The sequence below is a fragment of the Zonotrichia leucophrys genome, chromosome 27 (assembly GCF_028769735.1).
Source record: "Zonotrichia leucophrys gambelii isolate GWCS_2022_RI chromosome 27, RI_Zleu_2.0, whole genome shotgun sequence".
Classification (NCBI taxonomy): domain Eukaryota; kingdom Metazoa; phylum Chordata; class Aves; order Passeriformes; family Passerellidae; genus Zonotrichia; species Zonotrichia leucophrys.
In genome coordinates, this window is record NC_088196.1 from 90,793 (window position 1) to 151,740 (window position 60,948).

At 49.8% G+C, this 60,948-nt stretch overlaps 1 protein-coding gene and 2 long non-coding RNA genes across 3 annotated transcripts; all 3 read right to left on the bottom strand.

Moving 5' to 3' along the window:
• Positions 1 to 9,316: 9,316 nt before the first annotated feature.
• On the bottom strand, positions 9,317 to 13,516 carry LOC135458494 (uncharacterized). The gene is made up of 4 exons (XR_010442902.1): positions 13,148 to 13,516; positions 11,289 to 11,458; positions 10,302 to 10,667; positions 9,317 to 10,197 (listed from the first exon to the last, which is right to left on the bottom strand). It is a non-coding gene; the product is annotated as an uncharacterized LOC135458494 (long non-coding RNA).
• Positions 13,517 to 23,964: 10,448 nt separating this feature from the next.
• On the bottom strand, positions 23,965 to 29,677 carry LOC135458367 (uncharacterized). The gene is made up of 3 exons (XR_010442890.1): positions 29,597 to 29,677; positions 28,688 to 28,871; positions 23,965 to 24,178 (listed from the first exon to the last, which is right to left on the bottom strand). It is a non-coding gene; the product is annotated as an uncharacterized LOC135458367 (long non-coding RNA).
• A 2,163-nt stretch (positions 29,678 to 31,840) lies between these two features.
• MRC2 (mannose receptor C-type 2) lies at positions 31,841 to 60,682 on the bottom strand. The gene is made up of 30 exons (XM_064733460.1): positions 60,474 to 60,682; positions 49,284 to 49,682; positions 48,843 to 49,016; positions 48,492 to 48,656; positions 48,206 to 48,319; positions 47,375 to 47,518; positions 46,679 to 46,867; positions 45,767 to 45,921; positions 45,387 to 45,494; positions 42,931 to 43,046; positions 42,653 to 42,801; positions 42,318 to 42,535; positions 41,956 to 42,098; positions 41,428 to 41,530; positions 41,201 to 41,339; positions 40,927 to 40,962; positions 40,274 to 40,434; positions 39,890 to 39,957; positions 39,532 to 39,632; positions 39,290 to 39,435; positions 38,785 to 38,899; positions 38,540 to 38,703; positions 38,218 to 38,326; positions 37,529 to 37,767; positions 37,272 to 37,440; positions 36,961 to 37,110; positions 36,565 to 36,684; positions 35,892 to 36,071; positions 35,455 to 35,481; positions 31,841 to 34,609 (listed from the first exon to the last, which is right to left on the bottom strand). The coding sequence occupies exons 1-30, from the start codon at positions 60,586 to 60,588 to the stop codon at positions 34,389 to 34,391; spliced, it is 4,437 nt and encodes a 1,478-aa protein (XP_064589530.1). The 5' UTR covers positions 60,589 to 60,682; the 3' UTR covers positions 31,841 to 34,388.
• Between the last annotated feature and the right edge of the window lie 266 nt (positions 60,683 to 60,948).

Genomic DNA, 60,948 nt, shown 5'->3' on the forward strand with positions numbered 1-60,948 from the left:
AGGAGAAATGCTTCCCTGGGAGGGAGGGCAGGCCCTGGCACAGGGTGCCCAGAGCAGCTGGGGCTGCCCCTGGATCCCTGGCAGTGTCCAAGGCTGGGTTGGACGGGGCTTGGAGCAGCCTGGGATAGTGGAAGGTGTCCCTGCCATGGCAGGGGTGAAACTGGGTGGGCTTTAAGGCCCCTTCCAAGCCCATCCATTCCATCCTGCCGCAGATGGATGGGTCTGAGACAGAGTCATTTGGGGACAGCATGGCCTGAACTGCGGTTTGCAGTGAGCTCTGATGCCAAGCACCATCCCAGTAACAAGGGCATTGCTAGAGTGTCATAAGAAGGACCACTGTGACATTGGCAGCAGCAGCACTGTGACACAGGAGTATTACAGCGACCTGAGGAGGTCTCCATGGTGAGAGAAGGATGAGAATCTTGTTTCTTGATCAGAAGGCTGGATTTATTGATATATGATATATAATACATTATAACTATACTAAAAAGAATAAGGATAGAAGTTGCAGAGGCTTGCTAAGCTAAGAATAGAATAGAAAAGAATGAATCTATCACAAAGTTCTGTGTCCAGGGAATCAGTCCCCGAGCTTGCTTCTGTGATTGGCCCCCAGTTGTACACATGAAAGATGAGCCAATCACAGGTGCATCCTAGTGATTCCACAGCAGCTGATAATCATTGTTTACATTCTTCTTCTGGGGCCCTTGCTTCCCAGAAGATGCACAATCCCAAAGAAAGGATTTCTATGAAAAAATGTCTTCGACACAGGAGCTGCCACAGCTGCAGCTCAGGTCTGTGTCCCAGGTGACTGCAGCCAGTCCTGCCTCGCCATGGACCTGGGAATGCGTCTGGTGCGCGCTCTGCTCCTGCTGGCCCTGCTGCTGGCAGTGGCCCCCTCACCAGCAGTGGGCAAGGAGCTCTGCCCAGAGTCCTGCCACTGCCCAGGCCGTGGGCGGCTGAACTGTGGCCACGCCGGCCTGGCCACCGTGCTCCCGGGCAGCCGCCGCCGAGCCCTGACCTTCCTGTGAGTGCCGTGGCCCCTCAGAGCCCTGCAGCTGCCCCTCCTCGGCTCCCTGGCTCTGCAAACCACACCTGGGACACCCAGGGCACTCCCTGGCCTGAGACAGGGATGTTTGGGGGCCTGAGCTCAGCATGAGCCAGGTGAAGCCAGGCTGGGCACGCTGTGCCTTCTCCAGGCAAAGCCCAATTCCAGCTCAGCAGCCGAAAGGCAGGGAAATGGGCTTTCCTGAGGGGGGGCCGGGTCTTTTGTTTCTTTGCAGAGATTTCACTGGCAATTCCATTGCAGATGTTGGAAAATGAAACTGGAAGCACTACCCATGGACTGATACCTTGTAAGAGCCCTGCAGCATTTCAAATGTCAGGAGTGTGGGGAGTTTCCATCCTTTGGTCTGGGGTTGGGGCAGCATTCCCCACAGCTCCCACTTCCATTGGAATTCCAAGCTTGGTTGCTGTGCCAGGAGGGGTGTGAATCACCACAGCTTCCCAGCATGGCAAGAATTGCCATGAGTCCCTCGCAGCCAGGGCACCATCCCCATGTCTGTCTGCCCAGGGATCAAGCTGTGGTCAGCTTCAGCTGGCCAGGATCAAGGGCCTGCTCTGGCCAGGAGTGGGGATGATCCCTGCAGCGGTGCCCCAAAGAGATGCTTCAGTCAAGCTGCTGCAGGAGATTTTCCCATGAGAATCCCAATTGCTGCTGGGCTGTGGGTGCTGTCACAATGTCCCTGTGTCCCCTTGCAGAGTGCTCAGGGACAATGAGCTGCAGGCAGTGAAGAGGCATTCCCTGGAGGAGCTGTTCCTTCTGAAGCACCTGAAAGCACCGTGCCCTGCCCACAGCGGGGGGGCTCCTGCCTGCCCCTGCCTGGGGCCCTGCGTCTCAGCCCAGGCATGGGCACGTGGCCTTTGTCCCTCCTGGGATCCAGGCTGCAGAGGCAGGTAAAAGCAACAGGGCAAATGGAAGTGACATTTGTTGTACCTGGAACAGGGATTTGTCCTGAAATGAGATCCTGTCCATTGAGGAACGGACATTTGAGACACTGCCTTTCCTGAAGTTTCTGTTAGTGATCAAGTTTCTCTTTGGTGGTTTAGCTCAGTCTGTGCATGGGCACCGTGCCTGTGTAGGCAAATGCTGCTGCTGTTTTCCCCACAGTCCCTATATCTACCCTGCCCAGAGCCCAACTGAGCTGCAGAGGTCAATGCCGATGGCTGGGCAGCCACACCAGGGGACAGAGCCCAGCGGGGTTGTCCACACACAGCCATCAGAGCAGCCAGTTCTTGCAGCCTTGGCTGCATCCTGGAAGAGAAATAGAGTCAGCACGTGTGCCCTTCACTTGCTTTCCTGGGCAGGCTACAAACGCTGAGAAAGCCGCAGTTTTCTCCATCTTCCACTGTGGATAGGCACCTTTCCTGCAAAGGGCTCCTTCTTTGCCCCCTCTCTCTGTAGGGCAGGCCTGATTGCTTTGTGTGACCTCCTCTTTGCCCAGAAATCTCTCCTGGAATGGCCTCACACAGATCCACAGTGACACTTTCCAGGCCTGGCATGGGATGCAGTTCCTCCAGGAGCTGTAAGTGGCACAGGGGCTAAAGGCACGGCAGGGCGAGTCTCTGCAGGGTCTCTGCAGGGTCAGTGGGCAAGAGCAGAATTGCCCTTGGCAAAGTCCTGATTCCAACTGTAGATGTCAGCCAGGGAGCACCAGGAGTGTGCAGCTGCAAAGGCCCTTTCCCCTGCCCTGCTCCTCTCCTACATGGCTTCCTTGAGTGTGGCCAGACCTTGCCCACGTGCCTGGCACAGCCAGCTCACATCCTTGCCATCAGCCCTGACAGAGCTCTGTTGTTTCTCAGGATCCTCAGCCACAACCCGCTGGCTGTCATTGATGATGCTGCCTTCTTCAAGCTACCCTCAGTGAGCTCTCTGTAAGTATTGGCTCATTTGGAGCAGATGCACAGAGAGCTGTGTCTCTCTGGAGTGCCCTGTTCCCAGGAAAGCAGCACAAATGGTGCAGGAGCAAATCTCCCTCTTGGCCAGCCTGGGTCTGCTGGAGACACAACTTGCCTGGCTTCTATGGAGCAGGCAGAAGTGGATACCTCTGCCAACAGCACCACCATGATCAGGGCCCTGGGCTTGCTCTGAGAGCAGTATTGTGGCAATGTCAACAGAGAATTTCATGAGCTCTTTCCAATGTTTGCAGAGACCTGAGTGCCACCCAAGTGAACTCGCAGATGCTGCTGCAGCTGCTGCAGACCACAGTGAGCTTGGAAACTCTGTGAGTGTGTGGGACTGGGCCCCAGCCACCTGCAGGCCCAGAGTGCTGGAACAGGGGCTCTGCTTGGGAAACAAATCCGTGTGCCACAAAACCAGAACAAGCCCAGTCTGTTCAAGAGCTGCTATTTCCTTCTGGCAAAGTGCCAAAGCTCACCAGCTCAGAGGCAGACTCTCACCTTTGGGGTGACTTGCTGCAGGCTTCTCATAGCAGAGTTTGAAATCCAGGCAGCTGTATTTCTGTGTTACATGGTATTTCGGGAGCAGTTCTACTATCCAGGTTAAAATCCCCTTTTTAATATTTTGCCTTGGGAGTCAGGGCCCTTTCCAGAGCTGTGGCACACAGTGAGGCACGAGCCCCATGTGTGGTATGGGTGTGTTTCCTGAGTTGGGCTCTGAGCCATGCACTGCGTGGCCAGGTGTTCCTCCAAGAATCCCCTCTTGTCTGCAGTCAAGTGCCCAAGGAGGCGGCCTGCTGCCTGTGCCAGGAGCGTCCCTGGCCCAAGAGCCCCTGCAGGACCATCCAGTTCCTGTGCCAGAAGCTGTGCAGCACCAGCGCCCCGCAGTGCAGTGGGTGTCCGGAGGGGCTGGAGGAGCTCAAATCTGCCCCTTCTCCTGAGCCTGGGCAGATGCTGCAGCACTGCCCCGTGCTGGGGGGTGCTGATCTGCCCTTGCAGTATAGGCCTTGGACACAACATTTTGGGATGGAAAGTTGCTGGTGATTGTACATATCTTGTGTGTCACATACTGTCTGGAGAAGGAACAGCTCACTGGGCCCCCCAAACCTACCCATTTCCTGCCCACACTGTGGCCCTAGGCAAGGAAAGCAAGAATGCCCCGTGCCCTTCCCTGGTGCTGGAAGGCAAGGTCTGCCCATAAAGGCCCCAAATTGCCCTAACAGCCTGGTTTCTGTGCCACCCCAGTGCCCACTGCAGGGCAAAGGGCAGGGCCCCTGATGTGCTCTGCAGGGTGAACACCAAGCACCATCATGCCCTGGTTGGCCTGTGCAGGGACAGCAAAGCCCTGTCCTGCTCTAGCTGGGCACAGGGCACAGCACATGCTGTGCACAGCAGGGCCAGGCTACCCTTCTTCAAAGAGAGACAGCCAGGTTTGCAAGGGCCCCAGGGAGCTCGCTTCTCTCACTGATTCAGCCCCAGGTTTCCCACAGCCCAGTCCCAGAGCTCTGGTGCCCTTAAGGAAGCTTTTCATGCTCTGACTGCTTCAGCTGCTGCCCTTGGCAATGGCCCCGGAGCAAAGGAGTTCCTGGACCTTCTTCCCCTGCCAGTCTGTGCCCCCTTGCAGTGCTGATCTTTCCTCTGGGGTCTCTGCCTCTTCACTGGCTCCTGCAGAGCAAGCCAAGCCTGCTCATCTGGAGCTGTGGGAACCTCTCTGACAGCAATCCCATTCCCTTGCAATGTTTCTGTCCCATCCAAAGAGAGCCGCAGGAGACACCAGGAAAAAGCCAGCTCTCTGCTCTGACCCAAGGGACTGAAGGGTTCTTCTCCTCACCACAACACATCCTCCACTCTGCTCTTGTGCTCCCTGGCCTTGAGATGAGCTCCTGCTGCTTGGGGTAACCTCTGAGCCTGTGTTTGTGCCCAGCTGCTGATCTGCTCTCTTGCTGTTCTCCAGCTCACACAACTCTTCTACAGACTCGAGGAGAAATAATGGATATGGACATGGAACAAGGCAGAGAGCTGAACACCATCCCAGTGTTGAGCCTCAAGCCCAAGGAGCCTTCAGTGGGAGATGGTGAAAGTGTAACGCTTGTGGTTGCCCTAACCCTGAGTACTGAGGGTGATATCAGCAGCCCGGACAGTTCCAGAACAAATTCACATCCCCCTCAGCATCTCTTGTGGCATAAAGGCAAAACAAGCGCTCATGACCTGAGGGCCAAGATCAATAAGAAGCTGCACAAGGCTGAAAGCATCAAGACTGCCAAAAGCAATGTGGTAAAAAAGGCACCCTCAAGCTGGCATCAAGAGAAGATGGAGTCACGTTTATACCAGCGAGGATCAAAGCATTCAGCGGTAGCTGGTGGATTAAAACGTGGTGACGATACCTTCGTGTCTGCACAACACAGAAATGAGGAGGAAGATCCAGCTGCCAGCAAGTACTACATCAAGAGACACAAATGGCACAAGAAGAAGGACAGCCGGTACGGGGTTGGATATAATTATCTTTTCTACCAGGTTTCGCAACCTGTCAAAGTGCAGCGAAGGTCCAGATCTGACCAGGATCCAAACAAGAATCTGGATTTTATCTCTGAGCTGTTGATTGGGAGCCGCAACCGCTGCGAACAGGAGAGGAAGAGCCACAGCTGAAGAGAAACATTCCTCTATAGGCAGGCACCTCCTGATGATGCCTGACACCACAGAGGAGGAAGACTCCATGTTCCTCTACAAACCTGTGAGCCCCCGAAGTCCAGACCTTGCTCCAGTTCCAAAAGGACGGGAAACCAACGTTGATCATCACCGGCCGCTGCAGGAGGCACACAAAGGCCTAAGAGCATTCACGGCCCATGTGGAGCGAGCCCTGAAGAGGGACTGCAGCCTGCCCCAGCTCAAGCACACCTGTGCCAAGATGGTCATGAAGACCAGGCTGCTTCTAAAGCTGCTCACTGAGAGGCAAGAGAACCAGGGAGCCTATGATCCCATGGCCCAGTGTCGTCTGCAAGAGAGGATGATCATTCATATGGCCTTGGGGAATGGCAAGGGACTCACACGGAAGGTAGGAGAGCTGCAGGCACTGCTGCACGTGTCCTTCTGGGCAAAGGAGAATGGAAGGATCAATCCTCTTACCCCTGTGATCTTCCTTTCCTCACAGCGCAAACTAGAAGTTGTGGTGTACGCGATCATGTTTGTGGTTTTGCTGCTTTTCTTCGTCTTCGTCTTCCTGATGCTGAAGTGCATCTTCCACGTAAGCCAATTTCTTGTTTGACACAGAGCTGTCTGTCTTGTAGCTGGAGTGCTCAGGTGACAAGCCCCATGTGCCACTGCAGATGGCCCTGCATGTGCTGGCTACCACAGGAGATGTTGTTCCAAGCCTGCAGCTTGTGGCAGCATCCACAGCAGCCAGCTCAGCAGGGTCCAGCCTGCCTGAGGGAAGCTTGTCCTGCCTTCTGTCCCAGCTCTCCCCAGCTTTGCTTTGCTCTCCCGCCTTCAGCCAAACAGCAATGAGAGCTTTTGCCCTTTCCTGTTTGGCAGAATATTAAAGGAAAACGCATGTTGCAAATCTCCCATTTTCCTTCCCCAGAAGCGCTCTCAACGTTGTGAACTTGACTCCCAACCCCGCATCACCAGGAATTTGTGTCTGAGAAGGTAACTGCTCCCTGCCCCTGCCACTGCTGTGCCACCAAGAGTCTTTCCCGTGCAGAGCAGCTCCTCCTGGAGCCCCGCAGCCGCGCAGGTGCCACTGCCCAGGACTCTCCCGGCTGTGTTTCCAACACATCTCGTTTGGGGCAGCCCTGGGCGAGCGGCTCCTGAGCGGCAGCGCTGGGCACGGCCGGGCGCTCCCAGCCCAACCAGCCCTTGCCACGCCGGTGCTGGGATGGATGTCTTGGGCCCCGGTGTGCTCCCGAGTTTCTGTGAGCACCAGCAATACCTCTGTGTTCCCTGAACAGTCTCCTCTGCTGATGGCTCTGCCCTATTTCTCCCCGCTCCCTCCACAGAGTGGCTGCTGAAGAACTCACTCCCATCCTCTCCACTTGCCTTTTGCATGCAGGGCTCATTCTCTGCATTGCCAGCCATTGCCATCCCTGCTGGGGCTCCCCATCTTCCTTGGGCTCTACTGGCACAGCCCCGAGCAGGGAGAGGTGCTGGCACCTGCTGCAGCCCTCCCTGGTCAGACCTCCCTGTACACGGAGTGGGAGCAAGGAGCTCTGGGCATGGGATGGCCTGAAGCCTTTTTGTCCCCATTCACCTCACTCACTCCATTGCTTTGCAGTGTTGGAAATGCCCCTTCCCAACTCCTCCAGCGGCTGCTGCGCACACAGGGCAGAGCACAGGCAGCCCTGTTGCCCACAGCCTCCATCACCAGCTGCCTTCTCTCTTTAACCCTGTTTTCCCTTCCTGATTTTTTCAGGTTCTGTGTAAAACTGCGACCGTGTGGGAGGAAGCATAACAAGGAGGCACAGCATGTAGAAGAGAAAAGGGCAGATAGCTCCCTTGTGACTTGCCCCTGTTCCCAGTACGGTCAAGATGCTTCCCCAAGCTGTTCTCCGTGCTATTCTCTGTTCAGGAAGTCAGAATTGCCATGGATTCAGAGCCTCAGGGATGCCTATCAATCCCATAGATAAGCATCCCAGGAAGAGACATAGTGTGAAGAACTAAGGTGGAAGACTCCCAAAAAGTTAATGGGATGCCAGCAATTCTTCACTTCCCATTTTAGCTGAGGCTCTCCTTGGATGCCGTTACCTTGGTTGCTGTTATTTCCATGGATGCTTTTGCCTTAGTTGTTGTTATTTCCATGGATGCTGTTTCATTGGTTGTTGTTGTTTCCTTGGATGCTTTTTCCTTGGCTGTTATTTTCTTGCTGCCCCTGCTGAGGGAAGGCTGGAGGGTGCTGCAGGCAAGCACAAGCTCTGGACACCCAGAGGAGGCATCTCAGGGTTTTCCTCATCCCTTCTGGCAATGTTTCCCCCTGCATTCAGTAAAAATAAAGTTTGTCCTTATTCCTCCTGCAAAAGCAGTTTCCGTTCTCCTTTATGGAATTGGCCAAATTCAATTTGAGATTGTTGTGGGTTCACCCCAGCCAGATGCTAGTCACTCCCAAAGCTGCTCACTCACTCCTCTCTGCAGCTGGACAGAGGGGAAAATATTTAAGGAAGGTTTATGAGTTAAGGACCAGGAGAAAACACTCATCAAATACCATTGAGTGAAAAACAGGCTTGACTTAATAATATTAAATGAATTTATTACTAACACAATCAGAGCAGGATAATGAGAAATAAAAAAAAGCCCTTAAACATACCTTCCCCTCACCCCACCCTCCATCCCAGCTCTATTGCCTGCACCAGCAGCACAAGGAGATAGGGAATGGGGGTTATTCCCCTGCTCTCAGAGAGCAGATCTATCACCCTGCTGCACCACGGGGTTCCTCCCATGGGAGACAGTTCTCCAGGAACTTCTCCAGTGTGGCTCCATCCCACCAACAGCAGCTCACTGCAAACTTCTGCAGCATGAGTCTGTCCCACAGGCAACGTTCCTCCCAGAACTGCTGCGGCATGGGTCACTCTCCCACAGGTGCAGTCCTGCAAGGACAGGCTGCTGCAGCCTGGGAGCAGGGCCCCTCTCTCCACAGGTCTCCCACAGGATCACAGCCTCCTGCAGGCATCCAGCTGCTCTGGTGCAGGGCCCCTCCACAGCATGCAGGTGAATCTCTGCTTCCCCGTGCATCCCTGCAGGCTACAGGAGCACTGCTGCCCCACCATGGTCTCCCCACTGCCTGCAGAGGAATCTCGGCTCTGGAGCCTGGAGCATCTCCTCAGCCTCAGTCTGCACTGCCCGTGGAGCCTGCAGGTGGTTCTCTTCACATGTGCTCACTCCTGCTTTTCTCTAATCCAAATTAAAACTGTGTCACAACTTGATTATGCGTTCTTCTGAAATCTGTTACCACAGAGTTGTAACGACCATTTCTAATTGGGCCAGCCTTGATAAGGTGCCAGAACAATCTGTCATGTCCGGCAGAGCCAATGCCAGTGGGCTCCAGGGTGGACATCCACCTTTAGAGCCATCAGGGATTGGTTCTGTGAAAAATGCTAATCACTTGTTTTTAAAATTTTAGAAGTTTAATAGTAATAAAATGGTAATAAAAAAATAGTAACACAGTTAGAGTAATAATAATTTGGACAATTTGAATTAGGAGAATATGAGACAATAAATACAAAGAGTTACGGACGTCTGGGTACCTTTTTCTGGACAGCACGAGCCTGAAAAAGGACACCCATTAACAGAGGATTAACCCTTAAAAGCAATAGCTTGTTGCATAGTCATACAGTTCATACATGATGCATAAATTCCATTCAAATACAGGATTCTGTCTGGCCATCGTCAACTTCTTCCTCCGAATCCTAACAGCGCCTTCGAGGCAGGAAGAAGTTTATTTCTTCTGATAAGAGGGCAATAAATTCTTTTTCTCTGCAAGATTCAGGTGTCCTGTGGCTGCTATCTCGGTGCGAGTCCTTTCTTTAAAAAAAGTATCCTACATAGCATCGTTTCTATTTTAATATTTTTTATAACCTAAAACTATATTTAACACTGTACTAAAGAGAATTAATACAGCATTGCTTTCTGACACAACACATATAATATTCATTTTAATATTTGTGAAAAGCCATTCATAAAAGACATGCATTTTTCACACTTTATTCTGGTCAGAATGTTGTTCTGGCCAGGATGTGCAACAGAAATCATTTCAGCCACACATTGCCCAGGTGTGTAGAGAAAATAATTCCATGACATATGAATTTTACTAGATTGTTTTCCTAGACTTTATACAGTCAAAACGCATAGAAATTAATTCATTCAATGTTCATTGTTCCCAAGTTATGCAGGTCTTAGTATTTGGTTTCTTACTGGTTACAGATGTCTTCCCACCGATGCTAATTTGTTGCTCATTCCTTGGTGTTCTTATGAGTCTTTTCCAGACCAGGTGTCTCCAACTCCATCACCAGGGGTGATGTTTGGAGTTGATGATCATTAATGGTCATTACTGGTCGTTATCTTTTGTATATCTTCTGTGCTACTCCCAGTCTGTTGACATGTTTTGTTTTTGTTGACTTTTTTTTGCTGTTTTGTAACCTGCGCTTGGCAGGGGCCTAGGGCATCCTAGTCCAGGCTCTTGGCTTCAACTGCCTTCTTCCACTGCAATTATCCTTGCACGGAAAGTGTTACGCCACAGACTGTACAATGAGACAATTCCTGAAACAGAAATGAATTCCAGCTATGGAAAATGTCACTGACATATTTAGAAATACTTCAGCAAAGACCTTGGAAAAAGCTTGGGAAAGGTGATGTGTGATTACCTGAGACCCAGGAAACAGAGCTGAAGGTGGAGAACAAGCAGATAGCAAACAGCTTCCACTTCTTCTTGCTCCAGCCACTACTGCAAGTGCAGCTTCCCAGGAATTTCATGTCCAGTGTGTCTTCCAAGCTCAAAACATGAACAAACAGGTACCCCAGCACCACAGAGTACAGGTGTACTTTGACACCACAGACCCACCATGAGAACTGGAACCCAAGGTCAAATCTAAAAATTGTCCTTCCAGCTTCCTCCCACTTGGTGCTCTTATCTTTTGATTATTCCTGACTTTTCCAGTGCTATGCCTAAGATGATCCTTCAGGCACCAGAAGTACACATCCAATTCAGGGAACACCAAGTTATCCCTGGGCTGCGAAACAAAAGACAAGAAGTATTGAAAAATCATCCCTTGCCTTGAGGGTGTCCAGTCCTGGGAGTATGTCCTTCCCACCACCCTTTTGGCTTTTTCCCAGTCTGAGTAATTCTGGAAATGTACATCCAAAGTATCCAAATGTACAACCCAAGTTAGACACATTGGAGTGTGTTCTGCACACCAGAAACCACAGCCCCAAGTACTAAGAGTCTGAATATGCTCTGGATTGCAATTCACAACCTCAGCAGAGCCTACGTGGTAAAGCCTCCTCCAAGAGAGGAAAACACATGACATGTCAGCCCTTGTGGCAGCTGCATCACTGAGTAAGGTAACGCATTGGGTCTTACTCTGATACTGTAAAATACTACAAACCCTGTGGATCTGAGGTTTAAAAATTACTTTTAAGTCAACAAAAAGGTCTCTGAGACAATTCACTGAATTCACGGCTAGACCCCAAAATATGTTTCCGAGTGCATAAAAACCTGTATGAAAAGAAGAACACAAAGCTTCCCACATGCATTTTATTGTATTTCCAGCAAACATTTTAAGACAGTTCACATCAGAATGAGGTCACTTGGTGCCAGCACAGTGTTAGAACAGGCACATCAGGAGACTCACCTGAAAATATTCACTACAGACCCTACATCCTATCACTCCATCTGCAGCATCCTCATTTCTCACAGACACTCAGTTGACTCCCATTAGTAAATGGATCGCTGTTCCCAGAAGCAAATCCCCAGAGTGATTTTTTACTCTCTGCAAACAGCAGGAATGATTGAAGACAGCTGCTGTCATAGGGGAAAAAAAAAAGGAAGATTTTTGTGATCCGACATCTTTAGCTATGAGGGCTTTATTTTCTACCTGGAACCACTAAGCTGCTCTGCCTTGGTACTATCCACCTACTTCCAAATGCCTCCATGGTGTTCATCTCTTTGGATCTGCCATCTCCCCCACTCTGACAGGAAGCACAGCTCTGACACCACAGCAAGTGTCGAACACGTGAACAGGTACAGGCAGGGACTCACGAAGTCCATCAGGTTTTGCAGCACAGCTTATTGTGCTTCATGGCTTCAGGTTTTTTGTTACAAATTCACTGCAGTTTAACCTAATCAAAAACATTTGGCAAGACTTAATAATAACCCAGAGAATCCAGTGAACCACCAATGTGGTATCGCAGCCAGTTCAGCTGAGTTTTGTGCAAGAAAAACTGTGTGTTTGAACCTTTATTGAATCCTGTTCCAGTGATTTTTTGCTTTTCTTTTTCTCCATGACAATGTGAGGGCTTTTGGTTTCTGGCTGCATAAATCTCAGGCAGTATCTGAAAGAAACTTCACAGTTTGGGTTTTCTGGGAAAGCCAAATCTACCTGGATTTATGTAGCCAGAAACCAAAACCTTTCCCCAAAACATTTTATATATTCCTATAATTATTTTATATACATATAAACATATAAATAAATGTAATATAAATAAGATACAAAAATATTAGAATATACTGAAATAAACAGGGCCAGGAGACTTCTTCTCCTTTTTAATGCCTTTATTAAAAGTGATCAGCTCAGGATTGGGCGGCTCGGCAGGGCTGCAGTCCCCGTCGCGTCTCCCAGGGCGACTCAGAGGAGGAGGATATGCGCAGCTCCGTCCACTAGGGGCAGAGCCGGGGGATCCGGTCCTCGTGGGAGCCTTTAGGGCGTGATGTCCCCGTCAGATCTTACTCCTCTCAGCCTCGTTGGCCCAGTCTCACCGCCAGGGATGACTCCCATGGTCAGGGCGAGAGGGACTCCGCATCTCTGCAGGCTCAGCAATCGGCTCCTCATGTCCAGACATCACTTGAGTCTCTCAACTCTTATTTGGCTCATTGTTTTTGGGGTTTTCTCGTTGCATTTTGGAGTCGAGGTCCCAAAGCATGCCGGTCTTGGAGTCACTTTGCATAACCCCCCCCACCCTCTCAGGTGTCTTCCCTATGCTGGAAGAGAGCACAGCCTTGGGGAAGGGCCATCACCCCACCCAGCCAGGGCTTTTGCTAATACAAAAGAGGAGATAAGCTACAAGGACTCGTGATTACAATAACAAAGCACTAAGAATCCTGACAGAGACAGAGATCTGGCTGCGTCCCTGTAACTCTTTCTCACAAAAAAATATTAACCGAATTTTTGTTCATAACATATACTATATATAAAATATAGAAAAAATTTAAATACATATGTAATTTATATATACTCATCTATTCCGACTATGTGCACTTACTCTATAGAATACCTATTTATACTTAGAGATCTATTGGCATGTATCTGCTTAACTTATTGTCCTGGTTTAGGGCAAATTTGTTAAAGAATCTGCAAAGGAGGGCCCCCTCCAGAAAGCAAACCCACACGGCCCCTCCCCCCAACCGGTTCGGGAAGAATTCCTCAGAGATAAGGGGAAAGAACCTGTTTCTTTACCAGACACAGCACCCCCCAGCACACAAAATGAACTATACCAGATGACACCGCTCTGGGAAAGATGGCAAAATCAGAAAGTCTCTTTCAGGGATGGTTGCTCTCTTCTCAGTCCCTCCGGCGCTGGGCAGCTGCTGCAGCCAAATGGTGCAAACCCTCGGTGTTCCCAGGTCCCAGTCCGGAGCAGGTTCGAGATGGTCACAGCAACAGGAGAGGAGAAACAGTCCAGGAAGGAATTTGGACTGTTTAGCTAAACTAGCTAATAAGCAGAAGCAAAAGCGAGAGCAGACAGACAGCAAGCAAGCAAGCAAAAGCAGAAAAGCCAAAAGCAAAAAGTAAAAAGCGAAAGCAGCCCTATGTACTGCCCATCTCTGCGTCCCTGATACGAGAAACCCAAACAAAACTTTCAGTCCTCAGAGACAGTCTTAAAGGCACAGAACAGATGAATGGGGATACAAGCATCATAACGTCACCCCAGGACATTCCACCCCTAATGGGTGGACACTTATATATAAACCAGGACACTTATATATAAGTTATTTATAAAAAATATATATTTAGACTGTTTCGACTTGTGTATTTTGACTCTTCAGTATCAGACTTGTCTATTTCTACTTAGATATCTACTTACATCGCCCTGCTGACACTAGGAAATGGATGATCTCCTCAAAGAGCTACCACAGCAGCTGGGACCTGTGCCTGGAGCTCCCAAGTTGCTCCTGAGAATTGCACACGCACCAGGGCCGGTTGCGAGGCAGAAGCAGCCGCTGAAAGCGCCACCGAAGCGCTCTGACTCACAGGACTGGATGTTCCCTATTGGACAGCAGCGTAAGTGTAAAAAGCCACGGCAAACGCACAGCCAACGTCGCGTCTCTGCGCATCCGCACATTTTAGTTGCGGTGCCGTTTTTAGTCTGCAGGTGTCACTATGGAGCCATTAAAAATAGTGGATGTGCATAATTCCTCGTGCTTATCAACAGGTGACAGCAGCCAAGATCTCAGATGGCGTTTCAGTCACACAAAAAAGCTTTGAATACATAGATCGATTTCTATTGCCTTCATAGGGATCATATTTTCTCCTGTTTTCAAGCCCTTTATTATTTAATTTATACATACAAATGTTCTATTTTCATTTTCGAACCCTATATATCTGTATTTGGAATTTCTTATTCTCTAAGATCCTTCATATAAAGCAGTACATATGGAGTTGTATTTGGAAATCAATTTTTATATAAAGAAGAAAAGTTGCCATTTTTAACTGCCCTAACCACTACTGCTAACCATTACCCCAGACTACTCTAACCACTGACCTTAGAACTACCCTAACCACTGCTCTTAACCACTACCCCTGACCACTAACCTAGCCACCATCCTAACCATTACCTCCCACAACTAAATGCAACTGGGCAACCCAGCCTCCTGTAGGCAGATCAGGTGGCCCCCAGGAGTCCAAGGTCAGACAGAGCTATAGCTCCTGGCAGCTTTCTTCTGGGAGAAATTCTCATTCTTTCACAGTTCTAGGAGGCAGAATCCCACTTTCAGCCACAGGCCCCTGGCCTTTCAGTGCAGCTCTTTTCTCCAGCAAGGAAAGCCCAATGCCCGAATGTCTTTGGGACAGCTGAGGCACGGCACCTTAGATACCAAGGCCAGTGATACCCATCAGTCCTGTCAACTTCCATGGCACCCATGACTGAAAGTGGGAGTCCATCTCCTAAAGCTGCAAACTGTCACCCTGTTTTTCTAAGTTTTTCTTAGCCTTCTGATGTTTACATTCTTGTAACAAACTTTCTCACACACTTTATGTAAATAACTTATTGGTTGGCATTCTTTTATGGAGGAGGAGAAATTTGATGGACTGCTGGTTTGTCCAATGTCATTGGAGAGGTGGCACTTTCACCCTCCAATCCACCGTCACTTTTGTAAATCTATAAATGTTGGAGTCAGAAATTAAAAGCTGTCTTTTTTACTTTGGGAGATATGTATCTCCACGTCATGTTATTTCATGTGCTATACGACAGCAAACATCTGAAGATTGCTTCCTGACAGAAGCTCCACAACTGGAAAAGGGCTTCTTGGTAAGATTGCAAAATGCTATTCTTGGATTCTAATGCACAAATTCTGTTTTTTCACGGTTACTCTCAAGTTTCCCTGACTCAAGGGAATTCAAGCCACGGATAGGACTTCACTCTGCAAGCTAAACTAAGTAAGATATTAAAATTAGGCATTTTAGCAAACTGCAAATAGGAATTGCCTTCTTCAGAGTCTTTCCAATGTCTTGGCTTTCCTCTGAATGCCTGGTAGGAATCTGAATTCCCACTTCTACACATTACAGCTTTCTGATACTGGCAGCCAAGTAACAAAGTTTGCATGTGAATCCCATGCACAGAGTTTGGTTTTGAAGCTTTGAATTCGAACTGATACCTGTATTCAACTCTCATTTTGTAACTCACAACTTCCTGCCTACACATTTCACACAAGGAGAAGTTGCAAGGCTCATTCCTTCCTCCACATTTTAAAACTAGGATGAATTCCAAGTGTGCATAATTGCTAGATTATTTAGAGTAACACTTTTATTTCTTTCTTGAGGTGTTTTATATCATATTATACTGCTTTAATTTTAAGGTATTATTTGTGATGTATTCCTAGTGATGCCAAAAGGACCTAAAACATATGATTAGGTGCCCTTTTCAGCATTTCTACTCATATAAATAAATAATTCAATGTGCCAGAGTCCATCCTATTAACTAGAGAAGATACACAATCTGCTAGAATTGTCTTTCTCAAATTATTTGCTGTAGACAGTGTATATTCTGATTCTGCATGCCTTCTAGCATTATACATAAAAGAAAATTATTTCCCAGAATACTGTGTCAGAAGCATTCACCAGCAAATTATTTTCTAGATGGTTGATTTTCCACTATGTTGTAAAATACACTATGTTGAAAATGTGTAAAATACACATTTTCCACTATGTTGTAAAATACAAAAGCCTTTTACTTAGGCTGAGATTGGCTGACACTCAATGAAAGCCTGAAGAACATCATCATGGCTTGAGAAGAAAAGAATGCAGAGAGCTAGAGGGAAAGAGACAACAGTTAAAAGAACAATCTGAGGAACCCTCATAAGCACACTAAAGCATAGAACAACATAGCAAAAAGAATACAAAACCCCAGTTATAGCCTCTCCCATGAGACCCATGAGAGGGACATACCACCACCCCCAAACCACCTAGAGAAAAATCTGAGGTGTTTTGCTCAGAGTCCTGTGTCAGATAAATTCACAGTTAAGGGTGATGCTGCTTCCATTTGTAGGCTAGCTGGTCCTGCCTCTTCCTACTTAAAATTTTCAAAAGGAGTATGGCAGTTCTCAGAAACACCATCAGTAAATTTTATCAAGTTTGAATTTACATTCAACATCCAATTTACATTCAATGTGAATTCTGTATGTGCACATGTACAAAAATCCCTCCTGTCAGCTGTTCTCCCTCTAACGTCCCTTCAGCTCCTCTCTCCCTCACCCTGCCCCAAATCTACACAGCATTTCTTGTCTCTAATCAGTGCAATAGAGCCATCTCTGTCTTGAAATAAGGATTACTCTTCCATGACAGAAATACTGCACAGTGTATTTACAGAGGAAATAATTATTAATTTCTATATATCATGTCACTATTGGTGCTTGGATTTTAATTACAGAGGCAAAATGCAAAAAAAACCCCACTTGTTTGTCAAGAGTGAGACAAAATAAATGTTTTGCCTTGAGGATTGATTAGATTCACTATTTGAAGAAAAAGTATTCAATTAGAAACATAGAGCAGAAAATTGGGAAGGCAAAATCAATTGCCCCTCATGGAACATTTCCATGGTGCTGCCTTTTATTTTGTGACAGTTACAAGTACCATGAAATCTTCACTTCCCACAGGTGGTCAAGATCTTTTGCTGTATCTCCCTCAGAATCAGCACTTCTAGAGAGCTCACACCTCTTTCATAATCTGTTTCAGGAAAGTTTAATACCATCTGATTCTGCACCTAGCTTCCCACTGTGCTTTCCTTAGAGACCTTCCATCTAGGAATGCAGGAAATTAATTCCTTGTTTTTCATGTTAGTGATTATTATCTACATTAATTAGATTTAAAAAGGAAGCAGCCACCTCCTTCCAAAAACCATATACGTGTACCATCTCCGGGTTCTGGATTTTACATCTGTAGTTTCAATTGTACCATCACTTTATTCCTTTTAATTTGTGCTTGGTGGTTGCCATTGCTCTTGTCTAATCAGTATTTGACATTTGCTTTCTTTCTGATCTTCTCTAATATTCACTGGGCCAGACCCATATCTCTGATGCCTTTTGGTCATTTAATGTAAAAGAGGTCAAATACCTACCCAGCCACAAGACAGGTTACCATTACTGAAACATGGCCTGAGTGTAGTCAGTTCTACCACCCTCATGTAGTTCAGCACAAAGCAGTCACCAAGAAGGGAAACACAGATTTGGGTACAGCGCCATGCTCACATCTAGAGCTTGTGCACCCTCACAAGCACAGAGCCATGCACACTGACACACACGTGCAGAGTCCCAGGCCCCAGAACAGAAGGCCACACACACTGGCACACGTGCACAGCCCTCCCCCAGAGCTCTCCTGGCCCTGACTTCTTGGTGAGTCTCTCCTGTGATGGTGTTCACAGGGGTCCCAGGATCAGGGAAGAGACGAGAATCTTGACTTCATGTTTCAGAAGGCTGATTTATTGTTTTATGATATATATTAAAACTATACTAAAAGAATAGAAGAATTTCATCAGAAGGCTTGAAAGGAATAGGAAGAAATGGAATGATAATAAAATCTTGTGATTGACCAGAGAATCCAAGACAGCTGGGCTGTGATTGGCCATTAATTAAAAACAACCACATGAGGCCAATGAAAGATGCACCTGTTGCAATCCACAGCAGCAGATAATTACTGTTTACATTTCGTTTCTGAGGCCTCTCAGCTTGTCAGGAGAAAAAATCCTGGCAAAAGGATTTTTCATAAAATATGTCTGTGACACTCTCCCTCTGGGATTACATCATGGTGAGGATGGGACAGGAGAGTGTAGTATGGGTGGGACAATGTGTCACAGTCTTCTTCACCTTTTTGTCTTTTTTTTTTTTAAACATGCTACTATATAGAAAGGCCAGGCCAGTCTGACATGAGATGAACCACATCTACTGCCTGTTACCCTCTGGGCAATATTTAACTGTTTAGCCTCCCAGCATGCCACTCCCAGTGGGGTCCTGGAAAAGAGAATAGTAGCACCCTCTGTGCCTTTGGGGTAGGAATAGACAGTGCAGTCCTAAAGGAAAGGAGAGACCATGCTGGATTCTTGCCTCCTGCCTCTTACCCTACAAGGGCAGGGCAGGAGGGCACAAAACCGAGCACCTTTTGCTGTCCTGTCTTCCCCAGGGTCTTGATTAGCATGAAGGAGAGGATTGGGAGGATTTATTGAGGAAAACTGCTAGTGCATAGCACACATGGCATCCCTCACCCCTTACATTAGGAGAGGAGGGGAAGGGGAAGTGTAGGTGACAGTAGAAAAACTGTTGTGTTTTGTCAAAGGGCAACTCTTGCCCCTTAACTGAGGGGAGGTACTTGTGGTCCCTGTTTCTGTGGAAGGCAGCTCACAGTCTCTTGGGGATCAGGCACCCATGATAAGAAAAGCTCCAGACCTCTCTACAGGGTTGACAGTGATTTCGAAACAGAGTTCATCATGATCGTATCTCAAACTGAAAGAGGGAAAGGTTTTGACACCCAAGCTCTTCTCTTAACTTGAAAGAGAAGTGGCACTTGTTAGTGTTAAATTTGAGTCTGCAGATGTCACTACGGAGTCTGTGCTACACTTGATTAAAAGTTAGAGGTCACAGAGAAAGCGGAAAAGCTAGGAGGAGGCAAAAGGAAGGAGGACAACAAAGCATACACCATGCCAGTATTTTTCTCGAATTCAGGACTTTTAGTTTGGACAGAGTGGGGTGCAGAGTAGCTTTCTTTTGAGATTCAGGACTGAGAAGCTAGAGCTAGAAGGGTTGTTCAGTGAGAAGTCCCTTGTCCCTGATCTGTACTGGCATTGTTGTTTAATTTTCATATGGACGTTTAAAACCAGACACGTCCACTCTTTTTTCTACTCACTTCGGCCAGTACACCTGGTTGGACCCAGTCTCCCTCTTGATCCACTTTATCACACAATACTGCACAACCTTATCTTTACTCTTGGCGTTGGGGTCACATCTCCACTAGGTCAGTCTTCTTCCCAAGGGGCTGTTTAGCCCTTTCATTTTCCCCTCCCCTTGGGGATTCTTTACTTGTTCTTAGTATCTTAGTTCTTTCTATCGGCCCTCTTCAACAAAACACCCCTCTTAATAGCTACTCGCAGATCTTTGCAAGGAAATCTCGCCTTCTTAACTCAGCTAAGAGAAGACAAAGAGAAGGAAAAAAAAATAAAGAGAAAAATCCCCGCCTTTCTCTAAGAAAGGAAAAGCAAACAGAGAACTAGCGAGACACTAGGTAACTAACTGTTCTTGCTAAAATGAGCCGATGAGGCTCATATCTATATATCTCATATCCTTATATCTATATTTACAATTTGAGGACATTATAGAATGGAGAATGGGAAAGGTGAGGTACCATATTAGCATGGTAGTAGGTCTTATGTGCATATGAAGCAGTAGCAATAAGGTTCTAATTTAAGCAAAATGGCAAAAATGAGGATATTTATCTTGACTTTAGTAAAAGCTGGATTTTTATAACCTGTTCCATAGGAATGAAAATGCCAGTTTGCATAGAGGTGCAACCCTGTTGACAATAACAGTAGACATTCCAACCTCATCAATTCTTTGATTTCTGGCCGAGCTTTACTGCACATTACCAGTGTCGGCTCCTCGCTCTCCCGGCCTACCTAGCAGGAGCTACTGCCGCCGCTGGGCGCCAGGGACCGCGGAGGGCTGGGGCTCCCATGGCCCTGCGTGCTTCTCCCGCGCTGGTGCCCCCGAGTCGCTGTCGCCCACGTGGATTCCCGCGGCCCCCGGCCCGAAGATCGGGTCCGCCCTGCCGGGCGCTGTCGTGCTCGGCGCGTCCCAGTCGCCGCCGGCAGCCCTGCACAGAGGAACCTGCGGCGCCGGGCTTTTACTGCGGCTAGTGTTATGAACAAAAATTCTGCTTTTTTTTTTTTTTTTTTTGTGAGAAAAGGTTACAAAAAACAGCCAGATCACTGTCGATGCCCAAGTTCTGCGTGTTTTGTTATTGTAATCACGGGTCGTTGTGGCTAATTGCTCCTTTTATATTTTAGCAGAGCCTTGCCCGAGGCTAAGTTGTACTCTTCCCCAGAATAGTGAAGAGACCTGGGGGGGGGCGCTATGCAAAGTGACGCCAGGACCAGCATGCTGTGGGGGATTACTGCTCTAAACGTACAGAGAAAACCCCAAAAACAACGAGCCAACTAAGAGTTGAGAGATTGGAGTGATGTCTGGACGTCAGGAACGGAGTGCTGAGTCTGCAGAGATGCTGAACATCTCCGTAGTCCCTCTCGCCCTGACCACGGAGTTGTCCCGAAACCGGGATTAGACCGAGCGATGCAGCAGCGTCAACGTCCCAGGGAATCACCACGCTTTAAAATATCCTCTGACGAATGGACCCCCAGCTCTGCCCGTAGTGGACAAAGCTGCGCATGTCCTCCTTTTCGTCACCCTGGGAGAAACGATCCGAGACTGCAGACCCATCGAGCTGCCCAGTCCTGAGCTGATCACTTTTCATAAAGGCATTAAGAGGAGAAAAAGTCTCCTGCTCTGTTTATTTCAGCTAGTGCTTTCGTTCGCAGCCGCTAGCGGCGGCCCCGCGCACCAGAAACCTTCCGATCTATGAGCGCGATCGGCGGCTCCGCTCACGGGCGGCCCCGCGCCCCGGGTCAGTCCCCGTCCGCGGGCTGGCCCCTGACCATTGGCAGCACCTGGCGGCAGCCTCCTACCGCCCGCAGCTTCCTGCCGCTTCCCGCAGCCGGCGGCCCTGGACGAGCGAGGTCCTGGCCGTTTTAACACCCCCGATATCCTCTAGCTCTTCACCTGACGTTCCCAGGTGAGCTTGAGTTCCTCTCTCGCTTGTGGTTCCCTCCGCGGGTTCTGTTCTTTTTTTTTCCTTGCCCCTCTTTCACTCGCGTCCTGCCCTTTGCGGTTCTCCCAGTTCCCTCTTACTTCACCTTGTTAGGAAAATTAATCTACAAACACCAGAAGTTTATGTCCAAAAAGGAGAGAGAGGAATCCTTTTACTTTACTCGAATAAAGGGAGAGGCCATGGGGCATTCCACTGGTATCTCTCCAATTTTTGGAGGACGCAGCCTCCTTTTTATCCCAATTTCCCGGCCGCATTTCCCTTCTCTCTTTCCCCATGGGCTGAGGTACTTGAGAGGCACAGACTTCCCGGAACGCCTGATACCCGAGATTTCCCTCTAATGTATAACCCTTCCTTTTAATTTTTAATTCTTAGGGAATTTTAGGGGGTTTTCTTCTCCATTGTTTTTTTCATCTTTCAATGTCTAATTTCATTTATCAGCAAACCTAAAATTTATTTGTAAAAGCAAATCTTTTTCCGTTCATCAATCAGTGGAATCCTTCCCATTGTTTCTTTTATCTCCCAGTGCTGGTTTTATCTACCAGCAAACCCACAGCTTGTTTGTAAAGACAAATCCACCTTTCCTCTCAGCGTCCCACCCTATATCTGCCTAACCGTGGTGACAATACGGGAGCTGGAAAGGGGACTGTGGGGAAAACAAAGGACATCTGAACCACAAACCGCAATAACATAACCGTACATCAATAAAACCTCTTTTAACATACACAAAATATTAATCCCCTAATGGTGAGAGCAAATAATTACATTTCCTATCTATAATATTGGGTCACATCCTCACTGCTTTCTCCTGGCTGTTATAGCACTTTATCAGTTCTCTTTTGTTGTTGAGCTCTTTTTACCAGGAATGACTAAGAAATTAGGCCTATAAGGACTTTTTTGACAGTGCTGATTTACATGAGTAGAGATACAGCCAATGCTAACAAATCACCAACTCTTTTCAGTAGTTTTGGCAGCAATGAATTAGAGAAACTTAATTAAACTAAAGGTGAAAATGAGGGTTTGATCAGGTCTTTTTCCAGCACTTGTTCTTATGATAAGCATCCCAATCCATGTGAAAGCTCTTCTTGGCTTGGTGAGTACAATTTCCATCTTGAGAGATCCCTCATTATTCCACTCATTTCAGGCATACACACAGAAAGAGTTAGGATCCATTTGTGCTGTCATTTGTGACAAAGTCAGAGGGCCAACCCTATTGACGTGTCAAATTAGAACCCATTTCCCCTCTCTTAGCTTGTTACAAGCTGCAAAACAGTGGATGAAAATTTCCAGTTAATTGGCAAACTCTGTCAAACTCTGCATGGAACTGTGTTCTGTACCTTGCAAAACTCTCTGGAAGGACATATTTTATGTTTTTAAATTCATAGACTATCTTTTCACTGGAGCATTAAGGGTGTACTTGACCTGCTCTAAAAAAAAAATCACATCAACTGATCCAGTGGCTGCTTGTGGTTTGTCTGAAGTCTTTCATCAGTCATCCTGATGGGCTAGTGACTTCCTGACTGTCTTGAGGTTGGGAGGGATTGGAATTAGAACCCAGGCTATGAGATGTTGGATTTTTGTGAATCTTTTATTGTCTTCTAATTTTGAAATGTCCGATTTAAAATAATGCTGTGATAAGAATAATTATTTTCTTTTATTGTTATTGTTGTTATATGTGTATCCTTAAAATTAGTGGGTATTTTGGACTTAGTTATGGGTGAACATCATTAAAAACAAGACAATACCTCTCAAAAAAACCCAAAGAAACCTCACAGTTTTCTCCTGAAAAACTATTGGTTCACAATAAAAATTGAAGTAATACTTTGATATGAAGCACATAAGTCACCTCTCTGTGGTGTATTACTTTTGGCAGTTCCACAAATTCTCACTTGAAATATCATTTTAACTGTCTATTATAATAATATTAAAACCTTTCCATGTGCCATTCAAAAAACAGAATGCAGTGCCAGTGCCAGCTGAACTCAGCGGAGAATTTTACACTCCCAAAAATTGGGCAAAAGAAGGGAGATTAATTTTAGATATCCCCAGCACAAAGCCAATATCAGTTGGCCACAGTTTTTTTTAAGGTCGATGTACAGTCTAAGATATAGAAATATGCTCTTCTATATGTGGTTCATCTTACCTTGCAAAAGATAACATTAACTGGTTAGAGGAGCCTTACTGTGGAAAATCTCATCTTTTTAACAGCATAACCAGGTAATCTAGAAATACCTCTGAAATTCTGGGTTCAGGTGTGAGATACCAAGTAACAGGTGAGAGGACTAGGTGTAGAATCTGCTCTGGTGGATAGGACTCATACAGCAGCAGGTCAGAATTATAGCCAGAATGAGTCTGATTTCTGAGCAGCCTCAATTATTAGTTAATGCCCCAGCATTACATGGTCAAGTGTGCTCTGAATTAGTCAAACTCTCTCTCCTGTAACACAAGCCCGTTCATACATGTGGTACATTTACTGCAAGCAGGAGAAACAGTACAAAATGCTAAATATTTTGATTTGCTATAATTTTCCTAAAATAATCAGGTATTGAAGTGACAGCTTTGGTGTCAAATAATGCAATGTTGCAGCCAGAGGTTACAGATAGCCTGGCTGAAAACTCCACTGAGGAGGCTGTTGGCAACAGGCAGAATGAAAGCAAAACCACTTTCAAACAAGCACTTCAGAGATAATACTGAATTAAAACACAGAGCCGTGGCAGGGGTTTGGGTTGGATTTTCACAAACTTTTATCAGTTGATCATTCAAATATTTTGATACAGAATCATTTACATTCAGTTGTGAAGTATATGTACTTTTTGATACCTGAGTTGGTCCACTCCATGCAATAAATCATCGCAGGAAAAATGAAGGAGCAGAGGCACTGTCCCGAAAGTGGCTCAGTGGTGGAACTTTTACTTCTGTGATGGACAATTGATGAGACTTTGATCCTGTTTTAATAAAAGTTTACCATCAGTACTCTTCTGCTGCTGAGCTGTTTGCATAATTTCACCTTTCACTGATGCAGTTCTGTGTTTCTACAGCTTGGATGTGGAACAGGGAGTGAAACCAAGAGCTTTCAGTTATAGGAGACCTTTGGCTTTTAAAAAAAGCCCTGTTTACCCCCCTCCCATCAGCCAAAGCCCAAAGAGAGGATAGAGATTTCCTCATACTCCATGTGCCATGCTGTGAGGAAGGGGCAAAGGGCCTTGATCTGAAATGACCCCACAGGTTGTATCAGCAAATGTCACGTTCATGCACCTCTCTTTGAGTCTCAGTTCAAATTGGATTTGGAAATGACAAACACCAAGTGCAGATGACACACTCTCTCCCACACGAATCTCAAAAGAATACATTGTTTTCTTTAGTCCTAGTTTAAGTTCTGTTGTACTCCAAAGTTTGAGTGTTATTAGCACGTTATTAAATCATCATTAAATACATAAAAATATCTGACGGTCTGGTAGTCTTTCCCCATGTATAAAGTTAATTCCAAAAGCCAACAACTTAAAAAAAAATAATAAGAATTTACAACTCTAGATTTGTCTTAGTACCAGATGCTTAAATGAAACAAATCTTTTAAGTATAAAGTAATAGATGGGTAAAATTTAATGGCAAACCAGTCATGTCTGTTTACAAGTCATTTTGATATTGAATGTAATCCAAATCTTTACTGTATCTTAAGTATTTCCACACTTGTCCTTTTTTTTAAGTATTTCCATGCTTTATTTTCTTACAAAGCATTCTTTTTGCTTTTTCTAGCTATATTAAATTGTACATCTAATCAGTGTTAAAATGGGAAATCTTTATTAATCTTGGCTGCCTTTCTCCTGGTGCTCAAGACAGCCAAAAGCAGAGGAAAATGAAAGTCAGCTTTGGAGCTTAGAACTCCAAAAGACCTTAAAATTTTGCAAAATTCTTATTTAGTTGTTTCCATTAAATATTAACAATCTCCTGAATTGTCAAGAGGGGTGTTAGATATAAATGAAACACATTAGACATTAAAAAGAGGGAGGAAAAAATTCAGGAAATGCAAGTTTCAGAAATTGGGAAAATTTACATGGCATCGAGTGTGAAGTAAAGATATTTAATTGAAGTTCTCCACAAAAGCAATAAACAATGACAAGAAAAAAGAAACCCCCCCACAGTGTACAAGTTCTGGCTGTTGGGCTTTAGTCCTTTAATTCTTTGAAAGTTTGTTGCACTAAAATTCAATTGGTTCTGTGTTTTATGTGTTGGCAATCCCCGATTCTTCGTTTCAATAAAATGAAATTGCCTGTACCAGCATTTACAAGCTTTTTCTGGAACCTCTAGAAAGAATGCTGGCATCTCTTTAAAGACTTTTTGCATTTAATAAGGCTTTTGTTCTCATCTAATTCTAACAAAGTCACGGTGTTTTCTTTCCTTTGAGCTGATCAGGAAATTCTACATACCAACCCTGTTTACCAGAGCATTGCTAGCAGTGAGGCATTGACATATGCAAACCAGGGCAAGGAGCTGGATTACTTTTTAAGGTGCCATGACAAACTAAGGAAATTTCTAATTTCTTATATTTTCTATAAGAAAATACTCTGCTTTTACTTGCAAGATGATTTTGTATTCTGTGGGTTAGAGCATTGAGCATTTACTCATACAGCTGTGATGTCAAAGAGCAGGGCTCCGTCAAACAGAGCAGAAGCCCCAAGCTGTTTTACACACCAAGTTCAGTGTCTGAACAAAGACCAGCTGAAGCCTTATCCTTTGAGGAAACTTTCTGGGTTGTTTCTTTTCTCAGGATTCAAGACCTACAACTACATTAAGCCATTGGATCTTTAGGTGCCCATCCCTGCTGAGTTCAGAAGGATGTTGGAAGACTGCTAGTAACCTGCTAAAATGTATTCACAGTTTTTTTTTTTTTTTTTTTACCTTGCATTCCAGACAAGAATTTTAAAGAGGTGCTGGTATTACTGATTAAAAAAATACGTTTTCAGCAGTCTTTGTTGTTCAGCAAATTCTTTCAGTCTGTGTCCCCTTTCCCTCCCTTCAAACTCTGTTTTGCCTCACACCTTATCCTGAATGTGACCATTACTCCAGGAAAATAAAATCGTCTTCAATCCTGCAGTACATCTAAGCCACAGAAATGTGGAACCCTGGAACATATTCTGTGAACAAGAGGGTTTTAAATTGAATCAATGAGAAGTAAAGAAAAAAATTTAAATGTAGTTATGAAACTTGCTTGAACTTATTTTTTATTGATACTTCTATCACCTGGTGAGTCAGGGATCACTCACTCCCTATGTCTGAGTGTAACACACTCTATATTTGCTCTGTGCCTTGTGATTGTAAGTCTGCTGCCTCCATAGTTCCTACTCACAACCTTCACTTTGATCTTGGAGTTAAAATATCCATTGCACAGGTATTTTATCTATTTTCCATTAGAGAGGTATTTTTCTTTGTCCTAATTCTGATTTTTAATGGCTATTTAGGCAAAGTAAACTTCATATTTAACTAAATTTTGTGGACAATGATTATTGGCTAAAAAGAGATTAACTCCCTGTATCTGATGTACCACTGCTGAATTGTGTTACAGAACAGGAACTCCTGTCCCTCAACCAGTAAATGGGGTTGTATTTCTTTAAAAGGCTGACATAAAATGCAAATACAAGGGTAAGAAAACTTTCTTAATAGTAAATTATTTATTACTCTAGCATAATAATATTCTCCTGAGTGTGAATTTGCCTTCTTTGGCCAAACCAGATACTTTTCCTTTACCTTCCAGGTCCTATTACAATCTATTGTCCACGTAGTGAAGAGAAAAATGAGAATGCATATTTTAAGTAGGCATTTTCCCAGTGACTGACAGGTATTTTGTTATCTTGCAGATCCATTTACTGAGGAGCTGATGATGAAGTTGCAGATTGTGATGCTGCTGCTAAAGTGATGTTTCTCTTTCAAACGTGCCAGTTGCAGGAAAACAGCACATATAAATACGATTTAAAAGGCTTAGAATGACTGGCAACAATGTGAAATGCCGAACGAGTGGCGCAAGGCTTCAGCTCCTGTGTCTGTAACTCAACTCACTTCTCAGGAAAGCTCAAACAGCTGGAGTGAGTCCCTTTCCTTTCATGGATGCACTTCCCCTTCCATGGGGTTTTGGCCAAAGGATTACTCTTCGGTGCTGTTGGCTGGGGCTGCAGTGACACCTGGTAACTGCCTGACTGATTACAGCTGCAGCTTTCACAGGCTCTATCCCATTAGCTCCAGCAGTGAGGAATTCCTACAGCAGGACTTGCCCTTTCCACTTCCAGCACATTGCCTTCCATCAGAGCATGGCGCAAAACATTCTCAAACACAGAGAGACAAAAAGTGACTTGCTGATGCTGACACATTCCTTAGAATATAAAATTGTGTTTTGAATTAAATTTTAACAATTAATGATCATGTCTCTTCTAAATAGACCTTCCTACTTTTTTTAAATAACACTGTCCCCCATCTAGCCACTATGCCAAAAGAACTACGTCTGGTGGTTACTGAATGGACCAAATTTACTTCTTATATAATATTGGAGAGTTAACAATGCTATAGATTTGACAAACCCATCAAAAAGAAAACTGCTTCTCCAGCTGTATTGTAAATAATAGATAATCTAAGCAAGCAGGACTCTGCATGATTTTGCATGATTTGCAATCAGTGGCTTGAAAAGGTTTTCCACGTATTAAAACTTATCAACACTACTGTAAGGATTACAAAATTCCCATTTTAAGCAAAAGACACCGAGGCATTGCAGTTCTTAGAAGTTTATGTGTAGTGGTGAGAAAACCTTATTTACACTTTGTACTTTCTCACAGTAAGTCAAACTGTATAAATGAAGGCTACATCATAGCCTGTGATAAACAGCCTTTGAATGGTGAGGAAGCTGTTGTACCCTCAGATGGGCAGCAGAACCAAGTTTGGAAGGGGTTGTGCAGGTGCCTTAGAGAGCAGAACAGCAAGATAACTGTGCAGATAATGGCAATCAAAATAATTACTCAGTGATTGTTCTCTGTCTCCAAACTTAAGAGAAAACAATGACTTTTCATCTTGTTAACTTCACTTAGTTTTTTTTTCTTGTTGATGAAGAAAAGAATTCTAAACCACCCTTCATTCTTCGTTTACAGATCCTGACTCTGAGAAAAACATATAAAACTCTCATGACCTTGGAATTCCACCAAGAAGCCTTTATATTAAGTACCCTTTTCACTGTTTTTTTATACTCCTACTTTTCTCCTACTTTAACTAAAGCCAAAACAAGCGTGTTTATGTCACAGTCCTTTTTTAACTTCTACTGATGTCTTTTAAAGTCCAAACACTGACAGCTAATTACTTTCAAAGACCACAGGTTAAGGTAACCAGTAGTGGAGTCAATGGCATTTCTGTTGATTATGTCCCAAAACTGCCTCACCTAATTGGAAACAGTTGGCTAGTAAGATGTGTTTATAACTAACCTCCTTTAACTTTTAAAATCACAAGCTGTGGCGATTCCTGTAGTCCTCTGATGTGCGTCTGGAGTCACCTCTAACACTGACATACTTTGCTTCTGAGGTTTCTTCTGATTAGAGTTTGAGCTTATAAAGTGATGTGATCTTGTCCACAGCTTCCAGCCAAGGGGACCAGAGCACACTTTTATATCTGTGAACAACACATAGAGTGTTTTCTCTCAGCTGGAGTGTGATGAACTTATAGGAAAGTTCTTGTATTTTACGTTCTCTAATAACTATCATGACCTCAACAAAGTGGGAATTTTCCGTTGTTTTATGAGGGAGAGTGTAGGCAGAAAGAAAACAATTGCTCAGATCTTGACTTCAATGCTGGCACATAGAGTTGAATCCACGGAAAGCAGCTAGAAAATACAGCTGTTATTTGGAAGTGAAGCTAGGAAAGAGCCTGAAGGTTTCACTGCACTGTACAGTAAAAAGCCTGAACCATTTGCATCTCAGCCAAATAATTGATCAGTACAAATTTGCTGTATAAATTCTTTTAAGCTTATTTTTAAGGCACAGATTTGTACATGAATTTTCTGTATTCTTGCCTGATTTGCACATTTTCTCAATTACATGAACTTGAAACATTTTGCTTAATACATTATAATTCTTTTTACTCTGTGACGAGATGGTATAATTTTGTAAATTTTAAGGGACTTATTATCCCCTATGCTGCTGGTTAAGTCCATACTGGTTATTGTCCGTCACTGGAAACCTGATCCATGTGTGGAACTGTGCTCACTGGTGTTCACATTGGACCTTACAAACTGAGTACTGAGTGAATTAGAAGGTAACAATTCAGCATGAACTGGTAATCATCCCAAGTGAGGAGCACCCAGCATATTTGATTATTCCTGAAAAAAAATCACTTACTAAGCAGACAGCGCATTCACAGAACATTGGATTCCTCCTTTATCCCACACAGATTAATACCTTCTGAGTCAGGCTTATGTCTGGCTTCTGGGAATAAGGAAAGAAAGGTCTTGTGCTGACTAGTTTTGCACAAACTGGTTGTTTTTAGAGCAGCAGTTTTTACCACAGAGTGAAATGAAAACAGCTGCCGAGAGCAATTTGATTCAAAAAGGCAGTGGCCACTGGTCACAGCCCAGACACATCCGTGGCTCTGCAAAACCCTGGCCTCTGCTGTGCTGCAACCCCTCAGCACATTCATGTTCCTGAACATGTAACACTGAGCGGTGACCCTCACAAGCAGCACTGTGCTGGATCTGAGTGACAAAGAGCAGCTCAGCTGAGCAGGCTCCTCACCCTCTCTACACTCTGCTAGCTACAGCTTGTAGACAAACCCACCACATGCCTTAAGTACAGCTGAGCATGGATTCTGCACTGCCTGTGCTGTAGGACTCCCAAATATACTAGAGTGCTTCCCACACACTGTGGATATTGGGGCCATCTCAGTGCATGGCTACAAGTATTCAGTACAAATGATGAGTAGGGCATGAGCAGCTTAGGCCTGTTTTTACCTATCAAATTGAGGGATTTAGCCTTTGAGGGCAGGATTCTGTGCACATGTCATCAGGTGCTGTGTAGACACTGCAGCTCACCAAGCTGCCCTAGTCTCCTCTTTTTATTCAAAACAGGTCACTGTTCACCTGACCCAATTTAGGTCTGCCAACACCCAGTGAGTGCACCAGAACTGACACAACAGGAGTCTCAGGCTGTGCCAACACCCTGGGCTGACTCAGATTTATCAGATGAAGCCCAGCCTGCGGTCTGTGTGTGGTGTGCTGCCCTTACATGTGCTATAAACTGCTTCTGAAAATAAAAAGGACATTTCCCTTCCACACCCCTACACTAGCCCATGATCCAGGGCTGATCTGTGAGCTAACAGGCAGCTCACCTGCCAGAGACTAATTTAGAATGTGCTAGTTGCCTGCTTTGGAGGTGCTGCCTTCCCTCTATCTGATACCTTGGTATTCAGCAGGGAAGTTAAAGGGGATTGAAATAATGAGGCTATTTTGTATCCTTCTTCAGATTAATCCATTCTGAACCAGACCTCATGGAATTTTCTAAAGCGTCTTTTAAAATGAGCATGCTCAGTTCAAATTTCGAAGAGTTGATAAAAGGCAGACATTCTTCAGGCCTGTGAGAAAGAGCCTCTGGTTACTAGAAACTGTGCTTTTCCCCAAAGGCCACATTTCTTTTGCATTAAAATATAAATAAGTAAACCACATTCTGATCTTCACTGTTTCACACCAGTATTACAAGATTTGCCTGAGATTCGTTTGAAGAGAAAACACATACCTGAATTCAGGTCAGATCACCCTGAGAGGGTTTAACTCCAGAAGGAAGTTGAGTCCAGTTTCCTTTTCCCTGCTGCAGTGCAGTGTCCCTCCACATTATTTCTACTGCTGTTTACAATTAAACAGAGCAGCACTCCCTGAGATCCTCTCACCTCTTGGGTGAAAACCAGAAGAGAAAAATAATTTCTTCCTTCAAAGCATCCTGAGAGTTTCTGCTCCAGGTGCCTGCTCTGTGCTCTTTACCCAATTAAAGACAAAATCAAATGGGCCCAGTAAACCCAAACAAAACCTCATTGAAATTTAAAAGCTGTGTGGATGAGGCAAGTAGGAGCATGGGTTAGTGGTAGTTGACAGTGCTGGGGGAACGGTTGAACTCGATGAGCTTAGAGGACTTTCCCAACCTAAAAAATTCATGATTAAGTGATTCTGTGATTATGAAATCACCTCTCTCCTGGGCACAGTGGGCAAGCAGGGAAGTGCTGGTTCTGACCCCAGGGAAAGGAGTGGTGGGTGTGCACAGCCCCAGGACAGGGAAGCCCCAAAGAAGAGGGAGGTGAGGAAACAGCACCCAGAGACCAGTGCAAGCAAGGGAAGCCTGATGTGTGGGAGCGCTCCAGCCAACACTTCAAAACAACCAGTGGAACAGAGACACCATATCCATGGGACATGCAACCAAAAAGCACAAGGAATCAATACAACATCCCCCTCACCTGGGCACTTTGGAACCTCCTCTGCTGCAGGCAGGAAAGTGTCATTCCAGCTTTACAGTCATTTCTTGTTGGGGACACAGGGAAAGACAAGTTTTGCTTTTCCCAAATAAAAGGAAGGGGGAAAAAAATAAAAGGAAGAAAATAAGTGGGTAAGGAAATTTTATTTCCAAGTTTCTAAAAGGAACTTACAAACCACAGAGAGTAAAAAAAAAGCATATATATATATATATATATATATATGTGTGTGTGTGTATGTGTGTATATATATATATATATAAATATATATATTTGACAGGGTCCTGTTAAGCAATTCTTCATATTACCTAATGGTGATAGATGATACCATGTAACCATATATGTGTTTCCCTGCTGACAGCTCACAAAACTCTTCTCAGACGACATTTCTCCTAGACTGTACAGATTTATTTTCTCAAAAGCAAAGGAGAAGGAAAAACTACAAAGTAATCCAGAAGAAAGAAAAAAAGAAAACTCTCTTAAACAAGGTCTTCCAGGCTGGACTGGGTGAGAGCCAAGTTTAACAACTCCTGCAGGGCTATGGGACCTCCTTCCCAGCCTCTCCATGGTACAGAATTTCCTCCAGCACCTATCACTCCCCACCATCCCACCATTAATGCCTTGTGCTACCCTGCTCCCACCCTGTGCAGGGTCTCATCACTTCAAAGGAGCCCCGACTGCCCAGCTGCACCCTCAGCACTGCTTTGCCCTTGCACCTGCCCATCAATCCTAACCTCAATCTTTATTTTTTAGGACTTCCTAACATCTCTGACCATCCAGGAGTTAATCCTAGACCTCCACCTCACCAGCAGCACAGCTTCTAGCTCAGGATGCTATTCCAAGCACCCCTGCAGCAGGAATTCCAGATGCTGGGGATGAGAAGGGATTCATGCTTGGCTTTTCAGGCTCTAGCTCCCACATCAGGAAGGCATGGGCTCACGGACAGAACCAACTGCTCCAAACTAGAAAGGACTCAGGAAATAAAGGCAGAGAAAGCTGAGAGAGAGAAATGGAGCTGGGGCAGATCTATGTGCTCCAGATTCTTCCTCACCCTGAAATTTCATGGCAGCTTTCGTAGGTTGCCAAAAATTAAACAAAAACTAAGCGGTACCCAGTTACCCCATTCCACCCCCCAACAATTTTTTTAACACTTAATGTCCAGCTTAAGTGTTCATCAACAGATTTTAAAATGCACACGGGTGTCAAAAAAGAGACTTAGAAAAATTTTCTTGTTCCTGTTCTTACAGCAAAACCAACCCCAACTTGAGCCTCAGAGGCAGAGGGCTAAAGGCAACATCTTTTGTAGGACTGTGTCACCCCACTTCAGAGGTCCAAGGGGCTCCTTGGATCCCATTCCTAGCAGGGAACCGTCGTTGAGGACCTAACAACTCTCGCTGTCTCCAGGCATCCTTCATCCCAGGATGCTGCTGCATGCAGCTGATGGAGGATGGCTCAGCCCTGGGCACCCCCACTCCTCCCTGCACAGCTCAAAAGCCAGGCAGGAAGGCACACACTGCCTTCCTCCTCCTCCACCTCCTCCTCTGCTACACCCTACATGGAAACAGGCAACCACACACACCCCAGTCAGCTGTGTGAAAAAACGTATATATTCAGCACGCACTCAGTACAGTATAGCAACAAAAGCTACCATAATTTCCTTAGAAAACCAACAAACCACCAACTTCAAAATAACCACCAAAACTTCCCAAATCCTCCCCACTCTAGAGCACTGATCCTCAGCCTTCTGGGCCCAACAAGGCACCAGCAGCAAGTGACCCCAGCCCCACGCCATCCCTGCCCAACAAGGCACAGAGGGTGGTCCCAGATCTCTGGCAGCATCTCCTGCCCCAGCACCCGACTCCTCCTGTGGGCTCCGGGGGGCTGAGGGCGCTCCACCAGAGGGGCTGGGCCAGCATTTTGCTGGTGTGCTCTCCCGTGCAGTTATTTGGGGGACACACACATCAAAGAAAATGAGACAAGCTCTGGCTTACAGAACAGGGAAGCTGCCACAGCATCCCTGGGGCTGTACACAGCCCTAGGAATGTGCCAGGGAGGAGAGAATTCCATCGCTGATCCTGTGGGGCTCCATGCTAGGATCGCTGCAACAGTATGTCTGCTTTCTGCTAGAGGCGGGGATGAAGCCGAAGAGAGGGAAGGAGCGGCACAATGGTGGGGCTGGGAGCTGGCAGGGCCCTTGCCGCTGCACACAGAGGGGAGGTAGATCGGCTTTGGAGACCTCTTGCCTGGGAGGATGTCTTCATGGACACCAGCTCGGTTCCTGGGAGAAGAGCCTGCTGCAGGGCCCTGAATCCCTGTGCTTGCCTTCTCCCAAGGCAAAGGTGTCTTGGAGCCCGTTCATGCCACTGGAAAGCTCTCAAACTTGTGCAGCAACTTCTCTCAAAACTTTTTAGCTCTGAAACTGCCACCACAGCTGCTGCAGGCAAAATCCCAGCAGCTGGGGACAAGCCCAGAGGTGATGGCAGTGACATGCCAGGCAGGAGGGACCCTGGCTCCCTCTTGCCCACCTGGCTGGACCGCAACCCTGATCCCAGCCCCTCTCCCTGCCCTGCCACACCAGTCCTGCTGCCACCCCTGCCCCGTGCACCATGGGGATAGCATGCATGATGCTCTCCATCCTCCCCCCTCCCCAGATCCCCATCCCCAGCATCCCCTCTGCCATTAGTCTTGCTGCTCGTTCATCTCCATGTCTGACACCAGGATGTTCTTCTCAGCAGATTCACTGGGGTTGGAGGTGGTGCGGCTGTAGCGAGCGCTCTCGAAGGCGCCCCGCTCTGCGCCCTGTCGGCGCTTGTACAGGAAGACAACGACCCCCAGCATGGTGCACAGTGCCAGTGTCGACAGCACAACCACTGCGACGGTTGTTGTGTTCTCTGGCAGAGCTGCAGGGAGGAAAAGGCTGTTGAGAGGCAGACAGATGGCTCCTGTTCCCCGCTCAGCCTGCAGGAGAGGCTGAGGCTGGTGGGGCTCCAGCTAGACCCGTGTTTCTGGGCACGGTGATTTAATCATAGAATGTCCCAAGTTGGAAGGAACCCACAAAGGTCACCAAGTCCAACTCCTGGACCTGCACAGGACACCCCAAGAATCCAGCCCTGTGCCTGAGAGTGCTGACCAAACACTTCCTGAGCTCTGGCAGTCTTGGGGCTGACTACCGCCCTGGAGAGCAGGACAGGACTGGAATGAGATTAGCTCAGTTGGTTAAGCATGATGCTAGTAACACCAAGGTTGTGGATTTGATTTCCGTATGGGTCATTCACTTAAAGAGCTGGACTCAATGATCCTTGATCCTGGTGGGTCCCTTCCAGCTCAGCATATTCTGTGACTCTGCCAATCTGCTTTGGTGTTTTGTGGACGTCTTGCTCTGGGCAGACCTCCTGGGGCTGGGCAGACTCCCTGGGTCTTTTGTGGTGTGTATGAACATTTAGCAGCTGCCTGGGATGGATCTTTGGGATCCTCCCAGCAAACATGCTGGCCATCCCCCTGACTGACCAGGCAGTGTGGGCACTGGAAGGAGAGTCTGGCAAGCAGCTGGGCAGACACACACCTTAATGAAATGATGGCTCCTGCTGCTGAGGAGTCCTAAGTCAAGGCCAAAGTCACTTGGGAATGGCATTCTCCACCCGTAAACCCCATTCCTTTCATTATTTACATAAGTCGGGCTGTGGCACAGGCTCCCAGTCCTCGTTTCCAGTCCCAGTACTATGCCCAGGCTGATGGTGCTACTCACCTGCCCTGGAAAAGCTGCTCTCCTCCACTGCAATGGCAACATAGACAGGTGAGTGCATAGCCACGACACCCTCCCATCTTCCCACAACCATCAACTCTGGACCCACACTCTGCACTGCTCCCAGTGCTGCACCACATGGGCAACAGGTGATGAATAGCTGGGCTGGTCCTCTGGCTCTGCTCTACCACTGTTCCATTGGCCCCATCCTGCCCCAAGGAGCTGACACAGCCAATGAGACACATTGGGCGCAGCCCATCACTGAGCCCAATGGAGACCTGTAAACCCCAACACCAACCCATATAAGCCCCTGCACTGGAATTACTGAAAACATGTGGTTGGTGCTGCCACTGTGACAGTTCTGCCATGCACCACCCTGCCCAGACCCCCAGCTCACCCTACATCAGCCCAGCAGCCTCAAGCAGCAGAGGGGGCCCTACCTCGGGGGATCTTGCAGATGACCCCCATGGTTACGTTTGTGCAGGAGCCTAAACGCCACACGCCATTGCTGCTCTGGATCCAGTAGCAGCTGTTCTGGCTAAGCATGCTGGGCCCCGTGTCGTGCTGGCCCCAGTTGGAGTAGTTCACAGCACTGTTGTCATGCCAAACCAAGGTGCCACCTGGAAAATGGGAAAATTAGGCTTAAGGCAGCTGAAGAGGACACCCCACCTTTGCTCCAGTTCAGAAAGTACAAGGAAGTGTGACAGGACTCTGGGAAGCCTGGTCTAGTAGAAGGTGGGCCTGCCCATGGCAGGGGGTGAGACTGGATTGGCCTGAAGGTCTCTTCCAACCCAAACCATCCCATGACTCTGTGATTCTATGGTGAGGCAGTGTGATGAGGAGGACCAGGGGCTACAGCACACCTTCCTGAATCTGCAGGCTCCAGTGCCTTGAAGAAGGTTTTGGCTTTGGGTTTCCTATCCCACCGAGCCAGAGGAGGGCACACGCAGTATGTCCAGCACAGCCTGAGACACTAGTGTGCCTGGTCACACTATGGTATGAGCCCTCCTCACTGGTGCCACCACCAAGGGCTTCCTCTGCTCACCACAGACTTGGTGGGAGTTCATGGAGGTGCCTGAGGGAATATCTCAAACCTCATTCCTTCCTTTGTACCTTTGGGGTTGAAGGTCATGCCCAGCCAGGCCCCCTTGGAAAGGCCCTCGTACGCCTGGAGATGCTCCCACACAAAGACATTCTCCATTTCATCCTGGATGGACAACACTGTGCCGCCAACTGCAGAGGGAAGACTGTCAGGGAGAGGCCCAGAACTGCAAGGATTGAGTTAGGGAGCAGCAGTGCCCAACAGGACAAAGTTCAGGACCCACCCATGAACCACGTGATGACTGCGGAACCCTAACATGGAACAGCAAGGAGACAATGGCTGACCAAGGCTGGACAGGGGCACAGGGACAAGGGGGCTCTGCTGCACCCACAAACATCCTGGGGATCTCGCTCTTTTCCATTTGCAAGGAAGCATCACCCTCCTTTACCACCCCAGCTCCCTCATACCTTTCTGGCACCTCTTCATGGCATCCTTCTGCCCAAGAGTGATCTCCATGTGGAAGGTGTAGCAGTGATCCCGGAAGGGGATCCAGGACGAGTCCTCCAGCGATTTGGGACAGCTACCACTGTAGGTCCACTTGTGCATGCGGGGGTGACCTGGGAAGCACATGGTATATTAAAGGTGTGGTGGGGCACAGGATGTTGGGGTCCCAGAGCACAAGACCCACAAGGACATGTTCCAGAAGGTCCCTGGTGGGATGCCGTCTCTATCCCTTGGTCACACCCCACCCAGACTACCCCAGGCCACTGGCCAGCACCTGTTTGGAACTGACAGATGCCCCCCTGCAGCCTGGTGTCACAGCCAGCTGTGCGCCAGCTCCCGTCCGTGTCCATGTAGGAGCAGCCAGTGATCTGTTGGGGCTCCCCGTCCTGCCAGTTGGTGTAGATGAGATTCTCCTCTGTCAGCCACGAGTAGCTCCGGCCTCCCTGGAACACCACAGGGAGGAGGTGCCTGGGAGGCTGCTGTGATCCCTCTGGGGACCCGTGCCCCAGGTGCCTTGCCCCCTTCCCTCACCTCATCATTGGCCAACCCAATCCAGAGCGGAGCCTGCAGGCTGCTGACAGCCTGTGTGAGGAAGGCCTGACTGTAAGGGTTGGAGATGGTGGCCAGGGTGGCATTGAGGGTCTCGCAAAGCAGCAGCGCCTCGTGCCACCTGAGGGGTTTCTGCAGGATGCGGTAAGTGCTGTTGTGGTAAAAGAGGGTGCCAGTAGGAGAAGGGGGGAATGGTGCCTGCGCAGGGCTCAGGGCCGGGTCTGGAGGAGAAAAGAGACATGGTCAGAGGGCATGGAGGATGTTCCTGCATCCCAGGTGGGTCACCCTTTTGTCCATCCCTACCCAGGCCAGTCTGTCCCTAGTAGTATTGTGCTGGTTGCACCTGGCAACATCCTGGTGCAACTGGGAAGGGCAGAGGGACATCCTCAGGAATGACAAGCACTGACACCCTAGCACCATCCCCACCTAAGAGCTGTCCACCAGGATGCACGTCCCTGTGGGGACACACTGAGCCAGGTTGGTGTGCACAGGTTTGGGGCTGTCCCACAAAAGGCTGAGATCAGAGACCCACCCACCTAAGTTAAGTCCGTCTCCTCAAGCTAAACCCATTGCCCCAGGTTCCCCAGTCCCATCACAACATGGGGCACCAGGGTGGCAGTGACAGCTCCTCAGCCAAGAGAGCTGGGGCTGTCCCCTCATCCCCCTCCTACCTATGCTCCGCTGGCAGACATAGCCGTGTTTCTCCTCCAGGCAGCTCCGGTCATCCCAGCGTCCCGTGAAGAGGGGGGGTGAGCCATGCCACACCACAACGCAGTTGGTCTGCACAGCCAAAGCACAAGGTCAGCACTGCTCTTTGCACTGTTTTCCTCCACAGCAGAGATTCCCATGCCAGAAACCCCCACCCTGCAGGGCTGCATCCTGCACTGCCCTTGGAGAGCCACCCCAGCCCACTAAATCTTTCCTTTTCCAAGGCTGGGCCTGGCACTGTGGGACCTTTCTGAGGGAAGGGGTGCTATGGGGAATCTCCCTCACCGGCTTGTCATTGGAGCTGGAGGAGCTGCAGCCTGAGGGCTCTCCAGGTGCCCAGCTCACGTGCTGCAGCGGCTCCCCCTCCACCCACTGGAACTCCCCCTGGGCATCGTGCAGGCCAATCCAGAGGTCCAAGGAGATGTTGGGCAGCATGGAAGTGATGAAGGCTGCAAATGACAGGTCAGAGGCTGAGGACCACCCGTGGCAGATAGAACCCTGGTGGGGTGGTGGGGGTAGAGGAGACCTACCCTGCTCCAGGGGGCTGGCAATGGTGGCCAGGATGGCGCCCTGGCTCTCACACAACTGCTTCGCCTCTGGCCACTTCACTATCTCGCCTTTGTTATGGCCATTGAAGCTGAAACACTGCAGACGCAGGGGCACAGGATGGGCCAGGAGATGCAGCTGACCCCAGTCCTGAACCCTGCACCCTCCCCACTCAGCCACCCTCTGCAGCCCCATTCTGCCACAATGGTCCTTCGCCCCTTCATACCCTCATGCGGGCCACCCCCCAACCCCTCTGCCCTTCCACATCTCTCCTCACACACCTCACCTTCACCATCCCATAGCATGTCTCCCAGCATCCCTGTAAATGCATCCCCCAGCACTCCCCACAAAACATATGCAGGCATCTCCATCCTGCCATTTTGCAGCCACTCTCTCTGTGGCTCCACAGGGCTGGTGGAAGACTAGGAAGCAGTCGTCATCCTGCCATCCCCTCTCCCATCCTGCTGTCCTCTCTCCCTCCAGTGGTACCTTGCTGAGGAAGGGCAGCCAGCCTTGGGGACAGCCCCCACTTGTGGCAGCAGGTACCGGAAACAGGGAAGGCTTCACAGCTGTCGCGTTGCTTCGCTTGCAGATGTAAGGAAGTGCTGTCATGCACTTCTGGTCCCCCCAGTCCTCTGTGGGAAGGGACAGGCTGGGCATGAAGCCCCTCTGCACTGGTACCAGTGCCCCAGCCACTCAGAGCCCCATGTGGAGCCCTGCCCTGCCCTCACCTCGGCTGGCTGTCATGTACACACACTTCCTGTCCTTGCTGATGGGCCGAGGCTTGCCTGGTGCCCAAGAGACAAAGTTGAGGAGGGACCCATCAGACCACCTGGAACAGCATCAGGAGGATGAGCAGTGACTTGGTGAATGGGACCACTTGAATGCCCTAACTGGGAGCATTTTCCACCACTACCCTCTTGGGTGAGGAATCTCCAGCCCAGCACCCCATAATGAGACCCAAGATACAGATGCTGAGTCACAGCACTCTGAGATGTGGGAACCACACTGTGCAGGGACATAGTGGTATGGGGATGTCATGGGCACTGTAGGGTAGGGACGTCCAGGGATACAGTGGCTGTGACTTACTTGAACCTCCCGTCGTTCTCGTAGGTGTGCAGCCCAATCCACCAGTGCTGCTCCTGGCCCCTGGAGAACTGCACGCCCAGAGAGGATATATCAGTGCCCTTCAGGGACTGGAGAGTCTTTGGGGGCAACTGAGGCTGCCATGGGGATCAGACACCCTTCCCCAGCTTGCAAAAGCAAGGCAAAAAACATCACTTTGCTAAGCCCCAAACCCACCCCCAGGCATCAGGACCAGCCACCACACAAATCCATCATGACCCCAGCAAAGCCTAGCACCCCCAAATATGGTCCCTTCAGAAAAGGGTGAAAGAAGGCGAGGAAGAGCACCCACAAGGTAGCAGAGCCCATGGCCACTGGTGCCCTGGGAAGTTCCTGTCCCCTTGGTACCTTCTTCAGGTTCTGGCCCAGGAAGTGCAGCTCGGCCTTGCTGTGCACTGACGTCAGCTCAGCCTGGAACCAGCTGCAGATGCGCTTTGCCTGCAGCCATGTTGAGTGGTGTTCAAAGAACTTGTACTCAGCCTCCTGGTACTTCAACCACTCTTTGCTGCCTGCAGGCACAGACCAGACCTTACACTGAAGCTGACACCCCTGCCATGGTCACCCTGACAGGACATCCACATCCCTGTCTATTGGTCTGCTTTGCTTTTGTCCCTCTCCTGCAATGGAGCTGCAGTGGGATGCCTGGATTCCCCTCCCTCCCACAACCTGCCCAGGATCCACCCTCTTAATAACACTGCAGCAGACATCCATTGAAGACATCAGGTGGTCTATGCATGACCTGAAGTTGAGCCAGGAGAGGTTGAGGTTGGATATCAGGAAAAGGTTCTTCCCTCAGTGAGTGGTCAGGCACTGAACAGGCTCCCCAGGACAGTAACTATGGCTCCACAGCTGCCAGAGCTCAAGGAGTATTTGGACAACACTCTCAAGCACAGGGTAGGATTGCTGGGGTGCAGGGCCAGGAGCTGGACTCAATAGTCCTTGTGGGTCCTTTCCAACTCAAAATATTCTGTGACCTTGTCAAAAGGCTGTGGCTAACACACCTTGGGTTGTGATCTCTGGCTCCTTCACATCGGCACCTGGAGAAAGGGCAAGAGAAGGTGTCAGTGGGGTGCAGGCTGGGATGCTCCCATGGATGCTTCTCTGCAAACCATCCATGGGCTATAACAGCAGGATGCCCCTCCTGAATTCCCCCAGAAGTGACAGTACCTCTCCCAGTCCTTGAATTAGGAATCACTCTCCCTCCTCCCAAGGATTCCGCCACCCTACAGCCCATGCAGTCACAGCTGATGGTTTTGGGGACCCCTTTGCCAGCACCTTTGGGCAGTTTGCAGATCCAGTCCAGCTGGGCTTCACACTGCATCGGCATCCACTGCAGGGAGGCTAGATCCAGCACTGTGCAGCTCCGGATGTCGTCATCATCATAGTTGCTGCGGTCGAAGTTGTGGTAGAAGAACTGGGGGTTGAAAGAGATGGGCAGTGTTGGTCCCATCCACCAGCACCAGATTTGTCCCTCCCACAACTCAAATGGCCCCTGGACTCACCCCCAGCCCGTCGCTCCACCTCCAGCTCTGGTCCCCAGCAGGGTCCCGCCGGTTCAGGCCAATCCAGAACCAGTGCTGCTCATGAAGCTCCGGTTCTGACTCCCTGTGGGGACCCAGGGGCACATGTGAGTACACAACCTCCTTCAGACCAGAGGGGTTTATACTTCTCTACAAATATATATTTATAATCAAGGCTTTTTCTGTTTGTTTTCAAAGCCTGCCATCCCCACATACCTGAAGATAGGAACTGGGATAACAGGCATGCCATCTCAGGACTGGAGCTGCTTTAAACCCAAGCTCCATCCCCAAATTACACTGAACTTCCTGTGCACCTCCCACATTAGCCACACCAACTGATGCACCTTCTGTACACTGGTCTGTGCTCAGAGAGATCCATCCATCCATCCATCCATCCATCCATCCATCCATCCATCCATCCACTCACATCTGCTAGATCACCAGGAGGGCTGTGGGCATGTGGCAAGCACACACCAGCAGTGGGACACACTGATGCCCCCAGCCTCTCACCCAAAAATCTTGTTGAGGGTGTTGGCAACAAAATGCTCCTCCTCATAGCTGCCTAGGCTGAGCAGCTGGGCTCCCAGCTCCCGGCAGAATTCCTGTGCAGCGATCCACGTCTTCTTCTCTTGCAGCTTTTCGAAGTTGAATACCTGGGAAAGGAAAAACCCACAGCATGGGAGGCTCAACAGCAGAACAGGAGCAGAGCCCTGTTCCAACCTGCAGGCAGCCGTGTCCCAGGACACAGTGGCGCCATCCAGCCCCAGCCAGGGTTGTGGAGTGCCTCTTGCAAGCACCAAAATGTGCCCCTCACTCCCCTGCCCAGGGGAGGCATGTGCATCCCCACACCAACCTGTCCAACCCCCCTTCACCTTGTAGCAGTGACGAAGTTTGGGGTTGGAGCTCCATCCTGGGGGGCAGTTGGCAGTGAGGCTGGGCGTGGGGAAAGGACTGGGCAGTTCAGGATTCACTGGGGTGCCCAAGTTCTGTCGACAGATGTACTTGGCCTTGAAAGTGCTGCAGTTCTTCACCTCCCACAGCCCCATGGAGCTGCCAGTGGCCAGGGCCACGCAGCCACCCTTGTTGTAACCTGGAGTGCTCACAAGAGCAGGGGAGATGCCAGCCTTAGAGTTGGACTGTTCTGGGGGGGCAGTGCCAGCCCTGCCCTCCATGGAAAGGGAGTCTTCATCCCACCCCCATCCCTTACCAGGCTGGTTGCGGTTCCAGTGAGTGTACGTCACCTCATCACCGCTCAGCCAGTGGAATGCGCCTGTCTCATTGATGTCCTGCAGAGCTGTCCAAAAATACTCCCCATCCCAGCCATAGATGAGACTGCTCACATATGCCTGCTCGAACCTGAAGGGACAGTGAGAGTGGGATCGTCTACTGGGACACTGAGCTGCCCATGATGCTCCAGCCCTTGGAAGTCACTTCCTTGCAGGGCTTGTTTTGGGGCAAACCCACCACCACTGGCATGGCACTGACCTGTTGGTGATGGTAACCAGCGTGGAGCTGTAGTCAGAGCATGTCTTGCGGGCATCTCTGTAGGGGACATGGTCCTCGCCCAGCCAGAAGCAGGATGGGCTGTGCCACTTCCAGCCCTGGGGACGGGTGACAGGGAACATCCACCACTGCCCACCTGGACCTCCCCAGAAGGATGGGAGCAATCCCAGGGCACGAGAGCAACATCCCAAGTTCCCCACCACCGCCTCTGCCTTCTCCTGGGAGGTCTCCTGCCCCCAGCTGCCCCAGCTTGACCCCGCTCAGCTTTGAGTTTCAACAAGCCCCTGGCCCCAGAGGACATGGCTACAAGGGAAAACAAACACCCAGGCAGCTTCAAAGCTGGGGAAACAGCTCTCTCTGCCAGCGTCAAGCCCCGGCCAGGGAGCAGGCAGGGGAACACAATCCTCCTCTTTACACTGCAGGACTGAGTCCAAAGCGAGTACCACCGCAGCCAGCTTTAATCCCCTGCCTTGTTGATGTTGGAGTCTCTCCGGGGTTGGAGACACAATAGTGTCTGTTTTCTGCCAGAGCAGGGAGCAGGGCGGCCCTGGGGGTGGCAGCAGTGGTGGAAGAGTCAGGAGGGACATGGGGACTCATGTGCAAGAGGGGACACACACCCTTCACAAGGGTGAAGAGGCTCAGCCAAGGAACCAAGTTGCTCCAGGATCATGGACCCCCTGGAGGGGGAAGCATCACTAGGGTTCCACTCCTGAGTCCCCTGGGCATTGGAAGGACAGTGGGGGCACATGCCATATGTGTCATCAGTGCAGTGTCATCAGCACAGTGGGGAAGGAAGCAGGACAGCAGCTTTGGGAAATGAAAACCACTGCAAATCCCAGTTTTTCCTCCAAGTTCCTGCTCCTACAGCCTTTCTCCGAAGCTGGCAAATCCAGGTACAGACTCATAAGCTGGGTCCCTCCGGAACAGCATAGATGCAACTGAGCAACCAAGAAAGGAGGCCTGTCCTGGGACAATGCAACGTCCCCAGATGGGTCCCCAACCAGCACCAGCCTCAGCACCCCTAATACCCCAAGGGTGCACTCCCACATACAGCACCACAACTAGTCCCTGTGATCTAAAAGAGGACCAAGACAGGATCCCCAACCCCACGTGCTGCCTCCAGCTTCCAACTCCAGTGTGCCCCCACATCCCTCCTGATCTGCCTTTACCATTGCCCAAACCTCTATACTTCATTGCTTCCTCTTTAAGACTCTTCCTGAAATAAAGAAGATTTTTTAAAGGGAGAAAAAGCAGCAAGGCCACCATGAAAAACCAGCACAGTGGCTGGAGTGGATAGAACCAAATGCCTGAGCAAGATGTGCCTCCTCCCCACCAGCTTCTGCCTCTGGGTGGCAAAAGTCCTCATTGAGAATGAGTAAGTAGAGGAAGGATGGTTCTTGGTTCATTTGTCCCTTGCATTGGTTCATTGGTTCATTTATCCCTCACAGTTCGTTTCCCAGTGCATCTCTGCTGGGCACCCAAGGCCAAGCTAAGACTGAGGCTGGAGAGCCAGGAGGGAGTTAAATCTCCACAGGGAGTCCTCAGGACCGCTTTGGGGACACACAGATACACAGTAGCAGAACTCTGCAACTGAGTGTCTCATCCATAGTACCTGTGGACACGGAGGCTCTTCCAGCTACGTCTGGCTGCCCTCAAATCTGGCTCTGCATGACAGCTCTCCTGGCTGCTGTGCTCCCCCAGGCTCTGGCATAGCCAAGCAGCTGCTTGAAATGGGGCTGGGACACCGGAGGAGCCCAGCAGCACCTCTGGGAGCTGGCCTGGAGTGGCTGCTTGCTAGCCAGGGCACAAGCATGCCGGCCAGCTCTGAAAGGCTGGGAGAGGTTCAAGAGCCACGCGGCTGCCAGACTCAGTGCTTGGAGGCTTTGCAGAGAACCACAAAAATCACTTCCCAGCAAGCGTGGGAACAGGCCGGCTTCAGCCCTGTGTGACAGCTGGGGAAACCGAGGCAGGGCACAGGCTGAGTGAGAATCTGCTGGTTTAGTGACCCCAAAATGTCCATGCCCTGCCTGGAGGAGGCAACCTGCCATCTTGTCAAGGCGTAGGGCTGGCAGCCACCTCCATCCTGCCAGGTTCCCACGTGCTCCTGTGTTTTAGCACAAAGAGAGGGAAGGGGGGATAAAATGAACATCCCTGCTGGCAGCCAAGGCTGCCTGATGGGGAAGAGTCTTGGACAATGTGCCCAGACGCATGTGTTTTGTGTCCCAATTTCTTCCCATGGACTCCTCTACCATGGCAGCGAGGGGCTCAGCAGCCCCAGAGTGCTCCAGCTCAGCAGCTCTCAGGCACACACCAGCTGCTCTGGGTGCTGCTCATCAGCGCTCCCCTAAATGGTTTTAGGGAAAGGTCCCCTTGAAGCCTCAAGCTTCATGCAGAACCATGGAGCAGCCAGAACTACTGCTGCCCCATGTGCCCCTCACCTTTCGGCACCCGTGGTCATCCTCCTCCTTCTCCTGGCTCACCCGACCAGGCTTTTTGCAGATGGAGGGCAGGGTCTGGTTACAGGGGCTGTCATTCCACCTCCCCTCCTGCAGGATGGTAAAAAAAGTGGCAATGAGCCCATCTGACAGCCTGGGGAATGTCCCAGTCCCTTCATCCCTACATTGGGTCCAAAGACTTTACTCCCCTACACCAAATCCCCAACCAAGATGAGACAGATTCCTCCCATCCCAATGGCTCACATGAGCTAGCTAAACCCAGCTGGAGACACTCCCTGAGGAATGCCTTCCTCAGTAATGAGCATGCTGCAGTGCTCCCTGCAGAGGTGCAGGATAACCCCCCATCCCCTCCGGGCTCTCACCGGTCCCCAGATGGTAACACAGTCCTCCAGGCTGTCACGGAAGTTGTTAGGCTCAAAGGGGTGCCAGTACGTGAACCTCACAGGTGTCCCATCTGACCACTCAAAGTTCATTTGCAGCTTGAGGTCATTTAGGCCAATCCAGAGCTCCTCCACATCTGCCAGGACAGGAAGGGAGGGAGTGAAGTTCGCTCCCCCTGGCTGACCCTGTGCAGACCCCCCATGACCTCAGCCCTCATGATGGAACTGGTCTCTGCACCAGCACCTGCCAAAACCCACTCAGGGCTCAGCTCTGAACTCCTTGTGCCAGTGGACACCAGAGGGCAGGACAGGGCAAGGCAGCTCCTTCCTGCAAGGATGGACCCCTGGAGTAGGAAATTACAAGGACATGGACCCCCAGAGTGGGAAACACAGGGACATTTGCCTGCAGCTTTCAGAGAGGGGCTAGCAGTATGGGAGTACAAGTCCAGAACTGCAAGCTCAGGTCCAGTGAACTACTGGTTTTCAACCATTCCTTTCCAGCACATCCCAGTCTGCTCCCAGCATGGGGGCAGCAGTATTTCCTCTCCTTCCTCCACTCTCCTATACCTCCTTGCTGGCCTCCTCCAGCAAGTCCAGCAAGATTTTTTTCCCCATCTTTTCCTACATTAACTGGCTGGGACTAGCACTATTCCCAGCTGCAGCTGTGTAGTTTTGACTTAGCACTGCCTGCTCTGGGAACAGGTTTTACATTTGCTGGATGGAGGACGCACCCAGATTATAGGCTCCTCCAAGGAACACAGCACCCCCCAGCCTGGGACCTCTGCTCCCTGCACAAGCACAAAGTCAACTCTGCAGCCTCCAGCACATCCAGGGACTTTTCCATGGACCCCATAAGACAGGAAAGGGGCTGCTAGCACAGAAAGCTCCTCTTACCTTGCTTGATCTCCTTGGTGACAAATTCCAGCTCAGAGAGCGTGTGGATACTGACCAAATCACCCCCACTCCGCAGGCAGGTCTTCTTCGCCTCCTGCCAGCTCTTCTTCTCTCCTACCAGTCGGTAGCAGTTGGACTGGAAGGGCTGCCAGCTGGGCTCACAGTCCACCTTCACCTCTGACCACGAGTCTGGCAGGACACAAAGCAGCCTGAGGGTTCCTGCCCAGCTATCCAGCCCTCTCCTTGGCAGGGAAAGGACCACAGTCCTACGGGTGCTCAGCAGGCGAAGCCAAAGCCGCAGTGGGAAAGCCACGGCCAAAACATAATAGGCAGTGCAAGGTGTGGGAATGGTGTCTTCAGAGCTCCAGGGACAAAATAAAATTCCTTCTGTCTGCAGAAGAATGAGGACAGAGCAGAGAGCATCCCCTCCCCTGGGGACCACGGGGACAAGCTGCTCTCTATCCCTCCCTTACCATACAACCTGGAATGGCATAAAGCACTTCTTGGAAATGTTCCTTGGGGATGACTTTTCCTAAATCTAGGGAGCTCAAGCCCTGCTCTGCACACTTAGGACACCAGCAAGCTGAGGATACCAGGGGCACCCATATGGGCAGCATCCCCCGACCATGCTGGGGTGGGAGAACCAGATGGGTTATGGAGCTTGCCCATTCCCAGTGCTGGTCACCCCCTGCTCACCCGCCAGGAAGGGGTCAGCCGTGGCGTTGGGCTTCTTCTTGCAGACGTAGGGGAGGGCGATGCCACAGTCGCGGTTCTGCCATCCCCCGGATGACTCGGTGCGAATCACCCCGCAGTTCTCCTCACTGGGGTTGTCAGGCTGGTCTGGAGAATGGGATAAGGAGGGGACAGGCTACTGGGGATAAGGAGGAGTCAGGACAGAGCCACCAATGCAGCTCTCCCGACTTCAACACCATTAAAACGCCTTTTATTTTGTTATTTTGCATGACGAAGACATGACCCCAGGATTATTTATAGTGCCCATGATTATTTATAGTCCTCAATGCACAAGAACCCAAAGGGTCACTGTTTCACCTGGAAATATCAACAGCAGTCAAGGGGTCAAAATACCAGACCTGAACTTCTCCCACCTGTCCTCAAACCTACTCCAAGAGTATCACTGTTTTCCCCCAAATGCCTTTGGGTGATGGCACCAGGCATGATCAATGGGCCCTCTTCCCTCTGAGTACCCCAGGGGGAGGGATGGGTGTCTGCAGCTGGGAACCATTCCTCAGCCACACTCCAGTACTAAGCAGGGATGCAACAACTCGCCAAACAACAAATGACAATCCACGTTATCCACAGGGTCAACGAGTGTTTGCAGAGGGCCAATTCCCCCTTAGCACCCTGTGTCCCTGCTCCAGCTCCACAGAGATCCCAGGCTGTTACACAGGCCCCTGGGGCTCTCTGTCCCTGCAGCAGCCTGGGCCACCTCCCTTGCCATGGAGCCACCTCTGGTGATCACTGGGTGTTCCTCAAGCCCCATCACCACCACAACCTCCTCTGTCTCACCATTCTCCCAGTTGAGGTACTTGAGGGGTGAGTTGTCTGACCACTGCCAGCCTCCATTGATGTCCAGGTCATTCAGGCCAATCCAGAGCGTGGAGCTGTACCCAGTCAACAGACCTGGAGCCAACACAGCCAGCAGGACAGACTCAGTCCCCCAGCCCAGCTCAGTCCTCAGCTTGTCACCCCCTCAAACGTGGGGCAAGCAGAGCAAACTGGCAGTGGCAATGCCCACATTGCCATCAGCTCTGCTCCAGATGAGGAGTACACAGATAGGCTGCCAGAATCTCACCATTGATGTAGGTCTGCTCATGGATCTCTGTGATGCTCAGCAGGTTGGCCCCTTGCTGCTCACAGCTATTCCAGGCTTCCTGCCATGACAGGGTGGACTGGAAGTTGAACTGGTAGCAGCTGTTTGTGAGGTGGTCCTTGTCCCAAAAGGTCTCACAGTCATTGCCTGTGGGGATGAGCAGGGTGAGCACCCAACACAGACACAAGAAAATCCTCAATAACCCAATAAACCCCAACAACGTGCTGCTCTGGCACTGCAGACTGCTCACAGGGGGAGACAAGAAGCCTGGAAGTCCCTAAGAGGGGATTTGGGGTTTTTGCTTTTTTCCATGGGATGTGTCCCCCTACTTACTCTTTATGGGGCAGAAGCCCCACCGCTCATCCTTGCCATAGTCCTGGGTGGTGGCACACCAGAGGTGCCCATCCTCCCGTCCTGTGCTGGTGCACTCGTGAAACCACTGGTTGTCGTACTTGAAGGGGATGGTGCAGGGCTTCCCATGGGAGTTGCCCTGGATGGTGTAAATCTCTGAGAGAAAAGAGGAGGCCTTGCCTGAGGATGTGTCTATGGGGGCTGGAGGGAGATTTGGAGTGAGGGGTGCAAGTTGGCCCAGTGTGGGGGGCTGTGCGGTGCCCGGAGGCTTCCCACTCCCCATCGCCCTGATCCTGCCTGGTTCTGCAGCCTCAATAAGCTGGGGCTGAGCTTCCCAGGCAGGACCCAGTTGTGCAGCACCACAGACTCAGCTCACATTTTGGGGTTGGTTTGAGTTACAGGAAAACACCAAGGAGGCGTTACCAGAGTAGGACATGGAGCACAGATCTTCCTCGGTGCCGTACGTCCTCCACTGTGAGCCATGCACCTGGTCCCCCCTGTCCAGGGAGGAATTGCCCAGGCGGGCACCCAGATGCTGCGAGAGCTGCTCCCCGAGCCCGCGGCAGCTCCAGCGCATGTTGACTGACTCACGGTCACACTCATAGGTGGCCAAGAGGTGCAGCCCTGCTGTGGCATTGGTCCCATGCCATGATACTCCCAGGCACTGCATGGCCCCCACATTGAAGAGGCGATTTCGGGAGACCCATTTCCACTGCTGGGCTGTGGAACTGGCGTTGCAGCCCTTGGCCAGTCGCACCAGCGAGTCCTTGGTCTCCAGGCAGCCCTGCGTGCCCGTGTTGTAGATGAGAAAGACTTTGGAGTCTGGGGAGAGAACAAACAGAAAGGGTGAAAGCATTGAGGGGTGAGATTCAGTATGTGCCATGCATGGCCCTGACTCTTGACAGGATATTCTGGCTCTGTGCAAAGCAAGTTTTTGTATGCATCCCTGGGCACAGCACCTGGCATGCTGGGGACCACCACTTCCCTTCAGCACTGACTCAGGGTTTGCCCCAGTGCCTATTTCCGCTGGTGGGCTGCGGGCAGAGTGACACAGGTGGGTGTCTGTATCTACTGTGGCATCACCAAGGGTGGCTCCTGGGCATGGGACCCAGCACAAAGTGCTCACCCATGCTAACTGCATCGCTAGAGCTGCTCAAAACTGACTTCCCATGGGCAGCAGTTGGCTGCAGCATTCCCAGGCATTGCCATGCTGCCCATGCTTAGAAGCCAATGGCTTTGGCACCACCCATCTGCCCCAAACAGAGAAAAACAGAGCAGGGAAACAGTGCATCCATCACTGCTGTGATGTGTGTCTGGGGACCTGCTAAAAACTATGGAGCAAACAGGAACTGCTGGGGAAGGTCTCCCATCCTGTGAAGGAAAATGCCTGAACAGCCCCAGTCCCAGCAAATACAAAATGTCATGTCAGGACTCTTTGGAATCCCAGCCCACGCACTGGGAGGCAGAAGCCAAGTGAGGGGAATTGCTGCCAGCAGACAGAGGTGCAGCCGATGAGGGAAGACAGGCCGAGATCAACCCTAACTCCACACACATCCCACAGTCCTGCCTGCTGCTACGGGCCAACCATGATTCCCCAAGAAAATTCCCTGAACCCCACCATGTGACTTTATCCCAAAACCTGCACAAACCAGTAAATCCCAGACATTATGCTGGGACATCCTGCTCCAGCTGATGTGTCAAGTTTAAAAGACACTTTATTTCTTTAAATAAATGTTTCTAAGCTAAAAAGCCACCTCAGGGCTTGTCACTGTCTCTTCTTATCCCAACACCCCAGCAAGAATCCTCCTAAAGCAGCACATCAACAGCAGCACTTTTGTTGTTCTTTGTTATAAAACACCAACTTTTTTTCCGCCACAAACATTCACCAGAAGTCCAAGTGAACTCACGGGCCCCACTATATTTAGCTTTGGTTTGCTTTGGTTTTTTGCCATTGTATGAATTCTTTGGGCTGAAAAGGTTTTCATTTCCTATTTCCCCACAACCTCACCCTGGCCAAGCTCAGTTGTTACAGACAGTTCCTGCACATTCAAGCAACAAATATCTTGATTCACAGAACTTTTCTGTTCTGTGTATGAGAGGAAAAAAGAAGTGGAGGAAGACAGACATTTCCATTTCTTCTGGGAGTTCCAGCATCGACCCAGCTTGTGTCCAAAATTATGTCAGAGGCCCCTTCCCCAGCCCAGATGACATTTTTTTGATTATGTCAAATGAACAAACGTGAAGCTTGTTTGCAGGGCTTTATTTAATTTTAAATATTTATTTACTATTTAATTAATTTAATAAAATTAAATTTTATTTAATTAATTTATTTATTTCATGTTAATGAAACATTTCATTTCACTGAAAACATTTTTAAAATCATAGCAAGTGAGAAAAGAAGCAAAAATCTAGACAGGGCTGATTCTGGCTGGCTGAAGCTCAGGCTCCTTAAGCTGGTGCTGGTGTTTCTCCAGCTGGAACTGGCCTGATCCCGACCTGGACAGTGGGAGACCAACTCCTCTCCCACCAAACACCTTCTCCCTATGCCAGCACCACCCATGCCACAACCAGCCCATTGTTTTCCCCTTCCTACCTACAGAGAGGGCAGTGAAGCCCCTCCAGCACCAGGGCTGTGGGGGTCTATAAGCAGGTTTGGGTGATGCAGCATCAGTGCTGTGACCCACTGGAGAAGGATGAGGCCTCCCTGGGGCCTGATACCACAGTGGCTCCTCTGCAAGGAGCCAAACACCAGTGCTTTGCTCCTTAGAACAGAAAAGCTGCTCTACTATGAGCATCAACACAGACAGCAACAGCAACAGGACATCTGTGAGCCCTGTCTTTCAAGAAAAAATTAATACCAGGTTGGAAAAGCCCTGGAGCAGCTCAGGAATCGGTGTCAGGGTGCTCAGTGCCACACTGGGGCTGGCAGCACCATGCAAGGGCCACACTCACCAGTGGTCCTGCAGTGGCACCACATTCAAGGAAGCCATCCAGACTGGAGGGGGCAGGCCCGGGGCCAGAGAAGCACAAAATACCATTTTACTCTAAAAAGAGAAGAGCTGGAGGTAGGAAATTATAGGCTATGGGATTTGGGCAGCCCCTGCATGCCGCAAGCAGCTCAGCCCATTGGCTCACAGAAGACAGGAGAGGCCACACAGTGTCCCCAGGGTCAGCTGGGCCATGGAGGAAAGGGAAAGCTCCAGCACCAGCTCAGCCCTGGCATCCCCCTCAGCTCTTCCAGCAAAACTGCTCGCTGTGCACTGCTGGGGAGGAGCTGGGGGATGACCTGCATGAGCTCAACACAAGGCAGCAAAGCGGTGTTTCATCAAAAATACACCTTTCTTTCCCTAATTTCTATGGAATTTGGAATAGACTGGGTCTATGGTGTCCATGACATTGGCAGTGGTGCTTGGATAAGCTCCTGGGCACTGAAAGGAGCATTCAGCATTCCTGACCCCAGGATACATGTTTAGTTGGGTGGGAGGAGGCAAGTTTGGATCAATGAATCCCTTTCCCCAAGCTGGTATTCTGCAGAGCAAACCCGATCATTGCCAGAGGTGGCTCCAGAGGAGCATCCCAAAGAGACTGGGAATGTCTCCATCCTTTCCAGGACCTGCTGTCCTGCACTACCCTCAGTAGCCATGGCACAGCTATGGCTGACTCCTTCCAGAGATGTTCCTCAGGTTTAGGTACCCACCTGTGGACCTGAAATCACACATGCAGAACTTTCCAAACACCCCCCAGTTATGCAAACCAAATCACATCAACACCTGCAGATCCTTCCCAAAGAGGGGCTGTCCTCTGGCACAGGACAAAGAAAACACAACCCTGCTGCATGATCTGGCTGAAATCACCAAAATTAAACCAGGGCTGGTATTGGCACACTCCGTCCCTCCCTCCCTCCTGCATCCTCCCTCTTTTGAGCAGGGCCAGCTTGGAGCAGCTCTAACCCATCGCATCCTGGTCCTCCTCCTCCTCTGTGGAGGACTTGTGAAAGCAAAGCAAAATCCCACACACTTCCATCAAGGATGGTGCCTTGCTCCAGCCATGCAGCTGCTGGGATGCTGCCTGCAGCCTGCTGGTGGGATCACAGAAAGCAGCTGGTGCTACAAGGCAGTGTGATGGTGGGGACAGGGGGAACTGGGACTGACAGCAGGACACTGGCTCTGCCAACAGAAACACTCTCCTCACCCACGTAGGAAATACTTGGTGCTCATGCCTGAGCACCACAGGAGAAATTGGCCTTGGCACTGGTGGCTGAACACTGCAGGGATGGAGAAGCTGCCATCTTTTGAGGCAGCCCTCAAGGGAGCTTTTATACCCTGTGCTGGCTCCAGGTTCTTTTTCTTACTCAAAAAAAGCAAGTTCTTGGCCAACAAGAAGCCTGAAATGAAGGAACTCAGCTCAGCCCTTTCCACAACAGCTTTACCATCCTGAAGCAAATATGGAAAACTGCACAAACTTTCAGCTGTTTTGGGGACTGTGGGCAGCACTGGATGAGAGAGGCCACAAGGACAGTGGACAGAGAAAGCCCTGCAGCACAGCATGGATGGGCATCCTTGGCATCACCCAGCACATTCCAGCTCAGCCACTCACAACACCCAGAGCATCCCTGCTCCATTGCATTTGTCACCCTCCTATCACCAGCAGGGAGCAAATTCAAAAAAGGACTCCAGCCCCAGTTATCCTGGACTGGAGCAGCTCCAGGGCTCTGGCTTCAGTTACAACTGAAGGCAAATACTGTCCCCAACGTGTCAGTGCTGCCAGGCTCTGATACCACATCCCTGCCAGCCCCTGCCACCTCTCTGGCTCCTCGCTGAGGGTGATCATGGCACCGTGTGATGCCAGAGCCCCTTGCAAACCTCTGGAACTCATCCCTGCCCTTGTTCTCACTCAAGGTTCCCCTTTATGTGGGATGTCCCAAAAAACACAGCTCCAAGTTGCTTGTGCCGGAGGCTGAACACCTCCAGAGCCACAGGGACGGATTCCCCTCGGAGATTCCTGTGCTGCAGACACACGCTGGATTTGATTTGCTCCAAACCAGCCAGTAAAGGCAGCAATGCCTTGAAGCCCACAAGGTGCCCATTGCTGCCCTCCATGCCAGCAAACAGGGCTCCACTGAGACTCATGAGCTCCCTCAGGGGCTGCAGCCCTCTGTGCTTGCTAACACCTTCATTTGGATGTGTGAGCCCAGGAAAAGGTTTCACCTGTAACGTCCTGCAGCAAGAAAACCCACCCTTCACTTGCAAGGTGAAGAAAGGAATCCCCGTTTCAGCCTGAACCTCCTCATGTAACGTTTCTCACCTGCCAGCAAACAGGGCATAGCAGCCCCAAGCCACCTACTCCAAACCACCATCTTTTCAGCCCATTTTTGCAGCCCAAGGGTGAGCAGTGGCTCTGAAACCCACATGGCCCTGATGAGTGAAAAACTGGGAACTGAGAACTCATTCACAATAAACATGGAGGGGATGCACCAAGTATGGGGGAAAGATCAGCAGCAGAGAAGAAAAATTCCCCTGGCATTAAAAAAAAACATAGAAAAATATGACCAAAAAATACAGTCAGGCTGGAAGAGCTGGGGATGTTCAGCCTGGAGAAGTTTCCACAGAGACCTTAGAGCTCCTTCCAGTGCCTGGGGCTCCAGGAGAGCTGGACAGGGACTTTGGACAAGGGCCTGGAGTGACAGGACAGTGGCTTTAAGCTGGAGGAGGGCAGGGTTAGATGGGAAGAAATTCTTCCCTGTGAGGATGGAGCGGCCCTGGCACAGGTTGCCCAGAGAATTTGTGACTGTCCCACCCCTGGGAATGTCCAAGGCCTGGTTGGATGGGGCTTGAAGCAGTCCATAGTAGTGGAAGGTGCCCCTGGGTCTGTAAGGACCCTTTCAACCCAAGCCATTTTGGGACTCCACAAAGAACCAAAAATCATTGCTCATGGAACACAGGAGAGTTTCACCTGACAGAGCATCAGCTGGGCCCAGCTTGCACAGCCCTGAGGAAGAGAAGGAACTGCTGGAATGGGGAGAGACCAGCCCAACAATTCACCTTCCAGTGACATTTGGGAGGGGAGGACCCCAGGACTGCCCCTGACCATGCCCAGACAGTTCTGCTGAGGGATACAGCAGGGTCACAGAAAAGTCCCAACTCCATCTTGAATTTCAGATTACTGGACAAATTATTCCTCTGGAGGAAAATCCCCTTGCTGGAGAGAAGTTCCCAGCAAAGTCCAGCTCCAGCAATCAGCGCAGGCATGGCTGATGCTTACAGTCTTGGTATGGAGAAGAGCAAAAAGCACAGCCACTGCCATGAAGAGCACCAACTTTTGGCCAAAGGAAAGAAGCCTGTGCATCCTTCTATGGGCTGGGAATGGAAAACAGCGATAAAAGCATCAGCTGTGCCCATGGGAGCTCCCAACAGCAGAGCTTGAGCATCCCTGCTGCCAGCGATCATGGGACACGAGAGCATTCCCAGCCTGCAGGAGGGACATCACGACTCCACCTCACCCCCAGCTGCCTCTGGCATCGGTAACTCCATGCAACTCCTTAGAGAGGAACTTCAGACTAAAAAAAAAAAAAGGGAAGGAAATGCAGCCGTTCTGGCAGGCCCAGGACATGTCTGGCTCAAGAAAGGCACCAGTCCTGTCTGCTCCTGAGCTGAGAGGAGACACAACCCCCACCCCTGACACTCCTAAATCTAAATTAGAGGTTTACAGCAAATGAGCAATGATGCCCAACATCCCACAGCATCAGTCAGCACAGCACAACCCTGAGGCTAGGCTGGGGCCAGAAGCAGCTCTGGGTGCTCCAAGCCAAGCTTCAGAATAAAAGAGGGTGGTTGTTGTTTTGTTTTAAAAACAGACCTCAGGGAGGTAAGGACCTCTTGCTACAAAGAAGAAAGTGAAGCTTCTGATAGTCTGGCTATGGAGGGTATGGAGAGGCTGGATGTCCACTTGGAGCTGAGAAACTTCTCTTGGCTGGCCCAGCAGACAGAGAGAAGCTGTTGTTTGTACGGTAGGAGCTGTACGTGATGAGCTCCTTACTTGGCTGCAATGCTGATGGCTACCTACCACCCTGCTCACTCCTGCTGTCTCATAAAGGCTTTGGGAAGGGGTCCCATACTTCACTTCAGCCTCTCTACAGACATTAAGAAGCCCATTCTCCCAACATCCTGCCTGGGTCACAGATGAATGAATGCATTCCAGAAGGGATGCCTGTCCCTTGGCAGCCCAAGGGACTCACCACAGCAATGGCCACAAGGGAGACAAGAGCCCGAGAATCTGCCCTTCAGCACCCAGGAAAGGACAGAAGGATGGAAATTTTCTCCAATTTCTCCCTAGACCTGGCCCAGGCTCCAGCCCTGCAGCAGCTGCATTCACCCAGAGGTTCTGACTCCCAAGGAATGCAGGGACATGAAGGCAACACTATCCTTCGAATGGCTCCAGCCAGGATGGAGGAATGCAATGGATTCCACCAAGAACATAGTGGGAGAGGCAAAGGCTCTCTCCCAGGACACAGGTCACTCACCCCTGAGCACTGCTCTGGTCCCAGATCCTCTGACTGTCCCCATTCCCTCAGCCACCAGCACCCCAGACACCCAGTGGTGTGATGTGATACGCAGAGCAGCCCTGACGTGTCCTCATAGACAAGGTGCTTCCAGCACAGTTGGCAGAGGACTTATCAAATATTTCAAAACTACTAAAGAAACTCCCCCCAAAATGATGAAAGATCCATAGATTTCTTCTCTATTGCTTTTCCAGCACCACTCCTAATGTTACTTCCCTGAGCAGTGGTATCACTGTCTCTGGACAGGGACACCCCTATTCACCAACCTAAGAACATTCACACTACCAGGGGCAGTCTCTGGTGTCCCACATACATATATATTTTTAATTATAATTATCTTTACCATGAAACTTCCCACCAGCTGCCCTTTATCTGCCTCATTCCCTGCACTTCCAGATCAGGCATTACCGGGGTAATGGGGCCTTTACTACAGAGCCCCAAGCTGCCGTGTCGGGATTCAGACAGAGGAATGGGAAAAGCTCAATCTGTCCATTCCACCTATGCACCATCCTGCAAACAAGGCTGTTTTACATGGAAAACCCCATATGCCTCCCTATTGCGACGTCAAAAAGTGCAGTGGAGAAGTGGAGGAAGACAGACATCCCCATTTCTTCTGGGAGTTCCAGCATCAACCCAGCTGTGTGTCCAAAATTCTGTCAGAGGCCCCTTCCCCAGTAGTATAATTTCCCCATGGAAATTATACTGGAAAATACTCTGTGCCCCATGAAAGAACCAAACCTTTGCTCCCAGACTAAAGAGTGCTCCCAGGAATTTGCAAGTCAATCCACTAATCATCTTCTAATCCTTAAGAAATTACAGATGGGCTCTTTAAGAACAAGAGCATCTGTGTGGGTCTCTTTTGGGCTCCAAGCAATCTTAGGAATGAGAAAAATGTTGATGCTCTGCGAGCTGTGCACAGTTCAAATTAATTAAAATCCTGCTCCTCACTGCACGTGAAGAAACAAATTTTACAAATTGCTTATACAACCGATCAGGAAATGCTGGCTTAGGCTGGGCTGGAGTGGATGGGAGGGCAGCTACCACTCCCCCTCCCACCCAAGATCCAGCCACATTCATGAAACTGAGCAGAGCATGATGATCGTGCAGCACTGGGACCTCTGGCAGAGCTGCACCAAAGCCTTCCCCTCCCTGCTCCAAGCACCCACTGAGGCAATGGGACCAGAACCTCTTGTGATGGATTTATCATCTGGAAAAAATTATTTAGTACAGAGGGATGACAGCACCCTCAGCACACATTTGCTTTGATTTTGGGGCAAAACGTTTCCTTGGAAAACACTTAAGGAAGTAATACTTAAAGAGAGTGCCTCTGCCTGCAGGGAAAGGTGCAAAATCCAGCCAGAGAGAAAATGAAACCAGAGAGAAAAATCTGCAACGTGGCTTTAACCATCACCAAGACCTCAATGCCTGAAAATGCCTTTGCACACGCTGTCAAGGAGCAGCTCCCCATGGGAAACCACCTGGGGTCCCCACACCAGCTGGGTGGCTTTAGGGGAAGAGGACAGTTTTGCAGTCGAACAGTTTACAGTTTTGCACGGAAGGTTAAATTAAATCTCTTTTCACTCTTGTCATCCCCATCCCCAAGCCTGCTGCCACGTCCCAGTGCTGCTGTGGCTGCAAATGGTGGGGAGGTGAGGTCTCCACTGTCCCTTGTGCCCTGCCAGGTTCCAGCTCTGACCCTTTTTCCTGCTCCCAAACAGTCTGAAGAAGATTGAGATATAATTTCTTGGGACTGCATTTGCCATGCAACAAGCTATTTCCATTATGAAAGGGGAAAATGGGGGGCAAATTAATGTAAAGGCTGCTGTGTTTGCTCTACAGACTGTAAATTGTTTCCAGGTCCCTTTTGCATTCTCTCTAACCCACAGCTGACATGGCAGGACCTACACTGAGCACTGGATAGGTGGGAAGTTGATCCAGCACCAAGTCCTGGCATTGAGATAACGACCTTGTCCTGCCTGCAGCCATTGCAGGATGGCAGCTGCTGCCTCAGTTTCCCTGAGAATGTATGCGGGTGCCCACACAACGCTGCACAGATGGGTGAACTGAAGGATATTCCAGCAAGGAGCCCCAAACCTCCAGCCAAGAGCTCTGCTCCACCTTTCTGGCTATCCTGGAGGTGAGGGTTTGGCACAAACCTCTCAAAGAAGCAAGAGCTCCCCAGGGGAATCAATGCTTGTCTGAAAGCATCCTTGTGAACAAGGAACTCTTGGCACTATTCCATCCTGATCTCAAACTCCCAGTAAGGATTCTCTCTGAGCTACAATCCGGGCTGGTGCTGGGGGATCCTGGATGTGGCACCTCCATTGGTGCCATCCTCTGCCCCCTTCACCCACCAGGTCAGAAACAGGACTGATGCAGGGCAGGAGCAGCTGACAGTGGGGCTGGGGAGGAGGAAGAGCTGCGGGTGCTCAGCACCAGCGAGGCGTGAGTGACGTGGCCCTGGCGGCCGCTGAAAGCCGCCTTGTTCCTCGCCCAGGCCCAGCACGGGCTCGGCCGCCACCGCTCCCGCCCCAGGCCGGGATAGAGGTGCCTCTGTCCTCATAACTGCCAGACTTGGAGCCCACTGACTTTTTTGGGATGAAACAGCCAAAATCAGCCTGTAAAGGTAGCAAAACCTTGCTGAAACGAAGTAACCCCCTAAAAGCCCACAGAAGGAGGAATTCACGGCCCTCAAGTAAATTATGGGGAGGTCTAACAGGAATTCAGCTGTGAGAAGTCCAGCTGAGATGTCTACAAACAGCAGCAAACCCTGACCGCTCCTCCAAGTGCCCCAGGATGAGGGGTCTCCTTTCCCATTGCTTCCTCCTTTCTCCATCTCCCAGCCAAGCAGTTTCTCCTCTGATGCCAGAACCGACCCCTTGCTTGCCTGGGATTGCTGCCCACCGTCATCGAGTCCATGTTTGCCCCTTGAGTGAGGCATCCCAGACACTGTGAAACTGAGGGGAGAGGGGAAAGCCCTGGGGGTCAAGGGGAGATGGGAGAGGGGATCAGTGTGTTCCTATGCTGCCACTTCCATGTCGGCTTTGGATTTGCTAAATATGCTCTGACAAAATAGGCCAAGGGATTACAGTTCTTTTCGGGCAAAAGTAGGCAATTTTGCTCTTTTCAAATCTTAAAATTTTCTGAATAAAGCCAAAATAATTCAAGGAAGTCCCAAAAGCAGTTCTTTAGTTCTAGGCTAGACTGTCTTGGGATGAAAAGGGTCTCAAACGGCAATTTCAGGGGCCATGAAGAGGAGCCTCCAGCGTCTGGCTCATGGTGCCTTCAGAAGGTTAAAAAAAGCTAAAATACAACCCGTTGACTTTATTGTGAAGACTTAGTAGAAGAAAAAAAAAGTTTGCAAATACACCCTCGGGCCCCGATCCGATCAAAAAAAGACTTTATGAAAATCCTTTTCATAAGATTAACACGTCGGGAGAGGGGAGTGGGTCAGGATGCGAGAGGGCGGCAAGCTCCAACAAATCCCTTCGGCCCCTTCCCGTCCTCCCGCTCGGCGAGCTGCGGTCCCCGAGAGACAAAGGGCCGGCGAGGGGCTGAGGAGCGCAGGGGCCGGGGCCGCCCTAGGCCCGGAGCCCCCCTGGCCCCTCCAACGGCCGCGGAAGCGTTTCCGCCGCCTCGGCCGGCGCTGCTTGGCCGCTCGGCGCGGGGAGTTAAACTCAAGAGTGATAAAAGGGAGTGAAAACGCGGCGGGACGGGAAGAAAACACGGCGCGACCAAACTGCAGAAAACAAAATGCGGCGGAAGGTACCACGACCGGAGAGGGATGGAGTAAAACAAACCGTAGTAAAAGCAAATGAAACATTCCGCGAGGAAACAGGCCACAGCAATGTGATCCGCGTTAGAGCGAGGCAGACCCCCCCCCGCCCTGCGCGCCGCCGCCGGGGTCCCGCCACCCCCGCCCCGGGGGAGCCCGGCCGGGGAGGCGTCCCCAGCCCTGCTCCGGCTCCTCGGCGTGGTTTGGCTCCTCGCCCCCCCTTTTCCCCCCGTAAGAAAACTCGGGAAAGTGGAGGGAGGGAGGGAGAGCTCGGTCCCACCTGGGTGCGCAGCGCCGAGCACCAGCTGGAGCCCGAGGAGGCAGCAGAGGGGGCCGCGGAGGGGGGGGCACAGCGCGGAGCAGACGGGCCGCGGTCCCGCCGAGCCGCGCCCCATCCCCGGCGCTGCCCGCTCCGCTCCGCTCGGGCCCCTCCTGCCGCTCCTGCCGAGCCGGGAACGCGGACGGGGAGCGGGGCGAGGGGAGGGGGAGAAGGAGGAGGAGGAGGAGGAGGAGGAGGAGGGACGCGAGCGGGAAAGGGAGGGAATGGGGGGGAGAAATGTTACAAAATAAAATAAGAAAAAAAAACTGAAGCGTGCTCGCTGGGCTCAGACACTGCGTCAGCAGACCGGGGTCCGTCCCAGCGGCGGCGAGAGAGCGGGGCGCGGCCCCAGCCCGGGGAGAGAGCGGGGCGCGGCCCCAGCCCGGGAGGGCTCCGCCCGCTGCAGCGCATCGCTGGGGCCGGGGGTCCGGGAATG

Excerpts from the sequence above, each read along its gene's own strand:
- MRC2 (XM_064733460.1), bottom strand. The coding sequence starts at position 60,588 with ATGGGGCGCGGCTCGGCGGGACCGCGGCCCGTCTGCTCCGCGCTGTGC. Across the intron at positions 36,072-36,564 it reads CATGACCTTCAACCCCAAAG|GTGGCACCTTGGTTTGGCAT; the intron begins GTACAAAGGAAG and ends CCCATTTTCCAG. Across the intron at positions 34,610-35,454 it reads GAGCAGCTTTTCCAGGGCAG|CTCTGCCAGAGAACACAACA; the intron begins GTGAGTAGCACC and ends TCCTCCCTGCAG.